A 72,089-nucleotide genomic window follows, 5' to 3' on the forward strand; every position below is an offset into this window, starting at 1 on the left:
AGTAATGAGGGCTAATTGACATCTTACATGTGTTTAAGAATACTGTACGTGTGTTTATTATTTATTTATTAAATTTACATGCCACCCATGTTACTGTCAAGCAAGTGTGATAACATCAGATTCGGTTTGAATCTGAAGTTGAACAAATATATTCAGGAATATATATTCAATATATCTTTGAAATTGTAATACACAATCCTGCCCTGGATATTCATGGGAGGTCTTTGGCAGACCTGTCTGAAATGAACATCAACCCTACCATCCATCAAATATTAATGTCAGAATTTATTATTGGTTCATAGCCATTTTCTAGATGTCAATCATAAGATTGGAGAGTTCTGTAGATTGTAGCTTGGGATGATAATATTTTCTTTCTGTTAGATTCTTGGCCTTTTGTTTCTTCTATTGCTCATTCAACTTCAAATAAAACCAGATTTTGAAAACCCACCATTACCGCCTCAAAAGTGGCCAGCAAATGATATATGAGCAACTTTTTAATTTTCTGTATCATAGATTGCATCTTTAAGCCTCTGTTTCATATCTGAAGCATTCTGCATCGAGTTTGATCCCTGATGCTCAGTTTCCCCAGCTTTATGTGCAGTAAATTTCATGCAACTCAAATGTGAAATGTTAATTTCACGGGCATTTAGCATGTTCAGAAAATAGTTACCCCGGCAAGTACAACCCAGTCTTTTGATTTGTCTTTATGTTGTGAATAATTGGCATTTAAAACACTCTGAATGAGACCCCAGCCTTGCTAATAGACAAAGGTGGGTGGAAACAGCAAGGGCAGGTCTTCTCATAGGTACTGTGCCTCTCCTGAATCACCTGTGGCATATGTCAGTGTGTTTATCTGTTGAAACAAGTGCTGGGATTTCTCAAGTGTGAAAAGGTTGTGAATGTTTGTAATTCCCTAGCTCTGCCTACTTTTTAAGATCCCAGCATCGACCATTTGGGGGGAGGGCAGTAAACTCCAACACATCTTTTGAATGCTTTCTTCCAGATTTTAAAAGTTTATGGGATGACCGACCAGGGGCTTGGCATGGAAGCAACACAGCCAGAACAAAGGCTTAACTCCCCTTTATTGCTCCAACTTTCCCCCAAAAGTCTCACCGTTCAAGTCCAGGAACAAAGCTCTAAACACACCCCTCCAATAGTTCCTGATTGCTATTAGTCCAGAAGAGCAACAAAGTTCTGAGAGCAGCCATAGTTCAGGGAATTTGGTTGCAAGAAGTTCTTGTCATGGGAAGAGTTCACTGGGACTGCAACACAAGCCGGAACAGAACTGGGTCTCTGTGAACTCGCACTTAACCAGGCAAGCAAGGCAAACAATGCACGTAGGGCAAGGCAAGCAAAGTATCCAGATGTCGGTAACAGCATGTGAAACTGGAAAAAGACGATGCTTGTTCCTGACATGTGCCCCTCCCAACAATGTCTCTTTAAATCTCATTCCCCAGGTGAGCCTTGTGAAGGGGGGCAGGGCATCCTCCTCCTGTTTTGTTGGGTTTCTCTTTGCTGATCATGCCTCCTCTCCATTCTCTGTGCTCGGGAATTGGGGGGAAGGTCTACCTTGCTGTTTGCCCTCTCCTCCCCCTTTGCTTGGTCATTCTGCACCCTTTCTCCTTTGCTGGCGACCCTTCCCCAGGCCTGAGGGACCTGGGATTGCTTCATCTTGCTCTTCTGGTCGTTCCTGTCAGCCCTAGCTCTGTCTTGTCGTCCTCCTTGGACCCAAGCTCCGATGGGGCCATGACAGTTTATTGCCATATGACGAATGAATGAATTCATGAAAATGAGAGTCTCAAACTGTAGAAACCCATGTGTGTTGGAAAGCAACGTTAGGCTCTTGGTCTAAAAGTAAAGAAATGAATTATTGCATCTATGCAGGAGGCCTCTGAATGCCACGAAGGGGTACATTTCATTTCAATAAAAGTTTCATTTCTCAACAAAGGAAAGGTGCCTCTTATCACAATATCAGGGTCAAACATGTTGCTTTCATGGTGTGAAATGTCACACAGAGGAGAAGCATTCTGGCTTTGCAAACTATTATTGGCTTCAAACCCTCCACTTAAAAAGAAATAGTTATTATTTGGCTGGTTTTCTGCAGACAGGGAGAAGAATTAAAATGAAGATGGTTATAGTCAGTATTCCTTCAATGGAACTGCCCCTTCCTTCTGATAATTCTATGGAGGCCGCTGTAGGCATTTTGAATCTGTGCTTCTAAGGACATTGCTCAAAATCTGGACATCTGCCTAAATTTTAGACAATTTCCAGTGACCCAATCTACATTTTTTTACAGCAACTATTGCTTCTGAAAATCATAGGAGGCAACAACGGGAAAGAGTAGAAAATCTCTTCCATTAGCGTCCTCCTGTTTATTTTAAGTGTAAGGTCGTTATATAAAATGAACTCACAGGGAGCCTTTGTAACTCTGAACAAACAAATGCATACAAATTGCATGCATTTACTTCTTGAAACCACCCCAAAAATCTTGCATGGTCTAACCCCGTGATGGTGAATCTATGGCATGTGTGCCACAGTTGGCATGTGTAGCCGTATCAGTGGGCACGCGAGCTCAGCTCTGGCAAGTATGCGCACATCGGCCAGCTGATTTTTGGCCCTTCTGGGCCCACCAGAAGTAAGGAAACAGGCTGTTTTCTGCCTCTCTAGGAGTCTCTGGAGGCTGGGGACAGCAAAAAACATGTCTTCCTGTCCAACCGGAAATTGGTAAATGGGCCATTTCTGGCCTCTGGAGGCCCTTTGGGGGGGTGGGGTGGGAAAGGTAGTTTTCACCCTCCCCAGACTCATAGAGAGGCTCTGAAGCCAGGTGAGAGAGAAGAACGGGCCTACCAGGCCATTGCATGCCAGGAGCTGGTGTGTGTGTGTGTCATGCGTGCATGCGTGGGGCGCATAGAATTATAGTGTGGACACACGCCTCTGTGACCACCCCCACCCCCCTCCTGGCACGCGATAGCAAAAAGGTTAGTCATCACAGGTCTAACCTAAGGAGACGCTTGGGAAGAGCAGCTTTGGTAGGGTATAAACCTAATTGAGCCTTTGAAAGATGCACAGAAGCCCAATTCTCAAAAGGGGCTTCAGTCAAGATTAGAAAAATGCAAATGGTTAAAAATTAATTTAATTGGAATTTTAAATTAAATAGCACAGTTAAACGTGATTGTTTTCTGTGTATTAGGTGATTTTCTATCTTTATCCTATTAAAATTGCAGGATAATGACACCGGAATATTCTGGAGGCTACTTTCAAGGCTTTGGGGCAGCCACACAGTTTGCGACCTCAGGTATTCATCCAAATGTAGAGAATGAATGAAGGTTTTTCCCCCCTCCCTGGAGTACTAGGAGTAGATCATTTAGAACCATGAGCAAACAAGTTTCCATAAATTACCTTTTAAAGACACAACCATATGATATTGAAATAATAGAGCCCTCTTGAAAATATAGCCAATTGACCGAAACTTTGATTATTAGCTGTGTGTGGCCTGTCTCTCCTGAAATGCTTTTCATTTATTTAAATGCCTATTTGGATTAACTTCCAACTATATGCCATTGGATGACCATAAAAGCAATAATTTTAATGAACTGTGCTGGAAAATGCCCTTGCTGAGTCATTACAATGATAATGAAAATGTCATAAAGAACATGACCCAACCACAATTCTAATTTTCATAAGGATATAGTTACTTTAATGTTAAAACTTCATTAAGTATGAATGCTTTTGAGACCCGGGGTTAATTGTTCATACAGCACCTCTCAGGTAATGTAGTTTAATACACAGTCAGGTAGCGTATGATAGCTAGAAGCTGAAGGAAAGTTTTGAATACTGCAATCTTTTTTCCTCAAAGAAGAAGCAAGCCTGCATGGTGAAAGGGAAGCATCTGAATTGGGGCTGTTTTTTTTTCCCTGATAGCTTCCACTTACATTACTGCTTTACTTAGAAAAAGTCATCCTGTGGAAGGTATAGAACACAGCATGGCTAGCTGGGGAATTCTGGGAGTTGAAGTCTTAAAGTTGCCAAGTTTGGAAAACTGCTACAATTAAACAACAGAACAATTAAAGCCCCAATGAAATATTTGTGCTTCTATTGTGTCACCTTTATTGAATCTTTTATCAGCTACCATTCTTTGTTCAGGGAAGCTGACCACAACTCTTCTGCAGAATCTACCATGCATTAAATATTGGTAAGATACTCTCTGTCTAAATCTGTTACAGTGAATCATCCATATCCATCAGATTTGGAACAGTCTTGGTTGACCCCAATTTCATTTATGATGAAAACACAGCAACATCTGATCTTAGGGCACATGAACGTATCAAAGGTAACTGCTCTGAGAAAGCCACAAATTGCTGATAATTATCTTTCAGCATTGTAAATTCCATTAAGTGTGAGACAAAGACATCAAAGCCATCAGTATTAAATCTTCCTTAGAAATTTGCACACATTTCTGTTAAGATGCACCTGACCTGCATCTATTGACATATTTTCTATTTTTAGGATCATTTCTAAAAGATCCCATCTTTTTTAGTGCTCATATATACAAATGGCTCACCCATGTACTTCCAAATTATGACATCTCTCAATTACATTTTTATTTATTCATATAAAACTTACTTTGCAGTATTATGCTGTGGAGAAGCACAATATTTTACTACATAATGTATTATTTCAGGAGGATTAAGTTCAGGGGTGAAATGCTACCGGATTGGACCGGATCGCATGATCTGGTAGCGATTGTGGCCGGTAGTTCGGCGATCCGGTAGCAATGGTGGAGCAAAGCTCTGCCCACCCGTCCAGGTGTCATTACTTCCTGGTTAAAACATGCGCAGAAAGTCTGTGCGCGGGGCACGTGCACTTCTGAGCCGGTAAGGAAGGTAAGTAGATTTCACCCCTGATTAAGTTCCTTTGGATTATTAACCTACAGATAAATGGTCAACTGGCCATATTCATCTTTGTATTCTCCATTGTCTCTGTAGTTATGTAGAGAGAAAAAAAAACATTAGATGGAAATGTGTTCTCCATTTGATATTTGTTCTTATGGAGATTGAAATAGCAAATCTAATTAATTAGCACCCATATAATGTCTGCACACTAGAATTTTCATAGGCGCATTTTATAACAGCCATGCACTAGAGTTGTTAATTAGTAATTATTGGTTTGAAAAAATGAATGAAACTTTTAATTTAAAGGTAGTAAAATTGTGGAGTCACTGGTATTCTTCTATCTATGAAAGATAAAACTGAACTTTATCTTTGCAATTTAATGACAATTTAATTAATTAATGACAATTAGTTGATTAATTAATGACTACTTTCTTGACAATCTTGACTCTAAACAAGTAAAAATATTATTAAAATCTCTTTAGCAATTCAGACACAGTCGGGGGTTTGGAGAAGGGAATTACAGATATTTTTGAGATAAAAACTATCCTAGAGCTAATAGCTGTAAACTAAACATTTTCAACTACAGCTACTATAAATGGCCATAATTGTAAATATCTGCTAAAAGTAAATAATTTACTGGTATTAAGTCTGAAATGCGATAGGATTCCCTTGAGAAAAAAACACTGTTAAAATAACAGTCTGGAATTCATTCATCCTTTTTATTTCTAAATAAATATTAAATAAACTGTTAAATACATACATATGTATATATACATACACACATGCATATGTACATACATACATTTTATTTCAAATTGTATTTCAGAAGACAACCAAAATTTCCTTGGATATTTGTCTGGGGATGTTATATATTAGAATTCACATTATAATCCTTCACTTGAACAGGGAAGTAGTTCGTTTGTTGTTTTAGTTTTTGTTTCTATTCTTTAAAATGTGTCTTCTTAAATGGTATCTGTGGACAAGCTGCCCTTAACTGTGTAAGGCAAATGACCATTGATTGTATTTTATCCAGTGGTAGGATTCAAATAATTTAACAACCGGTTCTCTGCCCTAATGATTTCTTCCAACAACCAGTTCACCAAACTGCTCAGAAAGTTAACAACCGGTTCTCCCGAAGTGGTGCGAACTGGCTGAATCCCACCACTCATTTTATCTCATAATTTGGATTTTGGTCTGATTTTAGTACAGCCTAGTAGACCTGGTCAGTTTCTTTCATGAATTCAATATTTCTATTTATAATCTTTATTTATATACATTTCCTTTTTTAAATCACCCATCTCCCTCAGAGAGGGCCTCTGGTAGGTGTTTAATATAATCCATATATAAACAATTTATGAAATCGGCATTAAAATAGTAAAACTAGTTTAAGATTATTTTTAAATTATAATATAAAATTACATTGAAAATCTTTGAAATACAATAACCAGGATTATGGGACAAAAGTGCATGTTGTACATTGATAATGAAGCCAATATGATAATATAGCTCCTTGTTTTCTGAAGCTTTGGTGCTGGAAAAACAATACCAATTCAGTGCTAGTCTGAAAAGGAGGGCTTGTCCCACCTCTTGCTGATTATGGAGAATCTACTTAATGGTGAAATCAGTTATTCTGTAGCAAACATGGGAGGAATCAGAGTTTGTGGCAAAATTCAAATCCAGAAAGCACACACAGGTAAACCGATTCAGCAGGATTCATAAACTTCTTTATATATATAATAACAGATGAAGTAAATTTTACAATACCAATAGTTGATTCTTTCAATGCAGTAGAAGTTACAGGCAGAACACACAGCAGGAGAGAACAATTAGTTTCATTTCAGCAGAGCAGACAAGCCCAGGCTCGGTTCATTTTAGAGCTGAGCACAAAGCTTAATACAGGGCAGTTAAGTTTCTGCACAGACTCAGTTGCCTAAGCCACGCCCAGACTTCTTCCTTAAGTTTCTATTTCCAAAGAAGCCTCAATGGCTGAGCCTTGTTACCATGTCTCCATTCAATCCCCATTTGGCTGATTTATTCCAGTCCATGAATATTCGTACTCTGACAGGAGGGACAGACATTTGAATGGCTAATAGCAATAACAATAGTACTTAGATTTATATACCACTTCACAGTGCTTTTATAATGGTCTACAGAGTCAGCATCTTGTCCCCAACAATCTGGGTCCTCATTTTACCGACCTCTAGAGGATGGAAAGCTGAGACAACCTTGAGCCTGCTGAGATTCGAACTGCCAAATTGCAGTCAGCCGGCAGTCAGTAGAAGTACCCTGCAGTACTACATTCTAACCACTGCGCTATCGTAGCTCTAATGATTCATATTTGTATATATGTATCTCATTTCAGTTATGGTCCAATTACGTTCATCTTTCCCACAGTATATTGAGGGTCCCCCTCCATCTGTTTCACTGAATGAAAAGTATCCTGTGAAAACATTATTTTCTCAGGGTATCGGGTATATTGATGGTTTGCTGCCTTCAGCTTTGGGAACAACTGCCTAATTTGTCCAGTGTACAAGATGACACTAAAAATGATGAAAATCAAGAGTTGCTTTTTCCCGAGCTATTTTCTAAATAGGGCTTTTAAAAAAAAATATCAGAACCCGCAGATGGAGGAATCGGAGTCCCTTGCATTGGCTGAAAATATATTAATTTACTAGGGTGCCTGATTTATTCTTCTTTCATATCATTTGCAAATCCATGGGGTTTTGCAGTATCCAACTATGCAATGCAAATTGGTCTCAGATCTCTTGCTGCTAACTTGGAAGTGCCTTTCCTTCATAATATAGCAAGCAAAGCAGTTATCTTTGCACACAGATTACTTTTCAAAAGGATATTTTATTGCAGCACGTAACCTCTACCATTTAGTTTTAGAACAGTTTGACAGAGGCTTGCATCTAGGTAAACATTTTATTTACTTGTTTCTGTACATTAGCATTTATGTAATCGTCCCTCTGCTCCGAAAAAAACCCCTCAAATGCAATTTTGTATGCATGCAGTATTGCTTTAATGCAATTAACCTAATAAAATCCCTTGTTTACTGTCACTGCAATAGCAATAGATAAGATGCTTCTAAAATGGGCATTCTTGTCTGAAAATTTGATTTCACAACAAACTTCATACGGCACACTTATTAGTTAGGGAAACAAAGAACTGGCTTCTAGCTATAATAAGTGGCAATCCAAAACAAAAGTCTTCAAATTCCGTTCTCTTGCATTAGGACTAAAATAATTCTTTAAAACTAGATTCGTTATTTAATAACTGTCACCACATTTAATAATAAACACCAGCCAACCAGGAGTATTCTGCCACATGTTTTTCTCAGTCATATTTTTTGGTTTTTCTATCAACATGTGCGGTTAATGCATCTAAAACACCCCACCTAACATTTGCTTACCGTTTCATGGAAACCCCAGAGATATTTGGCATATTATTCCTAATGGGTGTGTCATCTAACTAGGGCTCCGTACTGATGGCCACATAAGAGCTTTTCAGTAAAAAAAAATGTTCTCATTCTGATGACCTACTTCAGTACACCCATGGTAATTCTCCAGCAACGCAGTTCCTAATCCATCTCAAGAGTCAGCCAGTGCATCTTCATTTCTCATTCCGAAAACAACTTTTTGACATAAGTCTCCTTTCTAAGATTCCAGCTGTGACAGCCGCGTTGCCATATCTGCTTTCTTCTAAGAGCAACTGAATTACAGGTGATCCTTGACGTACGACGACTATGAGCCCAACATTTCTGATGCCAAGCAAGACATTTGTTGAGTGAGTTTTGCCCCCTTTTATGACTTTTCTTGCCAGAGTTGTTAAGTGAATCAATGCAGTTCTTCAGTTCATAACATGGTTGTAAAGGGAATCTGGCTTCCCCATTGACTTTGCTTGTCAAAAGGTCTCAAGGGGGGGTGGGGTGGAAATCACATGACTCTGGGACACTGCAATCGTCATAAATATGCCAAGCATCTGAATTTTGATCACATGGCCATGAGGATGCTGTCCTGGTCATAAGTGTGAAAAATAGTCATCAGTCACTTGTCAGCTTTGGAAGCCATACTAGGCCGAAGGCTTCCACGCTGCCACTTTCTCCTGTGTGGGAAAGTAGGGAGGGGTTTAGTAGAAGGGGCCATTAGACATAATAACATTCTTCCTGCCAGTCAGGGTCAGGCCAGGACTGCATCTGGAGAAGGAGTGGTCGGAGTGATGTCTCGAGATGGGACAGTTGGCGATTGGAGCATGTGATTGGCAGAGGGGTCAGGGGGGCGGCGGCTTTGGAGTGTGTTTCACTGAGGGAAGACCCGGATCTCTTAGATTCGGATTTCCCCAGTTGTGCCAGTTTACCTATCCTAGTAAAAGAACTTTGAAAGATGCTTGCTTCGGAGTCCTAACTTGAAGAGGGGGTTTTCTGGAACGCTGACATCACTTTTGTCAGTGCCTTTGTGACTTTGAACGGTCACTAAACGAACTGTTGTTAAGTCGAGGACTACCAGTACTTTTTTTTTTGTATGTGCCTTTGGGTCATTTTTGCTTTCTCTTGCAGTTTTCTTGGCAAGTGATCAGAAGTGGTTTTGCCAACATCTTTCTAGGAGTGAGAGAAAGGGACTGGCCCGTGGTCACCTAGCTGCCTTGTACCTATGTTTTGGTCTGCAACTCAATTTTTTATTTATTTTATTTATTTATTTTGTCAATCATATATAAGATAACAGGTAAAAGTATAGACATAATTTGGATACATGAAAAGAGTAAATAAAAAGGAATATTAGGACAGGGATGGTAGGCATGCAGGTGCATTTATGCACGACCCTTACAGACTTCTTAGGAATGGAGTGAGGTCGACAGTAGACAGTCTAACATTAAAGTTTTGGGGGTTTGGGGAAGAAACTACAGAGTCAGTTAGTGCATTCCAGGCATTGACCACTCTGTTACTGAAGTGCAATCGAGTTTGGAGTGGTTTACCTTCAGTTTGTATCTATTGTTTGCTCGTGTATTGTTGTGGTTGAAGCTGAAGTAGTCATTGACAGGTAGGACATTGTGGTAGATAATTTTATATACTATGCTTAGGTTAGACTGAAGTCGGCGTAGTTCTAAGTTGCCTAAGACCAAAATTTGGAATCTGGTGGCATAAGGTATTTTATTGCAGGTAGAGGAGTGGAGGACTCTTCTCATAAAATATCTCTGGACTCTCTCGATTGTATTTATGTCCGATATGCAGTGCAGGTTCCAGACAGATGAGCTGTATTCAAGAATTGGTCTAGCAAATGTTTTGTATGCTCTGGTTAGTAGTGTAATATTACTGGAGAAGAAGCTACCCAAGATTAGATTAACAACTTTTAGTGCCTTTTTGGCAATGTTGTTACAGTGGGCTCTGGCACTTAGATCTTTAGAAATGAATACTCCAAGGTCATTGACAGAGTGCTGGTTTCTAGCCTGGTGCCTTAGCCACTATACCTTAACCACTATACCAGTTCAAAACTACATCTTACTTTCTGCTTATATTTATCAGCTAATCAGAATAAAAACCTGTTTTAGGTTCTGGTCATAGTGTGCAAACAAACTATTGTATTTGCAAAAGCAGTTTTTGACACACAACTTACAAGAAGGAAATTCATTCAGAGGGAGTTCAAACAGCCAAAGATTAAATAGTCACTTAATTATCTGTCTTTGTGGTAAATATATTGTTCATCTTTTTCCCTGGGTATTATCGCTGGTAGTAAGATTTTATTTATTCACAGTGATATACAGTGACTTTATTTATTCAGTAAAAACAATCCCAAAATGTCCTTAGCTGAAATCACTCATTTTGACTTTGCTGGATATCGCATTACTGGATACCCATTACTAAATTTGTTGAAATGGCTAAAATGATGAGTTGGTGATCTATGTTTATATGTTGATATTTCTGGCCAACGGTTTAATGAAATACCTTTTTGAAAGAATGATTAAGGACAGACAAAGGTTTACTAGCAAAGCACCTGCCATTTGAACACATAGAAATATCAGGAAGCAGGAAATTAAGCAAGTATTCTCTCTTTTATATTATCTTCCACACATGGCCCCAGAATTATTCACCAATATCTTAGTCTTGGATTGTACAGTGTAATCTCTGTGGTGGGGAAGATCTTTGATTTAAATTAGATAACACATTTATTATTTATTTAAGACTTTAGTTTTAAGTCAAAGAGAAGTGTCCTTTCACGCAATGGGGAAAAAAGTCCTACTCCCTGTCTAGGACTGTCTAGGTAGAAGTAGAGTTAATTCTTTTCTGTTGAATCCATATCTCAGTGACCAAAAACCACACTATGCTAAGTTTAACAATTAGTCTCTTTGAGGATCACTTAATTTGTAAGGTCTGTTTTTGCTCAAGGGTACTTTTGTCTTTTGACCCTTCAGGGTGGTCATCATTACACTATCCGCTTTCAAGTGCTTCATTCAATTCATCTTTTCATCCATTTATTTGTACTTTTGATGTGATTTTGTGGAACCAAGGGCTGCATCTTCTTATGGCTGGGATTAAAGCCAGCCACAAATTGCTCTACGGCAGTTATGAAATCCAGTCCCAAATGATAATGTAACAATATTATAGACATTTATCAACACAGAGATAATCCGATTACGTTCTATAGCTCAGGTTTTATGTAGGTTGATGAACATCAGAAATTTATTTGCCCTCTACTTTCTGCTTCTTATTTCACTGTTACTAATAATGCATTTCTCTCTCAAGGCTTGAGGTGTTTTTTTTCCCCCAAGGCATGCAAATATACAACTTTTGTATAATCTCATATATCATACAACATTATCATTATTCCTTGCTTATACCTTCAGAACATGATTGGTTTTGCCCACCAAAATGTTGATTTTAAATCTGCACTAGGAAGATAAAAAAAAAATAAGTTTTTATTTTTAAAAGAAGAGCACTTTTATCACATGACTGCAATTTAATACATGCTTATTAAGCATGCAGTGTTTCAGTTTGGAAAGAGAAAAGACAATTTTGGAGTGTGAGTGAGCACTCATGTTGCCTGTTGGCAATTCGTTACAAAAGTTTTAGGATTTAACAAGGTCTATTACAGTTATCCCAGTTGCATATCCAAGGGAAGATACATCAAATAAACATATCTAGCCTTAATTTCTTTTGTCATTATTCCTGTTAATTTTAGGCATTTTTTCTCTACTTCATGGCCTCCAGATATATTAGGGCTACTGCTCCCAGAATCCCCAGTATGGACATTGAGTACCAAAGCAAGTGGTGCCTTTCATTATAATTACTCTGGCAAGTGATTTCTTGTCATCTGGGTGAAATAATGATCTCCCACAGCACCTTTTTAGCTAACATCTATTTTCCTGTTACTTGTGATAAATTGTGAGCTTGCGTCCAACACGACAAGTGTTCTGTTTCCCTGTCTATATTAGGTACAATTGATCTACTTTATTCAACAGCTACTTAGGACTGCTGTGCCAGCATGTTTAAATTCTTTTGATAGGACTCTGGGTGTGAGGGACAAGGAAGACCGAATAATCACATGTTTTCAGATCTGTAGGGAACTTCATATATTAAGCCACTTCTTTAAAAAAATCCTTTGAGTGTGGATCTCACCAGACCTCTTGAAAATGGCACTTGGCTTTTAAAGTTTAAAAAGAAGATTGTAATTGTATTGGGACTATAGATCTGGGTAGCCTGCAGAACACAGCATAGAAATGACTTCCTGCATTTCAACCTGCCATGTGTTTGGTTTTTTTTTGTTTACATTTATATCCCGCCCTTCTCCGAAGACTCAGGGCGGCTTACATTGTGTAAGGCAATAGTCTCATTCTATTTGTATATTTATATACAAAGTCAACTTATTGCCCCCCCAACAATCTGGGTCCTCATTTTACCTACCTTATAAAGGATGGAAGGCTGAGTCAACCTTGGGCCTGGTGGGACTAGAACTTGCAGTAATTGCAGGCAGCTGTGTTTAATAACAGGCTTCTTACAGCCTGAGCTGTAAGTAATAGCTACCGTAATTGAATTTCTAGAACAAGTCTGGAAATCAAGTGTGTGGCTGCAGTTTTAGCATACTTATGCAGAACTAAATTCCATTGAACTTGATGGGTACTTTTGAGCAGGCATGAATAGACTGCACATCAGCCAATTGATTTTAATCTGTTTGATTCACCGTCAGAAGAATGGTTCAGACATAATGGTAATTTGTTGAGAAGTCTGAAGAAATATTAGTTGATTTTGCATATTTTCCAATAACGCGATGCAAGTCCTTCATATCTGCTGGTGACTTTTAGTGGCTGGAATTGATTGTAATTTGTAATTGTAATTTATGACAAGTTATATTGTACTTTAGAAGGGTTTTGTTTTATTGGAGATTGTTACCCATCTTCAACCTTTCAAATGGATGATGTGGGGGGGGGGATTTATTATTTAAGGTTCAAGAGTTGGCTGTTAATTTGTTGCATAAGTCACTTAAATCAAGTCCAGGCAGAAAGTCTAACCAGATCTCCAGGTGATTTGTACAGATCAAAAGGGAATTGATTATAGTAGTAGTATATTGGTAACAAAAAATTAGTAGCAATTATGCCCACTAATTTGGCTGATCCATATGCAAATTATTTATCCCCAAGCACAAATATCTAACAGTGAAATAATAGGACTTCAAAATGCGGATGCTAAGCTACTATTTATTCTTTTAAACTGTAACTAAAACAATTTTTGCCATGACCTGTTTTTGGGCTAGTACATATCCAAAATCTCATAGGAGTATTAATTTGTTTTTGTTTGTTGTTCTTTATACCCTGCCTTTCATATTTTTACAAGTAACTCAAAGCCGTGCACATATCCAACACATATCCAATTATTCCTCCTCCTATTTTTCCCAACACAACAACTATGTGAGATGAATTGGGCCGAAGGAGAATAACTGGTCCAAAGTCACCCAGCTGGCTTTCGTGGCTAAGGCGGGACTTGAACTCACAGTCTCCTGCTTTCTAGCCTGGTGCCTTAGCCACTAGCCTAAACTCTCTCTTTTCTTAAAATCCAGTCATTTTGTAGTTGTTGGTCAGGTTGGAAATTTTATATTAGATCTCATCTGCAGGAAATTTACGCTTGTTTTCAACAATCCAGCTTATGTTGCATATTGGATAATTTGTTCATAACTCTGAACTGCCATCCTCTGAATTGTCTTTTGTATTATTGGCTCATCACTGCACCATTGTTTTGCTAGGTCCCCCCCCCCCGGAGATTAGAACAAAAGACAAAGAATGTTGGTTGTAGGGCCTACATGTACCTTTGGCAGGGCCTAAGACAAGGATGCTATTCAGCAGGTTCTGACAGGTTCTGGAGAACCAGTAGCAGAAATTTTGAGTAGTTCAGAGAACCGGCAAATACCACCTCTGGCTGGCCCCAGAATGGGGTGGGAATGGAGATTTTGCAATATCCTTCCCCTGGAGTGGGGTAAGAATGGATGTTGCCATACCCTTCCCCTGCCACACCCACCAAGCCATGTCCACCAAGCCATGCCCACCAAGCCACACCACGCCCACAGAACCAGTAGTAAAAAAATTTGAATTCCACCACTGGCCTAAGATGTACCTTTTCTGCTCTACTACCTATCCTGCTGACCTTTAATAAAGTCTTGTGTGCCCAGACTTGGGACCTGTTTCTCATATATTTTAACTTTGACAATGTTTGTAATTGTTTATATTTTATTTTAATTCTTGTCTTTAGCTCCCTTGGCTAAGAAATGGAGATGATCACCGCCCCATAGAGTCAAAAATCTTTACCCATATGCCTGTATAAGCATGGCCCTCTGGAGTCCTTGAATCATACAGTCCTCTGTTGCTACCTTTACAGGCAATGTCTCATGACATTTATCTCATTCTGAAGTATACCTTTGCCTGAGTATATCGGGTTATTTGTCTAGCTTTCATTTCTGATGTATCCTCCCATGTTGATCAGTTTTATGCTTCTGTTTACCTTCCTTGTGATTGAAGAATAATATTAATCTTGGTGATCACCGCTATTTGTTCTGCCTGTCAATCTCTCTCTCTCTCTTCTCTCTTCTCTATTTTTTATTATATTTTATGCTTACCTTTTATTATATCTATAGATTTTAGGTCTATGTCTGATTTACATATTTGATGTCTATTGTGTCCTCTGGTTATAAGGCTGTATGTAACAAAGATTAATCTTATCTAATGTTCCAATTGAAAATAATATTTTAAAACCAAGCAGTAATTTGATAGGCAGAAGTGAATCTATGAGTGATACTTCTCTCTCCTCTAAGCTGACATCTGCTTTCAATATAGTTGCTGCTAATAGATAATGCCAAATCTTCTATGTATGCTCACAGCTGGGAACCTTCTTTGTCCCAGCCAGTTGTGTTGCTGCTGCTGTTGTGGTTGTTGTTATTATTTAGATATACATCCTGCCATTATTTATATAACAGAAGGTAGCATACAAAATGCTCTCACCTATTTTCTCCACAACAACCAGCCCATGAAGTGGGTTGGGCAGAAAAAAATTCTGGTCCAAAGTTACCCAACTGATTTTCATGCCAAAGCTGGAACTAGAACTCACAGTCTCCTAGTTTCTAGTCCACACCTTTAACCACTACATCAACATGCTTCTGAGGTTAATGGCTTGAACAATGAAATCACTGGACTAGTGCAAAGAGTGGTGAGCCATTGAAGTCCAGTTGAAAAGAGAAGGCTAGAAGATGGTGGCTGAACCCCACCTTCACCTAGATGATACTGTGTGTCAGTGGTGAAATCCAATTTTTTTTTTACTGTGGACATGGCTTGGTGGATGTGCTGTGGCTTGTTGGGCGTGACAGGGGAAGGATACTGCAAAATCCCCATTCCCTCCCCACTCCTGGGAGAAGGATAGTGCAAAATCTCAATTCCCACCCCACCCTGGGGCCAGCCAGAGGTGGTATTTGCTGATTCTCCGAACTACGCAAAATTTCCACTACCAGTTCTTCAAATCACTCAAAATTTCCTGTTGAATTTCCTATAGAACCTGCTGGATTTCACCCCTGCTGTGTGTGTGTGTGTGTGGGGGCATCTAGGATATATAGTAGATAGAGCAATACAATGTTTATAGAGCTCCCAAAGTGCATTACTTCTATGATATGGCTGGTTCTCTATGTGGCATTTAAGACTTGGGTGATGTGAGCCAGTGACTTTCTAGCATAAAATATCAGGAGAATGAACAATTGTCTTTGGATGTGGTATACTGAGTTGTCGCACAGCTGTACAGTAGCTACAAGTTGATAGTGGTTAGATATCCCCCTCAACACTTTTCAGGCTAGTTTAAGGAGGCTGTAGGCTATGCAGCTTCATCAGGCCCCAGAAAGATGGAGGAGCAGTCCATTCACAGTTGGCCACTTACAAAAACAACAACAAAATCTCTCCAACAACAAAATAGAGCCTATAATTGCTCTTTAGGACTGGGTTTGCTACTACATAGCAAAATAGCTCTGCGCATGCGCAAGATGGCGCTGTTCTGAAAACTCGGCTCCGGCGAGGAAAAAGGCCCCTCCGATGCTGGCAATGTCCTGGCGGCCCGTCTAGCCGCTTGCTGCCCCCGGCCCGGGAGATCTCTTTTCGAGCAGCCATGGGAGAGGTCTCTGGACCTTCTCTGATACATGGCTGCCGAGAACGAGGCCGGGTAGGCTGGCGGTGGATTCGGAGGCCATGTTCTGAGGCACGGAGGTGGGGCGATGAGTCGGCGTTTTCTAGCCGGCCGTTTTTCGGCCGATTCGTTTCGCTGGCGGGCCTCTAGCCTTGGACTCGTCTTCCGGCCCTCTTCCGACCATCGACTTCGGACTTTAGGGGTTTCAGCCTCTGCAACTTGGATGAGAGCGGAGGTATTACATCTACCCTTACTACTGCCATCTGCCTCTTGTGCCACGGTTTGTTGGCTTTCTCCCTGCTGCCGGATTGTGGACTTGGCAGCCTTTCATATCCTCCAGCCTCTCGGAGAAGTTCAGCCTTTTATATGGGCCTGGCCTCTTGGGGGGATAAGGCTGGAGAGACCTGGCCTCTGGGGTGGTTAGGATTTATTCCTGGCCATGTCTGGAGGGGGTTGTTGGAGGTTTGCAGGGAGATGATGGAGGCATTCCGGAGCGGTTCCCCTGTAACCAGTCTGTGGTTGTGACTGTGATAACATCATCCATGCCCCCCCTCGGCCTTTTTGGGACTTCTATGGCCGTTTTTGGTCCTATTAGGATTTTTTGGGGGAGACAATGGGACTTATTTGGGGACAGAGGAAGACGGAGGAGGATGTGCCCAAGGACTGGAGTGCCATCTCCCCTCACCCCTGGTTCCAGGATGTTTGGACTATTCACTCGACAGAATACCACCTAGACTGTCATTTGGTGCCTATCGCTGTTCCATTCTGCGTCCGTCCTCATTCTGGACTAGTACCATCTGCTACCACCTGCCATTCGGAGATGGAGCTTTTGTTGTTCATTCAGCTGCTACGCACTATACTCATGAGGAACTCTTGCGCCTGCGAGGTGCCCCCGCCTCGCAGGAATGGCCCTCCTCACTACCGAGGGCCGGCCTCCATGACGGGTCTTGGGACCCACAGAGGTGGCATGCGAAAAAGAAGAGCTTGTGGGGTTTTTTAGAGAGGGAACTTTTAAGGGGTGGGAGGGTAAGGGCGGGTAATGGGGGTAACCCGTCGGGTAAGGGGCCAGTCTCTGCACATGCTCGCGGCGGTCTTTCTTTATCAGGTTCGGAGGTTATGGGGGTGGAGGGTGTTCCTATTGATGAGGGTGGTTCTATTGACACGGTAAGTGGGAGAGGCAGATATGGCGGCGAGGGTCATACCAAGTTTCGGGAGCGCGTGCTCGATGTCTGAAAGCGATCACACGCTCCGACCCCTTGGACTTCTCCCGTTCCCCGGATGGTCAGGATCCTCAGAGCCCGGGCCTTCGGTTGATGTTGTGCAATGCTCGGTCCGTGGTGAACAAAGCCCCCCTTGTTTGTGATCTTATTCAGGGGGGTTCCGCGGACCTTATAGGCATTACGGAGACCTGGTTGGGCACGGAAGGGGGTGTGCCCCTCGTGGAGATGTGCCCGCCGGGTTTCCGTGCATTCCATCAACCGAGGGCCCAGGGTAGGGGTGGTGGGGTGGCGGTTGTGATTAGAGAGAGTCTAGAGCCGAGGGAGACCACTGTGCCTCAGATTGCCGGGTGCGAATCCCTCTTTGTGAGATGGGGTCATAGGTGTCAGATGGGTTTGCTGATCGCGTACCTGGCTCCTTGCTACGTGACAGCTGCCCTGCCCGAGCTCCTGGAGGTGCTGGCCGGGGTGGCAGTTGAGACCCCCAGACTTTTAGTCATGGGGGACTTTAACTTGCCATCTTCCGGCCCGTCATCGACAGCGGCCCGGGAGTTCACGGCTTCCATGACGGCCTTGGACCTGACCCAGGTAATTGATGGCCCTACTCACATTGGGGGTGGCACTCTGGACCTGATTTTTCTCTCTGGTCAGTGGTTGAGAGATCTGGACTTAAAGGAAATAGTCACTGAACCTTTGTCATGGTCAGATCACTCTCTTCTTCGCCTGGACTTTCTGACCGCCATTCACCACCGCAGGGAGACGGAGCCGATACGTTGGTTCCGTCCCAGGCGCCTGATGGACCCGGATGGGTTCCGGACGGAGCTTGGGCCATTTCCTGAGGGTCTGGCTCACGGCTCGGCCGAGGAACTTGTGGCGGCCTGGGAACGGGCGCGGGGCCTTAGACCGAGTCGTGCCTTTGCAGCCTCTGACCCGGCGCGGGGCCCAACCGGCTCCTTGGTTCTCCGAGGAGCTGAGGGGATGAAGCGCGGAGAAGACGCCTAGAGAGTTCCTGGAGGTCTAGCCGTTCGAAGCTGATCGGACACTAGTGAAGTCCTATACTAGGACTTACCTAGTGGCATTGAGGAAGCGAGGCGTAGCTCGCCTCCTCCCTCATTGCATCGGCAGATAACCGCCCGGCCGCCCTGTTTCGGGTGACTCGCTCCCTCCTTCATCAGGGGGAGCGGGATGACCCGTTGCAGGGACGGGCTGAGGAGTTTAACGGTTATCTATACGATAAAATCGTTCAGCTTCGGGATGGTCTGGATCAAGATTGCGGTGATGCGGGTGAGACGCTCGAGGGTGGTCTTGGCGACATTATTTGGGATGAGTTTGACCCTGTGGCTCCCGAGGACATGGACAGGTTGCTGGGTAGGTTGAATGCCACCACGTGTTTACTGGACCCGTGCCCCTCCTGGCTGGTGCTGGCCACTCGGGAGGTGACACGAGGCTGGCTCCAGGCGATTACGATCGCTTCTTTGGTGGAGGTGTCTTCCGGCCGCCTTGAAAGAGGCGGTGGTGAGGCCCTCCTTAAGCCTTCCCTGGACCCGGCTGTTTTAGGTAATTATCGTCCGGTCTCCAACCTTCGCTTTGCGGCGAAGGTTGTAGAGAGTATGGTGGCATATCAGCTTCCCTTGCACCTGGATGAAACTGTCTATCTAGACCCGTTCCAGTCCGGTTTCCGACCCGGTTACAGCACGGAGACGGCTTTGGTCGCGTTGGTAGATGATCTCTGGAGGGCCAGGGATAGGGGTTGTTCCTCTGCCCTGGTCCTATTAGACCTCTCAGCGGCTTTCGATACCATCGACCATGGTATCCTGCTGCGCGGTTGGGGATTGGGAGTGGGAGGCACCGTTTATCGGTGGTTCTCCTCCTATCTCTCCGACCGGTCGTAGTCGGTGTTGACAGGGGGGGAGAGGTCGTCCCCGAGGCGCCTCACTTGTGGGGTGCCGCAGGGTCGATCTCTCGCCTTCTGTTTAACATCTACATGAAACCGCTGGGTGAGATCATCAGTGGTTTCGGTGTGAAGTATCAGCTGTATGCGGATGATACTCAGCTGTACTTTTCTACACCGAACCACCCCAACGAAGCTATCGAAGTGCTGTCCCGGTGTCTGGAGGCCGTACGGGTCTGGATGGGGAGAAACAGGCTCAAGCTCAATCCCGCCAAGACAGAGTGGCTGTGGATGCCGGCATCCCGGTACAGTCAGCTAAATCCGCGGCTGAACATCGGTGGCGAGTCATTGGCCCCGATGGAGAGGGTCCGCAACTTAGGCGTCCTCCTGGATGAACGGCTGTCTCTAGAAGAGCATTTGACGGCCGTCTCCAGGAGAGCGTTCTACCAGGTTCGCCTGGTACGCCAGTTGCGCCCCTTTCTGGACCGGGATGCCCTATCCACGGTTACTCACGCACTCGTGACGTCTCGCCTGGATTACTGCAATGCTCTCTACATGGGGCTCCCCTTGAGGGGCATCCGGAGGCTACAGTTAGTCCAGAATGCAGCTGCGCGGGGGGTAGATGGGGCCCCTCGTGGCTCCCATATGCCACCTATCCTGCGCAGACTGCACTGGCTTCCTGTGGCCTTCCGGGTGCGCTTCAAGGTTTTGGTGACCACCTTTAAAGCGCTCCATGGCATTGGGCCGGGTTATTTACGGGACCGCCTACTGCGACCGAATACCTCCCACCGTCCCGTGCGCTCTCACAGAGAGGGTCTCCTCAGGGTGCCGTCAGCAAGGCAATGTCGTCTGGCGACGCCCAGGGGAAGGGCCTTCTCTGTGGGGGCTCCCACCCTCTGGAACGATCTACCCCCCGGACTTCGTCAGCTTTCGGACCTTCGGACCTTCCGCCGCGGGCTTAAAACATACTTATTTAATTGTGCAGGACTGAGCTAGATTTTAAATTTTGGGTTTTAAATTGGGTTTTATTTCTATTTTTAATTGGACGGGCTTTAGAATAAGTTTTTTAAATGTTTTATATTGTATTTATATTCTATTTATCTGTTTTTAGTGCCCTGAGTCCCTTGGGAGATAGGGCGGTATATAAATATGATTAAATAAATAAATAAATAAATAAATACATTATTACTATTCGGCCTCAGTACTCTGCACCCAATATAAGCAATAGCAGAACGGTTATAATCAGTCCATGGTGTTGTATTGGCTAAGGTAGAATGGACAAATGATTGAATAAACGACTGAACATCAACAGCAAAGTATAGCAGTGCATAGTTTGCCAACAGTCTGCATAATGTGTTTTGTAAGAGTTTGAGACAGATTTCTTGCTACTAAAAGCTTGTTAAGTTTGGATCACCTTTATGTACCCCTATAATTTGCATTAGTCATCCAGTTTCTTAAAAAAAGTTGAATCCCTTGCAAAAGAAATTTCTCTTTTTTGACGTTCTCAGGATGTTTTAGAATTTCTTCTGGTGGTAAACTTTTATTGTTGAAGGGTAGTGGAGGATGCTAATATTATTGCATGGTGATAGAAGGAACAGCAAACATTTTCCATCACCTTGAAATAATATCAGCATTCCCCATCACACTCCAACAATAAAATTAGCTTCCGTATCAATTATATATCTAGGGATTTAATTGAAGCATGGAAGTCAGAATAGCTGCAGACCATGGAGAGGCAATTGTACAATAAATGACAGGCTGCTTACACCCCCAGAAAACATAATGAGAATGTGGAGGGGGGGAAATGAAAGGATTTTTTTTGCACAATATTTAAAACAAAAGCAAAGCACGGCCTAGAAGTTTGAAGGTTTTCTGCTTTTGATTTAAAAGGTACTCATACTAAAATTCTGTGCAACTACTGTGAACCATGAAGAACTAAAAAACAAGAGGTTGATTTGGTTTTGTAATGCTTTTCGGGATCAGAAAAACTGAGAAGGAAAAAGGCAGCTACACCCATCTTATGATATATATTGCAATTTGCAACAAAGAGCTAAATGTTATCAAAGCCCTGCAGACTTTTCTTGTTTTAATCAGCGGTTTTCTTGGTGCAGTCAAATCAGGCAGAGCCTTGTGTTAAGCCTTCTGTTCTCCTAGGTGATTGGACCCTAAGGTAAACCCTTCTCCTGCTATCGAAGTAATACTGGGCTGTATGACATTCACTTGCCTTGTTGATTCCAAATGGAACGAGCAATTCCATTAAGCCTGTTCATTCAAAACTGTAGTATTGGAAACCTTTCATATGCAAAAGGTAATGGGCCTGATTCCCCTGGGAAGAAGCATGCATGGGTTGAGCAGCGCAGGACAAGGAAGCCTGCAACCCTACAGCTCTGTGCAATCCTCAAACCCACTTTTAAAACCCCAGAGTCTCCTCTTTTTTTTTTGACTTCAGCTGCTAAAAATTGCAGTATGGATTTATACCACATTTAGGTGAGGGAATACAATGACGGCTCAGTAGCTCCACGATTTTGTAGAGTTATTTGCAAAAATGAGTCCATCAAATGCATGTTCATACATAACGATAAATTCAGTCGCCAAAACCAACATCAGCCATAACAAACTTCGCTCACATCCCAATTTATCCAAAATCCGCTCCCGTGAACTCCGGTCAGAACTTAAAAGACGTCAAGACCAAGGACATACTGACTTATACATTGATTACCATGCCGACTGTATCAAAAGAAAGTCCCACATCCTAACATCCAATCCTCCTCCATCCAACCCCCCATCATCCAAAACCAGGCACATACGCTCCTAACTTCCTCTATATCAACCACTACCAGACCTTAAATGCAAGCTACCTAATGCAAGTTGAACAAATTTAATCTAAGACACAGGGGCGAACTCGATTGCATCACCTGATGTATTGTGACGTATCACAACGTTTTTTGCCTTTTTGGAGCCGGGATGGGCGTGGCCTGTGCATGACACATCCGGCCCGTGGGCTGCCCAGTTTGACACCCCTGAATTTTTCTAAGACCTTTGCTTTTATTAAAGCCAAGCTTTAATAAAACACCTTCAAACAATCCCTTTAATAAAATGCTTCACTCATGAATGTGATCCGTTCATTTTGCACTACCTCTATATTCACTGCTACCACTAGGTTCTCCAAGTATGCTAAATGTTGGCCACCAAAAGTTTGGTATAAAATGGAGTCAGACAAAGACCTGTTTTTCTCTTCTGTTAGTGCTCAGTCAAGAGCTGAATAGGCAGATAGAGGGGTTTTAAAAATGCCTAACTTGAAATTGTACTATGATGCAGTTGTTTTAGTTTTAATCTCTGATTGGATTAATTTAACAGAAGAAAGGATTTTGAATATAGAAGGTTATGGTTTGTTATATGGATGGCATGCATATGTAATATATGACAAGAAAATTGATAAGACATTTAAGAATAATATGGTCAGAAGTGCGTTGTTGAGGGTTTGGAAAAAATATCAATATAAGTTAGATGGAAAGATACCAATATGGACCATCCCCAGACATATGATAGAGAATATAAATATATTACAAAAAATGGAGGTTATTACTTACAAAGAGCTTTTGACTATGGAAAAAGGGGAATTACAGCTAAAATCTAGGGATAATTTGAGGGATGAAGGGAGAGATTATACATGGTTCCAGTATGGGCAATTGCAATCTAGATGGAAAATAGATCAGAAAATTGGTATAAGGCAAAGTGATGATAATTTGGTAAAACAAATAAAAGATCAAGGTCAACAGCATATAAAGAGATTATATAATGTATTGGTAGAAATTGATTCAGAAATGGAGTTGGTTAAAGATTGTATGGTAAAATGGGCACAAAATTTTCAACAACCTATAATGTTAGAAACATGGGGGAAAATTTGGGTGAGGAATGTTAAATTCACGCAAGCACAAAATTTAAGAGAAAATTTTTATAAAATGTTTTATAGATGGCATATAGATCCTAAAAAATTGTCATGTATGTATCCAAATGTGAAAGCAAAATGTTGGAGATGTGATTGTGAGGATGCTACCTATTATCATATATGGTGGACTTGCAAAAAAGTTAAAGCCTTTTGGATTAAAATATGGTGGATTATGCAGAACATTTTGAAAAAGAAGATCAAGTTTGTTCCACAGTTCTTTTATTAGGAATAATTCCAGATTGCACTGTTATAGAGACAAAACTGATTTTGAATTTAATAACTGCTGCAAGACTATTGATTGCACAATATTGGAAGAAAGAAGACTTACCTACAATTGGAGAATGGATTAGTAAACTATCAAATTTAGCAGAAATGGCAAAATTTCTGCCTACTTGAAAGACTGTACACAAGAAAAATATATTTTGGAATGGAGAAGTGGATTGATTATATTCAAAATAAGTATCAGATTAAAAATATCAATTAGTTTTTGAGTGAAGTTAGGAATTGACATGTATTAGAGTTTAAGAAAGAAGGGAATTGATAGTGTGATGGTGTGAAATGGAATATGTTTTATGTTATATTTTAGATTATGTTTGTTAGTTACAATACCCTGTATTCTGTTCTGGGAAGTCTCGGGGGGGGGGGAAATGGGGGAGGGGGAAGGGGAAGATTATAAATTGATTGACTGCCATTGTACAGAAATAATGGTAGAATTAAACAAGTTGGAATGGTGTAAAGTCGGGGCAGCTCGGTAACCACTACCGAAGGGAAAGGGTAAGGAAAGAGGAGTAAAGAAGGAAGAAAGTAGGTAGGTAGGTAGGTAGGTAGGAAAGAAGGGAGGGAGAAGAAAGGATACGAGGAGAAGAAGGAGGAGAAGATAGAGGGTTAGAAAGGATGGCAGTGAGAAGTGGGAAAGAGGAGGGGAAGTAGAAAAGTGAGGAGAAGGATGGTGGGGAAAGTTGAAAGGATGAGAAGGGTAGAAAGGAATAAGGGAGGGAGTGGCGGTCGAGCAGCCCGGATTGAGCATAATTTGAGTATAGGATCGATTCTTGTATAAGTGATTGTATTGTACACTGGTTAAACTCTGGAACGAACTCCCCCCAGGACTTCGTCAACTTCCGGACCTCCGAACCTTTCGTCGCGAGCTTAAAACGCACTTATTCATCTGCGCGGGACTGGATTAGATTTTAAAGTTATTGGTTTTAAGGGTTTTTTATTATTTATATTGTTTTTTTAAATTCGGCAATAGAATAAGTTTTTTAATTGTTGTTTTTTAATTTGTATTTATATGTATTTTAACTGCCTGTGAACCGCCCTGAGTCCTTAGGGAGATAGGGCGGTATATAAATTTGAAAAATAAATAAATAAATAAAATAAAACTGTGGGAACTACTATGGAAAATAAAAAAAATTTGTCCTAAAAAAAAAAAAAAAAAAGAGCTGAATAGGCCCTTAAAGGATACTTACAAATTCTGTGCCAGACTCTCTGTTCTGTTTAGTCAATGCAATGTGAGGCTTCTTACTCATGTCCGACACACCTTTGTGGGAAGTTTATTTACAAAGTTTATTTAGCAACCATTTGAGATTACGATGTCACTGAGAAAAGTGTCTTACAACAGGTCCTCATACTTCTGACCGTTGCAGCATCCCCATGGTCATGTGATCAAAAATACCATATTTTTCGGAGTATAAGATGCACCGGACTATAAGACGCACCTACCTTTTTTGGTGAGGAAAACAAGAAAAAGAAATCCATCCGCCTCTGCCTCCCAGCAATTTTGCCTCATTGCAGCAAACAAGCTGCTTTACTTTCGTTTTCAGCATAGCTTGATTAGCACAAGGAAAAAAAATCTGCTCCCAGCAATTTACCTCCTTGCAGCAAGCAGTAGAGGCCCGCGCAGCAATAGGCAATGGCAATCCCTGCAGCCTGAAACAATTGAGGTCAGGAGGCTGATCTAACGGACAATCAACTTGTGCTAATTACGCTGTGCTGAAGTTGAAATGGGCTGTTTCTTCTTGCTGCTTGCTGCAAGGAGGTAGATTGCTGGGAGGCAGAGGCCAAAGGGTGGGGACCAGTGGGTAGGCGGGGCTACATTCGATGTATAATACACACCCAATTTTTCACCCCTTTTTAGGTGAGAAAAACGTGTGTCTTATACTCTGAAAAATACGGGTATGTGTTCTTGGCAACTGGCATGCAGTTATGATGGTTGCAGCATCTCTGGTAATTTGATCTCAATCTACAACCTTTATCGTCAGCTTCTAACAAAGAAAGTCAATGGGGGAAGCTGGATTCATTTAATGACTAGATAATTCACCTAACAACAACAGAGATTTTCTTGGCAAAAAAAGAATTGTTAAATCAGCTGCAACTCAAAAACTATCTTCCTTAGAAGCTCTGGTTCCAATTGTGGTTATATAGTAGATGACTATCTGTACCGAAAGGAACTTAGTCTGCTCTCCATTGTTGTACTATGATCCTAGGGAAAGACGTGTTTGGTTTAAGGACTGCAGACAGATTATTTTTTGTCTTGAACTGAAAACGCTATCAGCTTTAATAGCAAAAAAAAAGTGCTGCAGAATATTAGTATAGAAATTAGGTAGAGTACTCCAAAAACTTTAATGCCAATATGTCAGGGAGGATAACTTCAGTTCAAAACAAGTACTTGGGAACAAAATAATATGATTTATGAAAGAAAATAAACAAGGTAAGTAGACACACTTTCTCCTCAGGTCTGTCCACATTCTGTGAAGGTCTGTACAAGTTTTCTTTGTGGCTCACCCTGTCAGTGAGGATCTAATTAGGAGAATTGCATACATATTACTTACGGAACAAAGAAACAGGAGCATATATGTTATTTATATGTGTTCTGTGTGTGTTTTGGTGGTTGTCTTTATCTCAATCAGTGATACTGGAATAACTTGAGGGTTCTCCTGACTGTGTCACTGCTCAACAAAGCCTTTTACTCACAGAATTCCACTGTCCAGCATCTGAATCTCTGTATATACAACACAGTCCATATTCCTAAACTTTCCACACTCACAAACTTCTCCAGGCTTTTCTTCCAAGTCTTCCTTCATGTCCCAAAGCAAGAATCTCTGAACTTGGCAGGCTGGATCATTCCTTCACTTTACTCCATGTTAATCAGGCAATGTCCTCTCCAGCAGCATATCCTGCAACATCTGAAATATAACACCCATGCTTCTCTGCTTTCCTATTCTCTTTTTTATATTAGCTATATTTGTAGCACATTCTAGCACTTTCCCCTTTTCTGGCTACATGTTCTTGGTTTGGCCTCTGCTTTCTCTTAAAAAAAAAAAATCAATATCTTTGGCTCAAACCTGACCTTTTCTTCCAGCCATTTTCTTATCCTGCCATAGATTCTTGTGACAGATTCTGTTTGGATCTTCTCATTTTTTTGGAAGAAAGACTATCTAAAAAACTTTTACGTATGTCTGGAGAGCTTCTGCCAAAATTTGCTCATCAAATAAAGTTTGATGAGAAACTTTTTGTCTTAAGCTTTCCAGACACAGGTTCCTAGTCTGAATGTAAAGGTTTTAGATGACAAGATCTTTTTTCCAAAGATGAGAAGAAGAGAGGAAGTCCATGCAAGTTTTATTCTCAGCTGATTAAAGCATAGTTTAACTATGGTTCATGTGTAAATTGGCAGCAATCCACCACAGTGGGTCAGTTCACCTTGATGAGAACATGACATTGTATTAACAAGTGTCAAGGCAAGGTTGACATGATTGTCAGCCAATTCTTCAAGTATAGAGCAGGCACAAAAGTTACTTGGATTCCTCTCTAAACAAATTCCAGTCCATTCCTTTGCAACAGAATCCCCTTCAATGAGATTTTGGGAATCTCTTTAGTCAAAATTTTAATAAATTAAAGCACTGTCTTGAAGCGTTGCATAGCCATACAGCTCTAATTATTCCCAGTTTGCTCAGTTGGAGTAACAACCAACTGTCAGAAACGGTAAAATCAAACTAGAATTATAAAAACGAGCTCGTTTAGAATAAGTAGCATTGGTGAATATGAAGATGTGATCCGTAATTGATATCTCATTACAGAATATTTCTGATTTTTTTTTTATTTGCATTTATATCCCACCCTTTTCCGAAGACTCAGGGCGGCTTACACTATGTTAGCAATAGTCTTAATCCTATTTGTATATTTATATACAAAGTCAGCTTATTGCCCCCAACAATCTGGGTCCTCATTTTACCTTCCTTATAAAGAATGGAAGGCTGAGTCAACCTTGGGCCTGGTGGGACTAGATAGAACCTGCAGTAATTGCAGGCAGCTGTGTTAATAACAGACTATTTTACCAGTCTGAGCCACAGAGGCCACATTTGTTAAAGATAACAAATAATTTATCTGAGAAATTACAATCCTTTGATGTTGTAGGTGATTTAAAAAAGCAAGTAAACAAACGGTAACAAGAAGAATGAATATTTATTAATCTCATTATTATTATTATGCAAATCACATTTTACTAGTTTAATTATGGAAAGTAAGATTTTGCTGGGATTTTAGAATATCTTGGTCATACTTATATAGAAATGAAGATTGCATAATTTCATAATGGAAATGTGGAAGTAACTGAATCCAGGGTTTGGAAGATTTAAAAAGTAATGCTTGCTTCTCAGATTTAGGATTACACTGTTGGTCAAAATTCCTATATATAAATTCCAGACTATGAAGCACAAATGTACCAGAACTCACTTCAGTGTCTTCATGTAGTCCTTGGTACCCACCCTATTTGTGTCCTTCATCCCTGAAGTTTGGTGACAAGGTGTCAAGGGGGGTTTGGGAAAAGTAAAAGGTAGGAACAGATATTTTTCATTTGGTTTTTGCTCCGTTTGAAACCATCTGTTCCAAAATATATTTAACCTTTCTCCATTCACTTTGTATAGTTCTCAGTGCACCAAACGTTAAACGTAGCTCTTGCCCCTGCATATTTCAAGTACTGTATGCTCTTCTTCATACATTCTGTAAAACATTTGGCTGGTAAAGCTTTGTTGTGGGAACTAAATCCTCTTAGATCCCAAATAAGTAGAAGAGATAAAGGGTCTGTCTAGGCAGGAATGCCAAAGATTTCAGCACTGGGAATAGTTTTGCAACTTAGAGAGAGGAAAAAACGCTCAGTGTACTATTACAAAAAAATGTGCTATCATTGATTATAGCCTTATGCATCCAGATTTTACATCCCTTGATAAATGGGATAAAGATATGCATCCATACGATCACTAAAACAACGAATATTCATTGTTGGTAAAAAAAACAAACCCAATCATTTTTGTTCCCCCTCTCCCATGTAAATGCACACAAATATATGCAATATTCATTCTCAAAACACTTTGAAAAATATTCCACTCGATAATGCAGGGAAATTATGTGGAATGCAAAGTACTGCTCCCAGCTGCTCATCCCTCTGGTGAGCATTTGCTTGCTGCTTATTTGACCTAAAGCTGCCAGGCAGGCAGTGTGGCACCAGCAAGCTTGAAGTGAGCAGCTGAGCATCACAAAGATATTTGTAATTGTAGCTGGAATATGTTACTCCTGGGCTTACTACCTGTTACCTTGCAGATCGGGACAGGAACTTTTCCATTTGCTGTGTCCTTAATTGGATGGATTTTTAGAAAATAAGGCAGTGAAACACTTTCCTAACCCAGGATCCATGTTTGTCTTTTTGTGGCTTGTGCTAAACAGTAGTAAACAATTAGGGAGACTGGTCCTCCTTCCTCTTCCGTTACATCTCTCATCAAGTAATAGGACCAGCCCAATGGGGATTAAATCATAAAATCAGCTGCAAGGCAAATTCTCAATAGCAACCAAAGCTAAATAGAAAAAGCTTCATTGAATAGGTAACTCGATAAAGTATGTGCTACAAAAATAGATGTGACCAACAGCAGGCTAAATATGAAGGCAGTAGAAAGATGTTTTTAACCTTTGCATGAGGTTGTTTTCAGAGACAATCTCGTTAGCATAATTTGCCAGCAGTAGCATAAATTAATGAAGCATATTAATTAAGGATCCTCCAGATTAATTGAATTAAAGTGCATATTACATTTATTTATTTTAAAAATGTCCTGTTGAATTAAACTTGCCCCCCTCCCCTCACCATAAGACATTGACTGGACCAAGGAAGGAATAAAAGTGAAAAACTTGTAGTCCCTGTTTGTACCAATTTAGCAAAGTAATCAAAAGCAACCTCTTTAATTTGTTCAGAAGAATTGTGAAGTGTATTTAAAATTGGGATGTACTGAGTAAAGTAAACCGCTAATCTATTAAGACTACAATTAGAGGGAGCACCTTTTGGCTCCCATGTAACACCCCTCCTGCATAATCTGCACTGGCTCCCAGTGGACTTCCGGGTTCACTTTAAGGTACTTGTCATCACCTTTAAAACGCTCCATGGCCTAGGGCCGGGATATTTACGGGACCGCCTACTGCCACCATTAGCCTCTCACCGACCAGTGCGCTCTCACAGAGAGGGCCTCCTCCGGATACCGTCAGCTAAACAATGTCGGCTGGCGACCTCTAGGGGGAGGGCCTTCTCTGTGGGGGCCCCTACCCTCTGGAACGAGCTCCCTCTGGGGCTTCGTCAACTCCCCGATCTCAAGTCCTTCCGCCGCGAGCTGAAGACGCTGCTGTTTCGAAGAGCAGGACTAGCCTGAATGTAGTTTTAAATTGGGATTTTTAAAAAAGGGGTTTAAATGAGGTTTTAAATTTGTATTTATAAGTTAGAGCATCAATTGAATTTAACTATCTATTCTTTAGCTGTTTTTTATCTATTATATGTTTTCTGTTGTTTTTTGTCTGTGAACCGCCCTGAGTCCTTTGGGAGATGGGCGGTATACAAATATAATAAATAAATAAATAATAAATAAAATTCCCAAACTGGCCCATAAGGCAGTTATACTTTCACACTGAGAACTGCATAAAATATAAACAAAAACCCATCTTCTCTGAAAACTTTTGGATTTACTGCATGAAGCATTTAGCTGAGAATATTGAAAAGCCACATTCATGTTTTTCAGCGTATGACATTGATAAGTAAGTGTGACGTTTAACATTTGCAAGAAGAAATAAGTGTTTAAAATACTTCCTTGCCCCATTCTGTAACAAAACTATGTAGAAAAAGCCAGTTCTGCCATTAGAGAAGGTACATAGAGACTGTTAACAAAACATGAGCTCAATCCAAGAAGACAAAAAAACATGAAAAAGAAACTTATTGTATCAAATATAATGGAATTAATCAAAATAAACAGTCTTTAGGATGTCTTATTTCTTTCAATTGTCTTGGGTTGTACAGTATTTTATAGTATTATATCTCTATTTTTTAAAAAAATCCACAAAGAATGTTTTGCAATGATACAAATTGGGTTCTCGTATGCCATTTTTTTTAAAAAAAAATAAAATCCTTTTTCTCCTGTGCTCTGTTTAGAGAGTCTAAGCAATGGGTGTTAACTTCATCTGATTGGCCAGAGACTGAGTTGAAATGTGTTTAACTACATTTCCTCCTTCCTGTTGAACCCCAGTTTGTTAACTCAGTCGGCCTAGAGAGACTTACCGTAGTTTGCTCCATTGCTTGGACTTTACTTAATAGTGCATTCGAGAAGAAGCAGGTGATCATTTCAAGGAATTTTCTTGCCACTGTGAAAGCGGCTCCTTGCCGGCTGGGCACTGATCAACTGAGCCACAGAGCAGAGTGGCAGCGATTCTTTCAACTCTGGCTGACCTGCGTGGCGGCGCGGAGTTGCCGGCCGATTTCAACAGGCCCAGCAGTCATCCAACAGTGAGTTTGCTGCCAGAACAGCACCTGAGAAACTGTGGTGTCGGCTTCGTGCACTTTGGGCATTGGGGATCGAGCCCGTGGTGTCGGAAGCTCATTTAACCGTTGGGCACACTGCGCAGTTGTAGGTGCCTTTGAAGCCATGGTGCCGACTTCATGCCATTTTCCTTGCCCCCTCCCACCCGCAGTGATCTTTTACACTCACAAGCTGTGGTATCGGCTTGGTGCAAGTGGAAGCTCTAAGCCGTTAAACAGCTCAGAGGATAGCTCACCTCTGTGAGGCGTATTGTGAAGAACAGAACAGCTCTTTTGAGGGGTGATTTCCATCCCAGGCCTCAAATTTAATCTGCACAAGGCTTCCTTTCGGTCTCAAGATGGCGGATCATAATCGGTCTCCCTCTCACACCTATGCTTCCTCTTGCCTCAGACCTCGGAGGTTCCGGCCCCTAAAGGAGGGACTTCAAGATCCAAAGGACATTCCACTAGGTCCTAGCCCTCTGTCCCAGCCCCTCCTTCCTCTGCATCAGAAAAAGATGCCAAGAGACGTCAGTGTACATTAGAAAAGCAATTTGACAAGGCCTAAAAATGGCAGAGGCTGGCAGGAACTCTGTTATTCCTGAATGCAGCAGGGAGGCAAACACTACCTTGGAGAAAGAATTCTTAACTAAGGCTCCTCAGACAGAGCAGCTAGGCTTGTCTCCTAATGATTCACCTGGCAGACAGGAATTTCAGGCAGCAGACATGGATCCTCCTTTGGAGGCAACTAACCCAGAATTGGGACCTTCCCATCACCATGGGTCTTCCCGGGCCTCTGCCACCTTTACTCCTACCATGAAGGGGCTCTGCCCAGAGAAAGGGAATCGATCTACATTGTCACAGGAAATGTGTGACATGATTGCACAGACTATTTCAAAGGGCATTGATGCTGCCCTAATTCAAAGAGGCATTTTGGCCCCATTACCGGTGGCAGAGCTGAGTTCATGGGCCTTTCACCCAATCAGTCATATTGACAGGGAGTATATGCAGGAGCCTCACTCTCCTTCACCACAATATAGCAACACTTTGCTTATGGGTGAAGAAGATATGGCAGACTATAATCTTTCCGAGGATGAGAGAGTCTTCCCTGGCAAACGGGGCTCTTCCGTCATAACCTGTTTAAAACCTTTTGTACAAGGCAAAAACAATAGGCCAATATGGGGGTGCTTATTGGGCACTCTGAGGGATCTGCGGACTTTCAATAACCCACTGCTCTTCTCTTCACCGAACCAGTCACGGAGCAGGAGGCTATTCCATCAGTCAAGCTCTTTGTCGATGTTCTACAATGAAAGTGGAATCAGCCCTGGTCCATTTCTGCTCCCAGTGGTATGGATAGGAAAATGTACATGGTGGAGCAAGAGCTTGAGGAGCTCCTGCAACTTCTAACTCTTGATGTTCCAATGGCCAATTTGGCCTTATCTAAGATTCTCCCGACTTGGCCGAAGGGTTGAGAACTGAGGACAGAAGGCTGGAGATCTTTGCTCGTAAGACTCATTAGGCAGCCGCCTAGGCTATTTGATCTGCCATGTCCTTTTTCACTAGAATGTCCCTAATTTGACTTTACCAAATGCAGTCCCGTGCATCAGCGGATGATGCCTATATGCATCAGGACATAAACAAGCTGATTGTTGCAGCTGAATATTCCATAGACACAACCCTCAATGCAGCAAAATTTGCATCATGGGCCCTAGCATCCAATGTCACCTCCAGGTGCCTCTTATGGCTGAGGCACTGGCAAGCCGACATGAACACAAAATGGCGACTAGCAGCAGCCCCATTTAAGGGAGTCTTTCTCTTTGGGGAGGCCCTAGACCCTATTTTGATGGAGGGTAAGGACAATAGGAAGGTCCTTCCCCACGTTTACAGATGGACAGGTAGAAGGTCTGTAGGGCAGAAGGTTTTTTCTATACTGCAGGCAGCTCTTTTGGGCACATGATACTGGGTTTCAGGCCCTGGTCTACCAAAGGTCCTTCCTGCAAGCCACGGACAGATCAAATGAGACAGCCCTTTTGGGAATGTATCAGACAACCACAGGCTGTCCCTTTCGGGGAACCAGCTACCGACCCATCAGACCAAGTGACTGCTCCGACAGGAGCCCCATCAGCGGTCGTCTTGGAAATTTGCCAGCCGGTGGCGAAGCATGACCACCGACACCTGTGCCTTGCAAACAGTATCACTAGGGCTTATTCTAGAGTTCTGTTCCAAAACCCCACGGATGTTCATTTAATGATCAGTGACAAAGAATGCCACCAAGAAGTCTCTGATGGAAGCTGAAATCTGTCATTTGCTGGCCATTCAGGCCATAGAACCAGTACCTTTACATCTTCAGGGTTCTGGCTTCTATTTGATCCTCTCTTTTTTTGGTACAAAAGAAATCGGGTGGAAGCAGAGCCATCCTAGACTTGAAGAAGCTGAATGTACATATAGATGCTTCAAAATGAAATCCCTGCATACTATTCTGGGTTGCATCAGACAGGGAGATCTCTTAACATCAATAAAGCTATGGGAAACTTATCTCTACGTATCCATCAGATGATCTCACAGAGATTTCTCAGATTTTGCTATGCAGGGGCCCACTTCCAATACAGGGCTCTGCCCTTTGGCCTTTACTCCGCCCCAAGAACATTCACAAAACTGCTGGATGTGGTGGCTGCTCATCTACTGGCGAGACCCATCCAAATACAATGCTACCTCGACATATATTGGTCCTGTCATCCTCCCCTCAGCCGGCGAGAATGGACTTCCAGGTCACAGTCCAAACCCTCCAAGACCAAGGGTTTTCCGTGAATTTAGAGAAGAGTCACATGACTCCCTCTACCAATCTGGTCCATCTGGGAGCAAGGATCAACACTCAGACCTACCTTTTTTCTCCTGAGAACATCTCTCCAGCATTCGTACCACAGTGAGACAGGTTGAGGCTCTCAGAAGGGTACTGTTCTGTTTCCCTCCCCCAATACTCCCAACAAAGAGTCAGTCAAAGGCCTTCTCTTCTACTTTATTTACATAGGTAAATGTCCTGGCCACGTCTACCCACGGGCCTGCCAAGTCTCTGGAGATAACGAGGAAATTATAGATAAGGCCAGAATTACTCACAAATATATTCTTCCGTCCATTGATACAGTTTGCCCACACAAATTCATTGCTTTGTCCAAGACAAAAAACCAGGAAGTCCCGCCTCCTATTTATAGTCTCTGCAGATGTCACTGCATGACCATCATTCCTTGGCTATGTCCCAACGCTTCCTCTGCTGCGCGTGCCGGTCACGTCTGCGCAGTCTTGCATCACTCCAAATCTGTTCTTGGGGCGTTGCCAAATCAGAAGAAGGCTCGGGAGAATCAGGCCTTGCCGGCCCCTCCTCCTCCCTTTGAGTGGGTGCCAGGGAGGGAGAGGGCCCAAGAGAAGCAGGGCTTGCCAGGTTTTCTCCCTCACTTTCTGAATCATCCGAGTCCAGGAGTCCGGGTCCAGGAACCTGGGTCACAACAGGTACCATTGGTGCTTCTTTCCCAATTACCCGGCAAAATGATATCCTGCCTGACAATTGTGCTGTGGGCAAGACTGCATTCCCGGCCTTTGCAGTGGCTTCTATTACCAAGCCAAAGAGCTGGCCTCAGCAATGCAATGCACAGATTAGGGTTCCCCTGAAGGTATTCAGATCCTTAGAGTGGTGGATGTCGACAACCATGGAGAAGGGATGTTCCTTCAAACACCCCCACCTAATCCTGACTACGGACGTCAGCCTCTTCGGTTGGGGCACTCATCTATAATCTCGAGTGACCAAGGATTGATGGTCGTCAGCTGACCTCTTAAATGACATAAATTGTCTGGAGCCTAGAGCTGCACCGACACCTCCAAACACAGCTGTCGGGTCACCATGTCCTGTTATTGATGGACAACATCACAACCAAGGCACACATGAACCGTAAGGGGGACACACCTTCCAGGGCACTGATGCGCGAAGCTGTGGTGATAGGTCTGTGGGTGGAGAAACATTTACTTTCCTTACAAGCAGAATACATCTCCGGGGTTTCCAACATTCAGGTGGACTGGTTGAGCAGAACAAGCATCGATCAGGCAGACTGGGAACTTCACCCAGACCTTTTCCTTCAACTGACAGCCAAATTCGGTCAACAAGTCCCGCAAATGCACAACTACCAGGGTTTTACACCAGATACCAGGGGCCGAAGGGACCAATGCCCTCCGCTCTCCCTGGCCTCAGGGCCTCTTATATGCCTTCCCTCCAACCCCTCTAATACCCCCTGAACCAGATGGACCTGATTCGCTGACCTAGTAGACCTATCAATTTCGTGTCCCTGGACGATCCTTCCAGACAGGATCTCCTTCAGCAAGGGGGCCATTATCCATCCAGAGCCTCAATGGCTCCACCTCAGGGGTGAAATGCTCCGAGTTCAGACCGGCTCGCGCGATCCGATAGAGATGGCGGCTGCTGGTTCGGAGGACTGATAGCAAAAATCCCTCCCCCCCCCCCCGCTGAGCCTCACCATCAGCAGAGGTTGTGGTTTTTTTTTTACTTTTAAAAGCCGGTTTTTCTTCAGCCAAAACAAGCCTTTAAAAGTAAAAAAAAGCCTTTGAGGATCCAGCCCTCAGCTGAGATCGGCAGAGCCTTTAAACTTTAAAAAAAAAATAATAAAGTCTCCTCTGGCGATCTCACCTGAGTTCCTCATCAGCAGAACCTTACTTGTACTCTTACTTGTAGAAAACATGTTTTCTACAAGTAAGAGTAGAGATTTTGAGGCACTTCTGATTACTGATGAACGCATGGCTTTTTTCCCAGCCCGAAAGCCCCAGTTTCACTTTCAGCCCAGACAATTGCTTAGCTAATCTATTTCCTCGGTGATCAACTAATGCTCACTGGCTTTGCTGGCTGAGGAACTCTGGGAATTGAAGTCCACAATAAAATAAAATAAAATAATAAAATAAAATATTTGCGCAGCTTTCTGAGATTTGGTGTGTTTCTGTAGTGTTTCACTCTAACTACACAAACATACAATTTTGTGGCTGTGTGAAGTGCGGCTGCTTTTACATTGTGTGTGAGTCAGTTGTGTTGTGTTCTGTGTGTGTAAAGTGTGAAAGTTGGTTTTTGGTACCTCTTATTGTTTTTTATACTTTGTTTATTATTTTTATTATTTATTGTTATTGGCCATGCCCACCCAGTCATCTGACCACCAAACCATGCCCACTAATTAAGCCATGCCCACAGAACCCGGTAGGGAAAATTTTTAGATTTTACCCCTGCTCCACCTGGCTGTCTGGCACTTGAAAGGGAGATCCTGAAGAAGGACTGATTCTCTAGAAAAGTAATCTCTACCATCCTAGCTTCCCAACATCAGTCAACAACCTGCATATACAATGCCACATAAACTTCATTTTGTCGCTGGTGCACCAGGAGCAGAATAGCCCCAACATCAGCATCCATCCCTCACGTTCTGGACTTCCTTCAGAATGAACTAGATTCCAGATTAGCCACGTACACCCTCCACAGGCAGGTAGCTGCTTTAGCCTTAGCAACTGCCCTGACCTGCGATGGAGCTGCAACCCTCTCTCAACATCCAAGGGTTCATAGCTTCCTGAAAGGGGCATCCAATCTACGACCTCCACCAGTACACAGATACCCTCTTGGTGTAGTGCTACTGTTCTGTCCCCCCTCGCCTCCATCTGAGCGATGGCTTAATTAGCCGACACTGTCTGCTCTGGCAGCAAACTAGGGAGCGTCTGCCAAGTGTCTCTGTTATCTCCCTCGACGCCAATGAGTCACCCGGGAACAAATAGTACTTCAGCTCTTAGTTAAGCAGTTGATTTGCCTGCTACGAAGAGGCACAGCAGCTCTTGCTGCCTTTATGTCCTGTGGGGTGTGGCTCCATGACTCAGCACTTCCTAGGCCTGCCCCACTCCTGCTTCTGTTGTTCCCGCCTCTCCTGCCTACGAAACCTAAGGTTCAGCCAGGCCTGATTGCCATCAGCTGGGTCTGGAGGCATGGCCTGGGGGGAAAGAGTCAGGGGATGGAGGCCTCGTTATCTCTTCCACCTAGCCTGCCTCTGGCTCCTGGAGCTGAGCCAGGGAAGCTGGTGCTCCTGAGGTAAGTCCTGACGGCCCTTCCCCCTCACTATCCAAGTCACTTTCTGGCAGGAGGCCCAGCTCGGGTGGCGCAGACACAACAGCTGCAGCACTTACTAGCCCTCTGTTTGAACCTTTAAGTTCTGCCAGTCTCAAGCTTATGACCTTCAAGGTTGCCTTTCTCATAGCTATCACATCCACTAGGAGAATCTCTGAACTGGCGACTCTCACCGTGAGAAACCGTGTATACCTTTTATCCAGACAGAGCATATTCTCTGCCTGGACCTGACGTTCGTGCCAAAAATTGATACCTGGTTTCACAGGGCCCAGGAAGTCATTTTACCTGACTTTTGTCCAAAATCCGAGCATCTCAGCAAACATCGATGGCATGCCTTAGATGTTTTCAGGGCCCTGCGCAAATACGTCTCCAGGACAGCACTGTTCAGGAAGACAGAATCATTATTTGTCTTATTTCAGCCCAGGTCCATGGCCACGAAGGTGACTCCATCCACCATCAGTTGATGGCTTAAGGCCTGCATAGCCCTGGCTTACGATCATCAGGCCCGACCACAACCTGGCCACATTATGGCCCACTCAACAAGGAGTGTAGCCACTACGGTGGCGCTTTGATGCTAGAAATTTGCAGGGTGGCCATCTGGACCTCGCTCTCACCCTTCATCAGAAATTACAAGCTAGACAAGTTTGCCTCAGCTGAGGCGGCTTTTGGGAGAAGGGTTCTACAGCAGGTTCCTCCCAGTCGAAGGGACCCTGGACGCCTCAGTTTTCCACCCTAGGGATAATTAGCTTGGGTATATCCCATTGCTTGAGTATATCTAAGCAGCCCACAGGAGAAGGAATGATGCTCTTACCTGAAAGTTCATTCTATGTGTGTTGCATGAGAGTCCAACCCCTCCCTAATTCCATGTAGGTCCAGGGTCCAGGAGCGAATGTGTTTCATTACAGACTACATCTTCTCCAGAACTAGACCCTCGTTAACAAATTGGAGCTCAACAGGAAGGGGGAGGCATGGTTAAACAAATTTTAACTCAGTCTCTGGTCAATCAGACAAAGTTAACACCCATTGCTTGGACTCTCACACAGCACACATAGAACGAACGTTCAGGTAAGAGCAACACTCCTTTTATTCTTCTGTTAGCATAAAATTTCCATCTGCCTTTATTTCTTTGGCACAAGTTAGTTGTTATACTTTTGTTTGTACCAACCCAAAAGGAAGCAGCTCTGCTAAAATCAGTGATACTTGCTCCAAGGTGTATGTATATGCCTAGAAATGCGACTTCAGAATTTTTTCAACTTTTTTTTTAAGATACAGGACTGAAATGGGAAAACTCTGGTTTAGTGTTTATCCACGCAGAAACCAAGAGTGAACCTTTGTAGCCTAAGAAGATTAATAACTGAGGGAGTTTTTACAAGAAAGATAAAAGCATACATTAGTACACAAAATCTTGTACAATTTTATCTAGAGGATTCAGCTACAAGTGAGCATTAGGAAACACTAATTTTTCACCTTGTGTACCTTATGCATGCATGTATACTAAGTAGTAGAATTTCCTTGAACTAATTTTTTTTTGGCCTAGCTTTTACTCTGTCAACAGTTTTTAAATGATTTATTTTTTTAATTTTGCTATTTTTGTCCACTTCTTACAAAGGACAACTTGATTTCTAGGCATTACCAGGTTTCGCTTTTAAAATGCAAAACATTCAGGCGATGGATTCCTGAGGTATTGAATGCAGCCCACTCAACGTAGCCCATTTTGCTAAAGTGGAGGAGTAGGATGGTCAGTCATTAAAATATGTGGTCTAGTAATTTCACAAGTGTGATAGAGATGTTTCTGAATAGTTGAGCAAGTGCAGTGCTGGTTGCTCCTCTGCTTGGCCTCTAGGCACAACAGAACACCCCCCCGCCCCAGTGATTTTAAACTTACATTGCTTTGCTGCTATGTAAGTGATTGAACAGAAAAGTAAACCAAGACATGAATATTAAACAGAGTGTCATCAATCAGAATAGAGCTGGAAGGGACCTTGGCAGTCTTCTAGACCAGCCCCTACTCAAGCAGGAGATCCTGTACCATTTCAGCCAAATAGCTGTCCAGTTTCTTCTTAAAAACACTCAGTGATGAAGCACCCACAACTTCTGAAGGCAAGCTGTTCCACTGGTTAATCGTCCTTATTGCTAGGAAGTTTAATTAAGCCTTAATTCCAGGCTGCTTCTCTCCTTGATTAGTTTCCATCCATTGTTTCTTGTTCTGCCCTCTGGTGCTTTGTAAATTAAATTGACCCCGCTCCTCTTTGTGGCAGCCTTTCAAATACTGGAATACTATTATGTTCCCCCTAGTTCTTCTTTTCTCTAGACTAGACAAACCCAAATCCTGCAACCATTCGTCATCTGTTCTTCTTTGCACTTTTTCCAAAGGCTCAGCATCTTTTTTGTAATGTGGTGACCAAATCTGGATGCAGTATTCCAGGTGTGGCCTTACTAAGGCTTTATAAAGCGGTACTAATACTTCACATGATTTTGATTCTATTTATACAACCAAGGATTGTCATGAATGCAAACCAGTGAATTGGGGAGGAGTTGGGTCCTGTAAAATAAGATAAAAGCACCCTTTTAATAACTTAAAAAGCATTTCTTTTGATGTACATGCTTTAATGCTCCCTAGTGAGAACTGTTGCAAGAAAAGAGCTACAATCTGCCCGCTTGCCTGGCTTTACAGCACGTACTAACTAATATTCTCTTTCTGAATATTAAATATTTCTTAAATTTCCCTAGCAAGCGCTAGCAGAACCCAGCAAGTATCTGAATTGAAAATTCCATCGAATGAAACTTAAGAGGCAATTTTCTCTTTTCTTCCCCACATAAATCTACATACATACATACATACATATACATATACATATACATATACATATACATACATACATACATACATATACATATACATATACATATACATATACATATACATATACATACATACATACATACATACATACATACATGTAGGTCTTTGGTTATTCGGGTTTTCTCCCGCATAAAATTGGAAGTGTCTTGGTGACGTTTCGACGAAGTCTCATTCGTCATCTTCAGGCTTCAGCTTCGTGCTTCTGGGAGCAATGTATGATTGCAGCTGTTTCTTCCTTTTTAACTGCTAGTGAGGGTTTGAACTGATTGGGTGGGAGCTTGGCTGTGCTCTGATTAGATGGGTTTTTTTGTGCTCTGATTGGCTGGGGGTGTGTCCTGTTTGGGTGGGGGGTTGGTTGTGCTCAGATTAGTCTGAGTTGCAGGGGGATTTGAGCTGGTGAGCTGCATTGCTATTGTTTGGCTTCGTGTTCGTGTTCGTGCTACATCTTCATAGTGGGTGTCAGTCTGCTGCATGTATGGATTGGAGGGGTTTGAACTGGCTAATGTTGCAGCTGCGGTCCCATATATAAAAGGCACCACAGACAGAATCAGCAAGATCCTCCACAAACACAACATCAAGACAGCATTCTGCACAAACCAAAAAATATCCACCATCCTAAGAAACCCCAAAGACAAAATTGAGTTAGAAAATCAAGGAGTATATGAAATCCCATGCACCGCCTGCCCCACCACATACATTGGACAAACCAACAGAAGAATAAGTGCACGCATTGAAGAACACAAGAACTCAGTCAAAGAAGAGGAGCCAACTTCTTCCCTGGTCCAACACCTTAAAGCCACAGGACACGATATTGACTTTAAAAAGACCAGAACTATTGCCAAAACTGAACACTTTAACAACAGAATAATCAAAGAAGCCATCGAGATAGAAAAACGCCCACACAGCATGAACAAACGAGATGATACCTCCCGCCTACCAGCCATTTGGAAACCCGCCCTTATTGACAAACAAGTCCCTAACACGAGGAATGACACCAGACCCACACTCATGAGGTCCACACAGGATGTCACCACCACACATCCACCCAGAAAGCAGACCCAAACCCACACACTGATCATGAAGCACGACCAAGGACCAGAAGCCAGACCGCAGCTGCAACATTAGCCATTTCAAACCCCTCCAATCCATACATGCAGCAGACTGACACCCACTATGAAGATGTAGCACGACCACGACCACGAAGCCAAACAATAGCAATGCAGCTCACCAGCTCAAATCCCCCTGCAACTCAGACTAATCTGAGCACAACCAAGCCCCCACCCAAACAGCACACACCCCCAGCCAATCAGAGCAAAAAAAAAAACACCCCATCTAATCAGAGCACAGCCAAGCTCCCACCCAATCAGTTCAAACCCCCACTAGTAGTTAAAAAGGAAGAAACAGCTGCGATCACACATTGCTCCCAGAAGCACGAAGCTGAAGCCTGAAGATGACGAATGAGACTTCGTCGAAACGTCGCCAAGACACTTCCAATTTTACACGGGAGAAAACCCGAACAACCAAAGACCTATATATATATATATATATATATATATATATATATATATATATATATATCGATCCCTGTAGCCGCTTCCAGTCACCCCCTTATTTTTGTTGTTGTTGTTCTTGTCTTAATTGTCAGACAAAACATTTCTCCACCCCCACCACGTAGTCTGGAAAGAAGGATGAGAGAACTGCAGACGAGGCGGGGGAGAGGCCAAACGAAGTTTGAAGCAATTTGAATTTTTAATTATTGAATTTACAAAGCAAGCTTTCCTCCTTTTGGAAAAAAAAAATCTACTTGAAAAATAGAACAAAGAAGTGTACAAGGTCAAGAGTTATTTTGTAGGAACGTCAACTCAAGAAGAGAAATGCGAATTGGAAAGAGATGCTGCTGCTGAATTCCAGAAAGGTCTTACAGGTAATCCTCAAGATACAGAGATCATTTAATGAATGTTTAAAATAATAATAATAATAATAATAATAACAACAGAGTTGAAAGGAACCTTGAAGGCCTTCTAGTCCAACCCCCTGCCCAGGCAGGAAACCCTACACCGTCTCAGACAGATGGTTATCCAACATTTTCTTAAAAATTTCCAGTGTTGGAGCATTCACAACTTGAAAGAGGCGGTGGTGAGACCCCTCCTCAAGAAGCCTTCCCTGGACCCAGCTATTTTGGGAAATTATCGTCCAGTCTCCAACCTCCGCTTTGTGGCGAAGGTTGTAGAGAGTGTGGTTGCATGGCAGCTTCCCCAGTACCTGGATGAAGCTGTCTATCTAGACCCGTTTCAGTCCGGCTTCCGGTCCGGACATAGTACGGAGACAGCTTTGGTCGCGTTGGTAGATGACCTCTGGAGGGCCAGGGATAGGGGTTGTTCCTCTGCCCTGGTCCTATTAGATCTCTCAGCGGCTTTCGATACCATCGACCATGGTATCGGTTGGAGAGTTTGGGAGTGGGAGGCACCGTTTATCGGTGGTTCTCCTCCTATCTCTCTGACCGGTCGCAGACGGTGTTGACAGGGGGGCAGAGGTCGACCGCGAGGCGCCTTACTTGTGGGGTGCCTCAGGGGTCGATTCTCTCACCCCTCCTGTTCAACATCTACATGAAGCCGCTGGGTGAGGTCATTAGTGTTTTCGGGGTGAGTTACCATCTGTACGCTGACGACACGCAGCTATACTTCTCCACCCCGGACCACCCTAACGAAGCGGTCGAAGTGCTGTCCCGGTGTCTGGAAGCTGTACGGGTCTGGATGGGGAGAAACAGACTCAAGCTCAATCCCTCCAAGACGGAGTGGCTGTGGATGCCGGCACCCCGGTACATTCAGCTGCAGCCGCGGCTGACTGTGGGGGGCGAGTTATTGGCCCCAATGGAAAGGGTGCGCAACTTGGGTGTCCTCTTGGATGGGCGGCTATCGTTTGACGATCATTTGGCGGCCGTCTCCAAGAGGGCTTTTTACCAAGTCCGCTTGGTTCGCCAGTTGCGCCCCTTCCTTGACCGGGATGCCTTATGCACGGTCACTCATGCTTTGGTCACTTCCCGTTTGGATTATTGCAATGCTCTCTACATGGGGCTGCCCTTGAAGTGCACCCGGAGGCTGCAGCTAGTCCAGAATGCAGCTGCACGGGTAATAGTGGGAGCAACTCGTTGCTCCCATGTAACACCAATCCTGCGCAGTTTGCACTGGCTTCCTGTGGTCTTTCGGGTGCGCTTTAAGATTCTGGTTACCACCTTTAAAGCGCTCCATGGCTTAGGGCCCGGGTACTTACGGGACCGCCTGCTGTTACCCTATGCCTCCCACCGACCCGTACGCTCACACAGAGAGGGCCTTCTCAGGGTGCCATCCGCCAGACAATGTCGGCTGGCGGCCCCCAGGGGTAGGGCCTTCTCTTTTGGAGCTCCTACGCTTTGGAACGAACTTCCCCCTGGTTTACGTCAAGTGCCTGATCTTCGGACTTTTCGCCATGAGCTGAAAACGCACCTATTTATTCAAGCGGGACTGGCTTAGAAGTTTATTAATTTTAACTGGGGTTATTTAGATTTTAGTATTTTAAAGGGTTTTAAATTTTAATATGTTTTAAATTTTGGCCAATTTTATAATAAGTTTTTTAATTGTTTATTTTAATTGTATTTTGTTACTGTTTTATTTTGGCTGTACACCGCCCTGAGTCCTTCGGGAGAAGGGCGGTATAAAAATCTAATAAAATAAAAATAAATAAATAAATAAATAAATAAATAAATTCTGCAGGCAAAAGTTATTATTATGTTAGGAGCTGTTGTGGTCCACCAGTAGCCTGCAGAGCTGGCACTGGAGTCAGACAGTGATGAGGCTGAGGAAAGCGTGGGCCAGTCCTAGAGACTGGGGAAGGCCCAGATGAGGGCTCTGTGTGGGAGGAAGAGGTGGGGCCAAGGCCATTGGGGAGTGAGGTGCGGATTTCAGAGCCTCCAGAGACTGACAGTAGTGAGGCAGAGGAACAGGAGGAGCCTGTTCCTAATGCATTCATGAGAAGAGCTGCCAGAAGGCAAGAGCAGCTCAAGCAAAGAGGATGACTCGGGAGTAGGGCCAAGAGATGATTGGCCCCTCCCATAAGGCTTAAAAGACCAGCAACGGCATTTGGGCTTTGCTGGAAAACAACGTTGATAGCTTCGACTTCTTGCATTTATTTTGTATCGGTGTTTTCTGAACTTTTGCCAAGAAAGGCCTTTGGCAGTTTGCCTAATTGGACCAAGGTTGGTGATAGGGCTGAGGAATTTGTATTGGGAGGAATTTGCTTTAATTTAGTTGAACTATGCTGAGAATGAAGTAATTCTCAGCTGTTCGAATAAAGTTTGTTTGTTTTACACTGACTGAATTTCCTATTACCTACCTACCTCACAATCTACATATGGTCCTATACGGCAGGGATTTGGAACTATGGCCCTTTTATTTCTTATGGACTTCAATTCCCAGAATTCCTGAGCCGACTATGCCAATTCAGGAATTCTGGGAGTTGAAGTCCACAAGTTATAAAGGGGCCATTGTTCCGCACCTCTTCTCCACTTTACCCTTATGACCTATAATAGGGTTACTGCAGCATTTTTCCATTTTTAGCCCCCCTCTGACCATCACTGGAACCCTTTAACACTTGGGCTTCCTCTCTAAATGCCCATCACCGCCCACATTTACCTCCTGATCACAAGTTGTGGAAGAAGGGCAGGCCATGTGTCTCTGAGCCACACAGTGGCAATCCAAATGTGATTGTCATTTTGTCCCCACTCATTTCACAGACAAAAGAACGACCTCCAGTCAAGCTGCTTCATTCTTCTGCCTTAAAGAGGTCTCCACAGTCCCGCACACACTTTGAATGTTGCAGAAAGCTTCTGCAATACTGTTCATAGTTTATTAAGGTAGCAAAATGAAGCAGTTTGCCTCTATTCCATATGGCGGTGACTCAAGTGTGACTGCCATTTTGTGAGTGGGACAAAATGGCAGCCACTTTTGGAACCATATCCTGCAGCCATTCAAAAATGCAAGTCATTCCAGCCTTCTGAAAGGCCTATAATCCTAAGAAAGAACCCTTTTTGGGTGATGATAAATGTTTGTTGCAGAAACCATTGTTAGTTTTGTGATCGGTATCTCAAACTAGATGGTAGCAGAATTGAAACTTTTACTCTTAAGCCTCTTCTGTCTTGTAAAATCTGTTTCTGTTGAGGTGGTTAGTTTCCATGATAGGTTTCCTGCTTTTGTCTTATGTGATGATACAAAATCCAGAGGGGAAAAATGATAGAAAGGGGTCTATTATGTCCAGTGGGAATTTGGCTTCAATTGGTGATAACGAAAGAAAAGCATGGTAAATGTTTTATATTATTTTACTTTTTAAGAATATTTTCTCCCATCGTTGGCAGACTGACCATTTCCCTCATGGGAGTTTTACTTGAGAAGATTGCAACCTGACACTGGTGATGTTTAGATATGACAAGGACAATATCTCTATGGCTGGCACAATTCCTACTTGGCAAAGGCTGCTAATCATGTAATTCTGTCAACCCAATATGATTTCCATCAGACATTTTGCCACAATTGATTTTATTTTTTTAAATAATGGGATGGTGGCTGACTCAAAAATGCTAAACTCATTTTAAAATTATTACTATGAAAACATCTCTGGATCCAACATAAGGGAGTCTACAAGAGTGAGTGGCTGTAATACATTAAAACAATCATAGTAACAACAGCAGCAACTTGCATGGAAAGATAATGTTTATTTGAAAGTGAATATATTTGCCCCTGTAAAAAAGAGAATAAAAAGAAGTGGAACAGTGTTTCTCCCCCTTGTCAACTTTTAAGAAATCTGGACTTCAACTCCCCGATTCTGGGATGCTTCTTTGCTGGCTGGGAGGACATGTTGGTGAAGGAATTCTGGGAATTACTGGTCTAGGGAACTGCAAGAGGGAGAATGACCATCCAAGTTCTTTGCTTTTCAGCAAATGTGTGTTTTATAACTGATCATACTCATAGACAGCCACTTTGTGTAAGCTCCACCAAAATTTAACTTAAACTGTCTACCGTTGACCTCACTCCATTCCTAAGAGGTCTGTAAAGGGGCATGCATAAGAGCACCAGTGTGCCTACCGTCCCTGTCCTAATATTCCTTTTTTACTTACTCTTTTCATGTATCCAGATTATGTTTATACTTTTACCTGTTATCTTATATATGATTAACAAATACATAAAAATAAATAAATGAATGAATGAATAAATGAATAAATAAAATCCTATGGGTCATTAGCTAGGTTTTTTACCACCTGAATGTGTTTTCTAAGATTTATTATATTCAAGTCTCAAACTAGAGGAAGACATTTTGCAATGTGAAGAAGCACCTTTAAGAGAAATAGGCAAGGTGATGATTGTCATGTCGAGATCTGTAAAACTAATTTAATTAAAAATATAAAATGGAACAAGTTATGGGAGCATTACTAATTAGCTTTACCAATACAGGACTGTAGCAAGGGCATTCCAACTGTGAAATATGCTTTAAGATGTGATTTAAGGTGTGAGAGCCACTGGATCAACCATGCTACTAAACATGGCTTCAGAGCCTTGCAGTAAGTGGTTGATGCTTCCTACCAATGTGTTGATAATGTCACGTCATGGTATCAATTCCAAGGATTCTCTTCTTGCAGCAGGGAAGTCTTATGCAAATGGAAATTCCTCAACGAATCTGAATTTCTCGTCATGCTTTGTAATAGTCTGAGATGTCACCTGTTTTCACCAAATTCAGGAACCCTCTATTCTTTTCCATTATTTTTTTCTCTGGAAGATTAAAGGATTAAAGGGAAATTAAACAAAACTAAAGTAAAATAGAACAATAAGATAACCAGGGAAAAAGAAAACAAAGAAAAAGAAAATGTAAACAAAAGATGGGCAAGTTGGGAGCAGAAAGCCGGGGTGAATGGGCAGAGGTAGTGTCCGCTATCAATCTAGCAGCCATCTCCAGAGTTCAACTCCTCCCCCATTGAGTCCCCAGGCCAATTTGCAGAGCCAAGTCTGAAGGCTCTTATGGAATGATAGGAGGTTGGGAGCAGGATGTCCCAAAACAGAATGTTCCAAAGCAGTGGTCACCTGTCGGTGATCCGTGGACTACTGGAGATCCGTGAGAAAATGTTGATGGTCCACAGAAAAAATATTTGCATTTTTTATATTGCACTAAATACTATTTATCACTTTAAAAAATTCATATTAATGGTTCTCGGGATTTAAAATTATGAATTTAGTGGTCTCTGAGGGCTGAAAGGTTGGCAATCCCTGTTCCAAAGGATGTTCCAAGTGCTGAAGATTATTTGGAATCCTGACAGCTGGAGTTCTTCGACTGATGGGATCTGAAGTAGGCCCTCTCTGCTGGCCCAAGTAGGACAGACAGGCAAGTCTGATGCAGGGGTGAAATCCAGTAGGTTCTGGAGAACCGGTAGTGGAAATTTTGAGCAGTTCAGAGAACTGGTAGAAATTTTGAGTAGTTTGGAGAACTGGTAGCGGAAATTTTGAGTAGTTCGGAGAACCGGCAAATGCCAGAGTAAGATGGGAATGGAAATTTTGCAGTATCCTTCCCCTTGCCACACCCACCAAGGCCATAAAGCCCACAAAGCCACGCCCACAGAACCGGAAGTAAAAATATTTGAATTTCTGATGCCTTAACCATTTTTTTTAATTTTATTTTGTCACAACAGTATATACAATCATCAACACAAAAATAACCCATCATGAGAGAAAAAGTATATATAAGTAAAAGTATAAATAAAATTATGCATATAATACTATAATGAAGAGAACAATAGGACAGGAACAGTAGGCACTTTTGTGCTCTTATGCACGCCCCTTATAGTCCTCTTAGGAATGGGGTGAGGTCAATAGTAGACAGTTTTTGGTTGAAGATTTTGGGATTATGAGTAGAGACTATGGAGTCAGGTAGTGAGTTCCAAGCGTTAACAACTCTGTTACAAAAGTCATATTTTCTGCAATCTAGTTTGAAGCGGTTGACATTAAGTTTGAATCTATTGTTTGCTCTTGTATTGTTGCGATTGAAGCTGAAGTAGTCTTTTACAGGAAGGATATTACAATAGATGATTCTGTGTGTTAAACACAGATCATGTCGGAGTCGGCGGAGTTCTAAGTTTTCTAAACCCAGGATTTCAAGTCTGGTGGTATAAGGTATTTTGTTGATTTCGGAGGAGCGAAGAACTCTTCTAGTAAAATATTTTTGGACGCGTTCGATTGTATTAATGTCAGAGATGTGGTATGGGTTCCAGACGGATGAGCTGTATTCAAGAATAGGTCTGGCAAATGTTTTGTATGCTCTGGTTAGTAGTGTAGAATTTTTGGAAAAGAAGCTACGTAAAATTAAGTTTACAACTCTTAGAGCTTTTTTTGCTATGTAGTTGCAGTGGGCTTTGGCATTTAGGTCATTTGATATAAAAACTCCAAGGTCTTTGACAGGGAGGGGGTATTTGATCAAACCACTAGCTGCCTCCTGTGTGGCTTTCCATTTACTTTTGGATATAATGTTTTTGATCCTGTGTTGGATTGTTTTATGAAACTTAATTTTTCTGTTAGCACTATAGTAAATTTTTGAAGGGTAAGAACTAGATTCCTTAAATGCATTAGAGAAAGACAACAGAGCTTTTAGTCAAATGGATAATGTAATGCCTATCTGATAATAAACAGGACTAAACAGGTCATTAGATTGCAGATATTGTCTCCATTGATGGCAAGCAGATGTCACAGTATCAGGACTGGGTGACCTGAAGTGATGTTAGATGTGACATGGAATTTGTTCTCCAAAAATGTTTATAAATTCTCTATATACCCATCCATTGTGTATTTTCTCTAGATGTTAAAAAAAATATGTTTTGATGAAAGGTTGTATTTAAATAGTCCTGGTAATAAACTCATATTTTTGCAAACCGAATTTGCAAAAATGTTTCTGCTTGCAGCTTTCAGTAATGGAGAACCTTTAGAATTACTAAGTATCTTTTTTTTTAAAAAAAAGCATGATGTAATTTCTGTCCATTAAATAAGTTTTTCTTCTCCACTGGGAAGATAATCCTAAATGGTGGTTTAAATTTGAACTTCATTAGGGTTTTTTTAATGCATCCATTCACAAATTATTCTTCTCTATAGATAACCTCTAATGGATATCTTCGGTATTCAGTATGGTGCAGTAACAGTAAATGGAAATATTGATTTACTTCTGTTTGAGTTCATACAAATTCATGAAGGAAAGAGCTTAATGCATTGCTTTTAAATGGCAGACCGGAATCTTTAGGTAACAAAAGGTGATATGTAGACAAAAAAAAAAACCCCAACAACCAGCATAATTAATTGACATTTTGGACATTTACTCAGGCCTATGATAACTCTGGATTGAATTTCTCAGTTTCTGTGCTCAGTTGTATAAAGTATAAAAAATAAAAACCATCATAATTAATTGACAAGTTGGGCATCTATTCAGGCCTATGATAAATCGAGATTAAATTTCTCAGCTTCTGTGCTCAGTTGTTCCATTTTCCAGTCAAACTTTCCTGTCTAGCTTATGTCCATTAAGTTTGCAGCTGCTGTATCCTGTGCCAAGCTTCGCTGTCCAACCTATCTATTAATGTTCAGTCTCAATGAAGCTAGGAATTTACAACGTAGTGAGCTTCCAATATGTTGATACTGCAACTCTCGGAATACACAATCAGCATCATGATCAGAATTCCCATCAGAATGAAAAGGAGGCTAGGAGCTTCATTTTTAGTTTAGCATGGTTTGCTTTGTGTTCATCTTCCCTACAAGTAATTAGAAGTAGCTAGCAGTACTTCATCTTCAATCTCTTGGCAGCCTTGCTGAGTTAGTAGACAGACTTATGGAGTATTGCACAAGGCACTGAAGAAAAAATATTGCTGGAACAGCCTTTGCTTATCCCATTCGGATGTGGCTGTCAGGAAAACAAAGGAAGCTATCATAGACTTGGCTACTGACAGAATCAAGTTTATTTCAATATGTTTCCACATCAAGTGAGACAATCTATTAAGGGGGAGGGACGGTTGCCTTGACTAGCTGATCTGCCTTAGCGATTGACTTAATTATAGAAAAAGACTTGTGAGATTCTTACTGTTGATGTTTTTAATTTTTCTTTGAATGCATTATTTGATTTTAATTTATTGATTTGGTCTTTTATTTCATACTTTCTTTTAATTCATTTAAAAGGGACGCAGAGGCTTAGTGGCTAAGATGCTGAGCTTGTTGATCAAAAGGTCGGCAGTTCAGCGGTTCGAATCCCTAGTGCTGCCGTGTAACAGAGTGAGCTCCCGTTACTTGTCCCATCTTCTGCCAACCTAGCAGTTCAAAAGCACATAAAAAGATGCAAGTAGAAAAATAGGGACCACCTTGGGTGGGAAGGTAACAGCGTTCCGTGTGCCTTTGGCATTGAGTCATGCAGGCCACATGACCACCGAGACGTCTTCAGACAACGCTGTCTCTTCAAATGGAAATGAGCACCACCCCCTAGAGTTGGGAACGACTAGCATATATGTGCGAGGGGAACCTTTACCTTTACTTTACCTTTAATCCACTTTATGAGTCTCACACTTTTTTAAAAAAAAAAAAATTGGTCTCTAACTCTGAATTCATTAAAATAAAACAGTTTGTTCATCCCATACAATTTTGAGTCAGTTTCTGACAATCAACTCTGTTATGTTCAGGGAACACCTTCACTTCTTGACAGCACATCTTTTAGGCTCCTTCAGTGTCTCCATCTGAAATGACACATGAGTGCTCCCCATTATAGCAACCACTATTCTTGGAAATGTCATTACATTTTTAACCAATTTTTTATCAAATGTTGAGTTTTCCATTGTCATCTAAAGTTTGAATCTTTCTCTGTATATTATTTAATCGAATTTAAAAACATTTGTGGATTCCTTCCCCCACCCTTTTTGCCCCTAGAATGTTATTACTGATTTTGGCATTGGATCAGACTGGATCACTTCCAGATTTTCTATTTTGGGAGCTCTAGGAAAAGGATTGAGTTGTCTTTCTATTCCCTCATTTCCCATTAGAGGCATGAGTGATAGCAAGCTGTTGTTGCATTGTAAATTGAAAATTGTACCTCATTTATCCCAAATGTCCTCCTCCTTCCATAAATACTTTCCTTGTTATCTGTGAGGGAATGTGAAGCTGATTTTGGAAACACTGAGGAGGCAGTTAAGGGAGCAGCGGAGGGATTACAAAGAGATTCTTACTTCTAGGGGTGGACAAGGAATGAGGAATTATGCTAAGTACAAGTTTGTAGGGAAGAATTACTTTGGTAGGACTTCAACATTCTGTAACATTGCCCAATTAGCAATAATTCTTTTTCCAGAACTAGCAGTGCTTCTTTGTTTTTGTGCTTGCCAGCCTCATAAAGCTGGGCATTATCTCAGGAGATTAAAGGATCCACAATTGTTTTGCTCAGCTCCATGCCTCTCAAATGGGATTTTTGCAAATAATTTCCTCCAGTTTCAAAAGATAATTGATACTAGTCATCAGCCACATTGAAATACTGTAAGCAATTAGAAATGAAAGGGGCAGACAGCTAACTCTGACTTTGAGAAGTTATAGCATATTTTGCCTGTATTAAAGTAAAGGTAAAGGTTCCCCTCGCACATATGTGCTAGTCGTTCCCGACTCTAGGGGGTGGTGTTCATCTCCGTTTCAAAGTGGAAGAGCCAGCACTTTCCGAAGACATCTCCGTGATCATGTGGCTGGCATGACTAAATGCCAAAGGTGCACAGAATGCTTTTACCTTCCCACCAAAAGTGGTTCCTATTTTTCTACTTGCATTTTTTACGTGCTTTCAAACTGCTAGGTTAGCAGAAGCTGGGACAAGTAATGGGAGCTCACCCTGTTATGCGGCCCTAGGGATTCAAACAGCTGAACTGCCGACCTTTCAATTAACAAGCTCAGTGTCTTAGCCACTGAGCCACCACGTCCCTGTATTATTATATTGCCTGTATTACCTGGATGCAAAAGGAACAGTAACTGAAATGTAAAGGAAGCTTCTCAATTCCACACACCCCCATGTGTTTCAATTTCCTTGTTCCTTCTAAATCCTACGGACTGATTTCCACTCTAATAGAATAATAAGTAAGAATTTATTCTGAGTGAGAACTTATTGTCATGCTGCTTTAAAAAGGAAGCAAGCCTACCACTTTCATTTGTATTGATTGTTCCATATTTTATTGGAGGAAGTAATAGAAATGAAGACTTATGTCCGATTTCTGCTAGCTTAGTTTTTATGTGCTTACCAATTAGCTTGATCACTTTGTCCACCCAGGTGTAGGTACTCTCTTGATTTCAAACTAATGTGTGGGTGGATGCCTGTTAAAATGCCAGTAGAGAATTCAGTATGAAGATAGTGGTTATGTAGCCTTCACCAATCAGGCCTAGTGTTTTTGAGATGTGAATTTACCTGGTTGCTTCTTGTGATAATGCCCATGGATTGATTCCTAGTCTTCCACATGAAAAGAGAGACTGAAAAAGAAGAGGAGTCCCATGACTGATCAGAAAAGAGATGTGACTTTTTTTTTTTCAGGTTGTGAATGGGCATTGGTAATTGGTGATTTTATACAATGTCACAGGTGCCAAAGGATAAAAATTGTTAAAAGAATTGAATGGCCAAGCTCTTATCAGAGATCTCAGAAGATCTCAGCCGGCTATCTCTATATCTTGGAGGTCACTGGGCGCCATCTAGTGTTGCTGTCACTGCATTGTCAGTTTCACCTAATAGGAGAAATGGCAATGATCCTTCTTCCAGGCCACATTAAAGAAAGGATATTGAATGTGGAGAGCCTGAAGAAGGTCCACCCACATATGGAAATACGATATTTGGAGCAGAATATATTATACTAAACTTTTGTTCTACTTTGGGAAAGGTAAGTATATTACCCATGACACTGTGAAAATTAAGCTTTAAAATTGTTTAAAAGTATTACCATTGCCTAGAGATGTCTCAAATGCTCCAAAGGAACTGTGTAAAGGATTGGGGCTTCTATCCCAGAAGCAAACTAAAGTATGTAAATATAGCCTTCTTTATATATCGTATGTTGGCTTACATTTCCACAAATGTGAATACTTGCATACAACTTTTCCCTTCTCATGAGTTATGTGCAGAAGTAGCAGAATTTCCATAACACACACAAAAAAATGTGAGTTTCTAGATGCAGAAGAGGAAAAAAGAAAAGAAAATAATTCTACGTGTTCCCCAGAAATAGAGATTAGGAAAAGTCCTGGAGGACTGATAAGATCTTTAGTTTTATCATTAGTCCCATCTCACTGTTGCCCAGTCTCTCAATCATGCATGACTTGTTATGAGTTCATTAGCAAGCTTGACTTAGTCTAGCAATTATTTTTAAGGTAAAGGAAAATAAATTCACTTTTCTGCCTCATCCTTCAATAATCAGCTCTACTATCTTTCAGACAGTGGCATCGTTGTTCCTTAAGATTACTCCTTCCTTTAATTCAGTCCCTTACCTAAAGTATCTGTCTAATCCAGTGTTTCCCAACCGTGGCAACTTGAAGATATCTGGACTTCAACTCCCAGAATTCCCCAGCCAGCATTCGCCAGCATATTCCCCAGCCAGCATATCTTCAAGTTGCCAAGGCTGGGAAACACTGGTTTAATCTGAACATTCTCTGTCATAGGAATTGCTGTATAGAATTTTTCTTATTTTGTGCCCAGTTACAAACACTTAACAACAAATATTTTAATGAATGTAATTCAAAATCTCTGCACAAATGTTTATGAAATTTTGCATTCTTCATCTTCCCTAATGGCTCTAGCTTTTGTGCAGGTATCAGCCTACTTAATTGGATACAGAAGGAGTGTAATCTAGATTGCTCTGTTTTCTTTTCTTCAAATCTTGTTCCATGATTATAGTGCGCTTGAATAAATGATACTTGCACACCATGCTTAACCCGGTATAGATTTTTTTCCCCATGCATTTCTATCTGTGTAGATTAGAAAGGCACATTTTTCTGAAGGACATCAACAAGAAATAAATTAGTAGTAGAAGTTGTCGAAGCAGTGGTAGTATTTATATTTGGTGTGTACTTATATAAGATGTGAGAAATGGGACCAGGATTTTCCCTGATGCATTTGTGTACAGGTGGTGAACAATATATGAACTTTGTTCTCTCTTGTATATTACTGGATTTAATAAATAATAAATAAATCTGAGTCAATTTTACATGTATTAGTTTATAAATAAACAAATTTATTGATGACTATCAAGCTTCTGAATCAACTTGAAATTTAAGAGTTTCTTTAAATCTCATCTGAAAACTTCTCCTCTATGCAATTTTTCCTCTTAAAATATAGCTTCAACATAATATTTTGCGTACTTTTTATTCTCTTATTAACAATATTGCAGCATTATTGTGTTGAACTGGTTTGTGGAAATAGGCACCACAGATATACATGAAGAACTGAAAGTGGATTAAACTTATTTATGTGGTCAAATACATATTAAATAATATATATAAATATAAGCATGAATTGAATACATAAAATGAATACAACTAAAGGGAACATTAGGACAGGGACGATAGGCACACTAGTGCTCTTAGGCATGCCCCTTACACACCTCTTAGGAATGGGATGAGGTCAACAATAGACAGTCTTAGGTTAAAGTTTTGGGGATTTTGGGATGAGACCACGGAGTCTGGTAGTGCATTCCAGGCATTAACAACTTTGTTACTGAAGTCGTATTTTCTGCAATTGAGATTGATTGATACTTATGTACTCATTTGTAGTAAATATGGTGCTGATCTTGAAATTATCGTATAATCACAGATCCTGAATATTTTTGATGTACAGATAAGTCAACTTGCCTGAAATATTATTGGGGGAAGATAGCTGTTTTATGTTTGTATGTGTTGTGATGTTTCCTGTTTAGTGTGTTCCTAGATATGTTCAGTTTATAGCAGTAGTGTTTTCAATTTAGGTTGCTACTGGTTTACACGTGGGTGTGCTCACACACGCGTGCAACATTTCTGCACATGCACAGAGACATCCAGGTGGGTGGGCGGAGCCTCCCATCGCCACCGCTACCAGTTCGCCCGATTCAGAACGAACCAGTAGCAAACCCACCACTGGCCTATAGCTTTTCATGCAAAGAAGGATAGGAAGCTTTTTGAATTCACATATACAGAACTCCAAACTATGCAGCATCCCTTTAGGGAAAGAAAAACTCATGCAGAAGTTTACTCTCAACAGATGGGGAGACAGTAGGAATCATAGAACCTTGTGTGCAGAACCATAGGCATCATTTGAGGATGGAGAGTAATGTTCTATTAAGATAAGCATAATTAGATAGATTCATCAGCCTGCACTGCTGGCTTATTGTGAGATCAGTGGGAGCAGATATGTAGCTTAAATACTCATAAGGAGCTTTGTCAATCTCAGCTTGAGTTAAGACATTTTTGAAACTTTGTCTAGTGTAAAATTAAGCTTACAGAGCATACTCTCATTAGCAATAAGTGTTGTTCTTGGGCAGTGATGGCTAACCTTTTTCTTGTTGTGTGCCAAAAGTGTGCATGGACCGGCACCCATAATGCAATGCGACCCCCTTGCACATGCGTGCATGACCCCCCACCCCCCTGTGGCTGCACATGTGCACATGACCCCTCTATGCTCCCCACCCCTCCACATGCACGTGTGACCCCCCTCCCTCCATTTTGAACCTAGCAGGCCTCCCTGCAGCCTCCTGGGCCCAAAAATGTGCCGTGGGGAGGGACAGGCCACCCCACCCCTGTGCATATGCGCACCCACCATGCATGTGTGACCCCCTGCGCAGGTGCATGTGCATGAAGGCACAGTGGAGCTGAGCTGGGCGATGGCTTGCATGCCTGCAGAGAGGGCTCTGCGTGCCAGCTGTGGCATGCGTGTCATAGGTTCTCCATCATGGTTCTAGGAAATGCCTGTAGACAACTGAGTTTTTAAGACAGCTAGCAGGAGCTGATATTCCATGATTTGTTTCTAGAAAGTGGATATTCCAGTTCTTAAGATGCCTGCTGTTCAAATAAACCTTCCTTAGAAATGATGTAACAGTTAAACGTTGGATGGATTTTGCAGAAAAGCAGCATTGTTTCAATAGCAGGTAGTGATTAGAGAATGGATGTATCTGACTTAATCTATTTTGATAATCAAAGAATAGAAGTTCTTATTTTGTACTAAGCCATTCAGCAGCAGGTTCATGGAGAAATTAAAATTTGGGCCCTGTATAATAATTCAGCATCTTTAAGCTTTTCGTCAGCACAGTGTAATTTAAAGCTGTACGAATCCATGTAAGTTAGTAGAGTTTATTCAACAATTTAGTAACACATTATTCCTGCGTACATAAGTGATGTTTTTGTACTAGAACTGAAGTGACATTCCATTTCTAATGTATAACTAACTATGGGTAAGAGGTGCTAGTTTTTATATCAGATTTTAACGAGTATTTTTGCTCTTCATCAAAGCTTGCTATTGCTGTAGTTACAGAAACTGAATTACTGCTACGAACTGACTTGTGTTAACTCATAATATCTTTGATATTGATTAAAATAATTTCTAGGTATTGAAGCTTTCTTCTTTTATATGTTGCTGGGTATATGTGATGACCTGGGGCAAGGCACAGCGGCAACACAGTCAGCTGATAGATCAAAATGCCACTTTATTGCTCCAACTTTTCCCCAAATGCTTCCACGTTTATGGCAAGTCCCAGAACAAAGTGTTCTCTCTCTTCTCTCCCTCTCCCTCTCCCTCTCCCTCTCTCTCTCTCTCTCTCTCTCTCTCTCTCTCTCTCTCTCTCACACACACACACACACACACACACACACACACACACACACCCTTCCAGCAGCCTCTGGCTGCAAGCAATCCAGCAAAACGCTGTTAGCACAACGGCTTCAAAGCAAGAAATCCAGCAGGGCAAAGGAATAAGTCAATGAGTCCAGGAAGCAAAGGAACAAGGCAATGGGTTTAGGAAGCAAAGGAACAAAGCAATTATTCCAGGAAGCTCCAAACATCACCATGGCACACAAAACTCCACAAATTTCAACAGTTATTTCAGACGCCCCTCTCCACAGTGTCTTCTTAAGTCTCAGTCCCCAGGTGTGCCGTGTGAAGACCTGAGTCGTCAGGTCGGCCTGCGCTGTTCCTACCTCCTCTCCACTCTCCGTGATTGGGCATCAGGAGGGGGTGGTGCTTGCTCATCACCTGAGTTCCATTGCTCTTCATCTCCACTGCCTGCCCTCTCTCGGTCATCCTGCCCCTGTTCCTCCCTGCTGGCAAGACGTTCCAAGCCTGAGGGGCCCGGGGCTGCCTCATCCTGCTCCTCCCCACCCCCATTCCTCCAAAGCCAATGAAGTGACCCGCTCAGTCTCCGTCAGCCACAGCTCTGGCTCATCCTCCTCTGCGGATTCAGGGGGGCTATGATAGTATATATGACCCCTAGAGGTGTTCAAGAGTTGAAAAGAACCAGTTTGCTCCCCAAGATAGTTGTGATGCCTATTCACTTGCCCAGATTGTGCGTGGATATATAGGTAGTCATTGACTTATAACAGTTCGTCTGGTGACCATTTAAAGTTACAACACTGAAAAATGTGACTTATGTCTGTTTTTCACAATTACAACCTTTGCAGCATCCCAATGATCATGTGATCAATATCTGAGTCAGCAACTGACTCATATTTATGTTGGTTGCAGTGTCCCAGGGTCACGTGGTCACTTTTTTGCAATTTTCTCACAAGCAAAGTCAATAGGGAAACCAGATTTATTTAATAACTGGATTATTAATCAACTGCATCGACTGATTCACTTAACAACTGTGGCAAGAAAATGGGGCAAAAGTCATTTAGCAAATATCGCACTTAACAACAGAAACGTTGAGCTCAGTTGTCATAAGTTGAGGACTAGCTGTAATGCAGTGGCAAGCAACTAGATTAAAATGGCCTCACCAGATTGTTTCTGAAGGTGTCATTAGCTGCATAGAATAGAATAGAATAGAATTTAGAACACACAAGGAATTTGTCTTGGTGCATAGGCTCTCAGTGTACATAAAAAGAAAAGATACATTCGTCAAGAATCATAAAGTACAACACTTAATGATAGTCATAGGGTACAAATAAGCAATCAAATCATACTAGTAAATAATCAATATAAATTGTAAGGAAACAGCAACAAGGTTACAGTCATACTGTCATAAGTGGGAGGAGATGGGTGATAGGAACGATGAGAAGATTAATAGTAATAGTAATGCAGACTTAGTGAATAGTTTGACAGTGTTGAGGGAATTATTTGTTTAGCAGAGTGATGGCGTTCGGGGAAAAACTGTTCTTGTGTCTAGTTGATCTGGTGTGCAATGCTCTATAGCGTCGTTTTGAGGGTAGAAGTTGAAACAATTTATGTCCAGGATGCGAGGGGTCTGTAGATATTTTCACAGCCCTCTTTTTGACTCCTGCAGTATACAGTTCCTCAGTGGAAGGCAGGTTGGTACCAATTGTTTTTTCTGCAGTTCTAATTGCGTATAGGCAAAGGCCTCTAGTGTATTACTAAAACTACAGAGCAGGACTGTCCTCCTTGAGCTAGAAGGCAAAGGAGGAGTTAGACAATTGCCTTTGAAATGCAATGTTCTATCACTCATCAGACCTTTGAATCCCCTTCAATATCTTGCTGAGTATTCAATCTGTGGGTTGCTTCTTCACTCTACCGTGTGTAATGAGTTTAATGCTGTCAAAATCAGGTAAAAAAAAATAACTTTGAGGATCCTTGCCATAAAAATACTAGATTTTCAGAGTAATCTGCCCAGGATTTCAGAATGTTATGGGTTGGGAGTTCTATGGATCAAAAACACCATGCAAGAGAAGATTATGCTTCCTTGGTCCTGAAAGGCAACAGTCTTTAACCAAGGACCATATGGAGCACATCTAACTTTTTCCAACCTCACTGGATGGAAGAAAGAAACTATTGGAGATAGGTGATGCTTTAAATAACCAGATTTTATGCCATCAAGGGTTTTATAGGTAATAAACCACCATTCCAGAAATCAACTGGCTACTAGGGAAGCATATCCATGGGCATACTGCGGGATTCCTATCACTTCCATATGCTGGATCAGCTGTAGCTTATGGGCAGTGCTAAAGGTCACTCTACATAGACACCCTGCAATATTCCATTCATTTAAGTGACTTGACTAGGAGTGACCATCAAGAAGCAGATGCAACTGTCACAGCAGATGGATCTGTTCAAAGGTTCCTTCTGCTTGTCAAGCAAGAGCTGTGAGTGTAGGTTGATCCTCATGTTGTACACCTGGCTTGAATGAAGAAGTGCTACTCCATCCAAGCTTAAAGATAAGAGTCCCCAGATGCCCAAATATCCACAGCCACTTAGTCTTGTCAGGATTGTCATCTATATCTAGAACTGAACATCACCTTGCAGCCCAGGTCAGGGTGCATAATTGGATATCATATGCATTCTGATGATTCTGGATGCCGATATGATACGGTACATTAGCAAGAGTTCCTGCACATCTAAAAAAATTTTTTTTAAACTTAACTTTTGCCAATTTTTGTGATTTCATTAATACTTGAACGAAATAATTGTTTGATGAAGTGGGAGGATGTAAAAAGCTAGAAAAAATCAGATCAGAGATTATATCCATCAATAGAGAAAGATTTTGAAGGTTTTATCTTAGGAATTGCATATGGGGAATTTATTGTCACTGATAATGGAAATTCATACTGACACCTACTTTCAAACAGACTGAAAAATGTTGGTAGCTAGGCAAGTGACAGTATATAAATATGAATGCTTAATGTTTTGCTTAAATTATGGATTCATAGGTATGGAATAGTGACAAAAAAGCAGAACTGCAATATATAAGTATGCAAATTGTGTATCAACACTGATTACCTAATTTAGAGGAAAGGCTTTATGAAATTATTTATTTATTTGTTTGTTTGTTTGTTTATTTGTTCGTTCGTTCGTTCATTCATTCATTATATTTGTTTAAACTATTCATTGGAAAGCACAAGAATATTAGGGAGAAGATTGTAATAGCAGTGAAGTTTGGGGACCAAATTACACATACAATAAATAATGGTTTCCAGCCTTTCTGTCCTCAAGTTATAATGCCTCAGATTGTAGCCGGGGGATTGTGTTATTCAACAAGCTTTAAAAGTTCACAGAGTTGATTTCATGTAAAATTTCTTTCTTTCTTTTCTTTTTCTTTCTTTCTTTTTTTGTTCCTTCCTTCCTTCCTTCCTTCCTTCCTTCCTTCCTTCCTTCCTTCCTTCCTTCCTTCCTTCCTTCCTTCCATCCTTCCATCCTTCCTCCCTCCCTCCCTCCTTCCTTCCCTCTCTCCCTCCCTCCCTCCCTCATTTCATTTCATTTTTTGCATTTCTGAACTGCCCATCTTTTATTGGTGTGCAATAAAATGTCAGAAAATAAAAAGGATATATATCAGAAAACAAAAAAGGATATATATCAGAAAACAAATATATATATATATATATATATATATATATATATATATATATATATATATATATATATATATATATATATAAATTTAAATGTTAAGATTAAAATTTCAAAATTAATTTTTAGAAAGAGGCAAGAATAAACATAAAAAGGCAAAGGGAGGTCTCTCGGGGCCTTTCTTTGCCTCACAACAAGCCTCACAGCTGTGTGCTCCTCTGGACCACAGAACCCTGTTTTAAACCCTTTTTTGGAAATTAACTTACCTCTGGGAGAAAGAATATTCCACAGAGTGGGGGCCATGGCAGAGAAAGCTCTCTTCCTTAGACCCCGCCAGTTGGAGTTCTTTACCTGATGGGATCTGCAACATACCTTCCCTGTCTGATTGGGTGCGATGGGCCAATGTAATGGGTCAAAGCCAGTTGTGCAGGCAGTCTGGCCTTGTGCTATGTAGGGCTTTATAAATCATACCCAACCTCTTGGATTACATCTGGAAGCAAACTAGCACCCTATGCAGTTTGGGTGCAGTTTGAGCAGAGGCGTTACGTGTGACTTTCTTTGGGCACCCAATATAGTTGCTGTGGCCACTCTTTCGGATCTTATGTGCTAATATACACTTTTAAAAAAGCATCTGCAGGCATGGATTTTATAAAGCTTTGCTTGCTTCATGATTTCTCATTTGTCCAGCCTCCCTAGAAAGATGCAAGTGTCTCTCCAATATTCCTTCTAGGCGGAAAAATTGTTTTCTGAAAAATGTAGCAGAGAGTTGAGTTCTAATGTGTCTTTTTGTCTTTATAGGGTACTTTTTATGCACAGTGTACATTATACCCTTTATTACTGATGCTGTTAAGATTTCATCTTACTTGGTTTGGAATACAAATTAGCCCAGCTTGGAATGCCTGGCTGTATAACAAATTCTGTGCCATTTCCCTCTCCCCCCACCCAACAGTCTTCTCCGTATTAAAATTAGATTCTGTACAAGTGAGGTTAGTATGCAACAAACTAGCTGCTCAAAGACAGCTGCTTGGATGGCATATGGTCAGATACTTTTTCTTTCTCCAAAAAAACCTCTCTTTTCCTCAGAAAGGAATTGTAGTTTGATTTGACTTGATTTAATAATAACACCAGTGGTGGGATTCAGCCAGTTCGCACCTATCCGGGAGAACCGGTTGTTAACTTTCTAAACAGTTTGGAGAACCAGTTGTTGGAAGAAATCTTATTTTGGTTTTTTCCACTTTATGGGGCTAATCTTGTAAGGAAGGCAGGAAGGAAACATTCTGGTGTTATTTCTAGTCTAATCTTTATTGTTCTGCTTACAAAAACTGCCTCTCTGGTTAACCCTTATTACGCTGTAACAGCTAAGGCGAAGTGTCCATTGACGTGAGTGATCTTGAGTTGGCCACGCCCGCATGGTCACATGACCACTGAGCCACGCCCACCCAGCTGGTCATTAGGGCAGAGAACCGGTTGTTAAATTATTTGAATCCCACCACTGAGTAACACGTATAGATATGAAAGAGCTTAGTTTGATAGTGCTCCTTCTGCAAATGGAAGGGTTTCTTTAAGGTTCAATAGAATCACTTGATAGAGGAAAAAAGCAATTCTCACCTTGTCCTCTTTTTCCCTGATGCTTTTCCCCCCACCTGCTCTGTCACCATAGGCAACACAATGTCCACACAATGTCAGGGTGTCTTATCACCCACAAATACAAAGTCTGTGCACTTCAGAAATTAAAATAAAAAAGTGATGGACTGACAGCTCATGGGATATTAAAAGTTAATAGAACCATGAAATGAAACCAATATTTTCTTTTGCAACCTTTGGTATCTCATAAATGGTTTGATAATCCCGAATCATTTTTGCAAAGAGAATTATCAGGTGGCCAGTAGTTTTAAATAATAATTTTAAATGAATATAATTGGTTATAACAATTCAGTATTAAAGAACATGTGTTCATGGGCCCATATATTTCTAAATAGGTTATTTGTATTCTGTTGCTTTTCTAATAGAAACTGAGATTTTTTTAAATTGTGTGTCTGAAAATACTCATGTTTCCTTTGAAAATGTGTCTTTTTTTCAACCATCTGGCCTCTGTGTCTGTGATTTTTCTGTCAGGAATTTAGCATATAACAACCCTGCGTGTATAAATAAAGTTGATTTAAAAGCGGATTTGAGTCCGCTGACACCTTGGCTTAATTCACCCTTCTAAATCACTTCTTTTATGCCTCTATAATTGGTACCCAGGATAGATCTTATTTTTCCTGTTTAATTTGTCTAGGGATTTTCTCAGAGATTGGTAAATTCTAGGAGCATGTTTTTGTATATGGAAAAATTTAATTTATTTGTTGGCCAGAAACATAAAAGCTGGACATTCTCATATCTGCAGTTAATTAGCACCACCCAATCATGAATGGGCTGAGATTTTAGAAGAACATATAAATTTTTAGTCTCATTGTGCCCATCCATAGGAGCAATATTGATAAGAATAGGATAGGATAGGATAGGATAGGATAGGATAGGATAGGATAGGATAGGATAGGATAGGATAGGATATAATAGAATTTTTTATTGGCCAAGTGTGATTAGACACACAAGGAATTTGTCTTGGTGCATATGCTCTCAGTGTACATAAAAGAAAAGATACCTTCATTAAGGTACAACACTTACAACACATAATGATAGTCATAGGGTACAAATTTAGCACTTAATGATACAACACTTAATGATAGTCATAGGGTACACATAAGCAATCAGGAAACAATATCAATATAAATCGTAAGGATACAAGCAACAAAGTTACATTCATACATTCATAAGTGGAAGGTACAGTATATGATTCCTATAACAGTCTTATAGATCAGTCGTCTTGATTGAACTTTGATTCTCCTGTACGCTGCTAAGAGAGTCCAAAGCAATGGGTTGTTAACTTCATCTGATTGGCCTGAGACTGAGTTGAATTTGTTTAAACACACCTCCTCTTCCTGTTTAGCTCCAGTTTATTAACTCAGTCGGCCATAGAGAGACTACCTCCTTTAGCTCCATTGCTTTTGACTCTTTTATCAGCTCATAGGACTTCAATAAATTAGGAAAAATTCTTAAAAAATTTTTTAAAGTGCCCAATTGTTTTTTCTTGACTGCTGGGAGCCGGAGCGGCAAGGAAAGAGGCTCGTGCTTCGCGTGCAGCCCAGTGCCGCTCAGCTGAGCCGCCCGAAGGCCGGCGGCCATTTTTTCACATTCCAAGCCTCTCAAGCCTCGTAGAATCGCCGGTTTGAGGAACGGACATCGCTGGACCTCACCAAACTGTAAGTGGAGGCCAGCGGAGCGCAGGAGAAGCCGTGGTACTAAGGAAAGAAAAGCATTCCATGGGGGTCATCTCCACCCTTCTGGCTTCTAGACGCCCATCCACAACGCGTATTTACGAGGCCACATGGTCATCATTCCATCGCTGGTGTCTTAGACATCGAATAGAACCTACTTCTGCCTCCATTAGACATATCCTGCAATTCCTCCAGGACGGATTGGACAAGGGTTTAGCCACCAACACCATCCGCCGGCAGGTTGCAGCTCTTGCCACTGTTTTATTCTGTGACGGGACCTCCACACTTTCTCAACACCCCCGTATCCGACGTTTTCTGAGGGGAGCTTACAATCTGCGACCGCCTCCGGTACACAGATACCCTACCTGGGACCTAACCCTTGTCCTTCAGAAGCTTACGTCTTCCCCTTTTGAACCCTTGAGCTCCTCCAGTCTCAAGCTCTTAACCTTTAAAGTCGCTTTTCTCATAGCCATAACCTCAGCCCGCAGGATCTCCGAGATCGCTGCCCTTTCGGTCAGGAAGGACTTATTGATTTTTCACTCTAACCGAGTCATTCTCCGATTAGACCCTACCTTTCTTCCTAAAATAAACACAAGATTTCATAGGTCTCAAAAAGTCATCTTACCGGATTTTTGTCCTCATCCCAAGCATCCATCGGAGCGTCGATGGCACACGTTGGACGTAAGAAGGGCCCTGCGTATTTACCTCAACAGAACAGCTCCTTTCAGGAAGACAGAATCCCTATTTGTTTACTTTCAACCAAGGGCTCTGGGCACCAAAGTCTCCCCATCCACCATAGGCAGGTGGATAAAAGCCTGTATTTCCATGGCCTACGACCAGCAGAAACACCATCTTCCAGGCCGCATCACTGCACACTCCACCCGCAGCGCGGCCACCACAGCTGCCTGGGCCACCCAGGCCTCTATCTTGGACATTTGCAGAGCAGCCACGTGGGCCTCTCCTTCGCCATTTATTAAAAACTACAAGATGGACCAATTTGCCTCAGCCGAGGCCTCATTCGGACGGAGGGTCCTGCAGCGAGTTCTTCCTGTTGCTGAGTCTTCCTAATCTTTCCTTTCCCGCCCTAGGGATATTTAGCTTGGGTATATCCCATTGCTTTGGACTCTCTTAGCAGCGTACAGGAGAAGGAACATTGGCTTACCTGAAGGTTCCTTCTATGTACGCCATGTGAGAGTCCAACCCCTCCCTATTTTCACTTATTGTTTTTGTCTATATACAGGGATCTGGAGGTTATTGTTCCGTTTTTTCCAGTTTTCACATTGAGTTCGTCTTCTCCAATACCGCTTCTTCGTTAATAAACTGGAGCTAAACAGGAAGAGGAGGTGGGTTTAAACAAATTCAACTCAGTCTCTGGCCAATCAGATGAAGTTAACAACCCATTGCTTTGGACTCTCACGCAGCGTACATAGAAGGAACCTTCAGGTAAGCCAATGTTCCTTCTATTGACAGGCAGGCAATAAGCAAAATGAAAATGAAAAGCAAGACTGAGAAAAAGTTACATTCAATGATATGCCTACACTCACCCAACTGATATCCCCCCTCCCCGTCTTTTCCACAGCACCCAGGATACCGTTCAATCTGCTCAGTGATCCACTCCAAAGATCATTATTTGGTTGTGGTTTAGTTCTCAGTTGTAATTCTAGGAACTATGGAAGTTCCAAAGAAGTGCTGGAAAAGCATTTATTTTTTCTCCTTCAGTGGGAAATGGGAAAACCCTCATTCTAGATTTATGCCAACAATCTCCCTCTTCTCTTTCAAATAGGCTTCAGACATTTGGTAATGAGTTTTGCTCTCAGTGAAACAAACACTAATTATTTCAATTTGATGGTTTTTGGCCTACAGTTCTTTTAACTAACAGCTTTTACAAACAAGCAAATATTAAAGTCCTCGTTGCACAGTGATCTTATCTTTTTAAGCGTTACTTTCTGAAGACAGTTATTATTATTATTATTATTATTATTATTATTATTATTATTATTATTATTATTATTATTATTATTATTATTTTGAAAGTACCACAGGAGACAATCATTCCCATCCCGTCCAGGGCTTTTTAAAAAAATTCTTTTTCTTCCTATAGGACAATTTCTGTAAATTAGCTAGTTGGTGCTGGTAGTGGGAGTAGGTAGAATTCTTTGAAGCCCACACTAAAAGCATCCTCTTATTAGAAAATGCGGTGCTGAAAATAATACTCCTTGGACACACTGAAAAGCTTTCCTTGTGTCTGAAATTGCTATAGAAATGACAATATGGGCATGGAAAAATGGAAGTGGATGAAGGTAGCTATAATACAACATATATATATATAGGTGTCCCAATTTTGATCCTGCTTCATTGTGGAGAAAGCTTTTTGTCCTCTCCCAGCGTTCCTTTAGTGTGGGCAAGGAATCTGATAATATCTGAGGAATCTGATCATTATTGGCTTCCACATTCCCTGAAAGGAGAAAATGTAGAGGAGACGTCTCAACAAAAGATTACTCTTCACTATATTTTTTTAAAATACATTATATTTTTTAAAAATAATATTCTTTGTAAGATAAAGCAGTATTTAGAATAGAATCACATTCAATTTACCAACATCCAGTGACATCTAGCGGATGACAGCTTCTAATTTTTCGGGAGAAGAGTTTATTGAACCTCCTCAACTGCTTGATTCCAGATTCCCCCACCATTTCAGCATTCACTTCAGCATTCACTTCAGCAAATCATCCTCTTTTTGATTACCGATACAAGAAAGGCAGGGTGTTGCTTTATGTTAAAGATGGTGTCTGGTTTATGAAGAAGCTCCAAGCAACCATGTGAGGTAGAAGTGTGTGAGGAGAATATAAATGATCTTAAGTCAACTTTGCAGCTGACTAAGCGGCAAAGCTTAGTCCTTTGCACGTCTTGATTTCTCCCTGCCATTTTAGCTCATCTCAGTTCAGAAACAGATTGATGTAATAGCTTGCTATTATAGTAATAATTTTGGCTTTACAGGTTGCCCTCATTTAGGAACCACAACTGTTGATGAGCAAAGCAGTTGATAAGTGAAACCACAGCTGTGCAGTGGTGGGTTTCAAATTTTTTTACTACCGGTTCTGTGGGTGTGGCTTGATGGGTGTGGCAGGGGAAGGTTACTGCAAAATCCCCATTTCCCCCCAATCAGCTGGGACTTGGGAGGCAGAGAATAGATGGGGGAGGGGCCAGTCAGAATTTTTACTACCGGTTCTCCGAACTATTCAAAATTTCTGCTACCGGTTCTCCAGAACTGGTCAGAACCTGCTGAAACCCACCTCTGCAGCTGTGCCTTATGATCTTACTTCAGCTTTGTTTTGTTTTACAGGCCCGCAAAGGTCAATTCATATATCCGAAGATTGGTCATAAAGTTACTTTTTATCATAACTCTAAACAGTCACTAAATGAGGCAGTCACTAATGTACTCAAACAACAAATATGTGAGCTAGATTTTTCATCTTAGGAAGAAAAGGCAGGAATGTCTAATAACTGAAAGATTATTGTGATAGCTTCACCTTGGCTCCTAGTGGGTGGGAATATTAGTATTATTTTGTAAATTATAGTACAGGCAAACTTTTTTTTTTACATTTATATCCCGCCCTTCTCCGAAGACTCAGGGCGGCTTACAGTGTGTAAGGCAATAGTCTCATTCTATTTGTATATTTACAAAGTCAACTTATTGCTCCCCCAACAATCTGGGTCCTCATTTTACCTACCTTATAAAGGATGGAAGGCTGAGTCAACCTTGGACCTGGTGGGGCTTGAACCTGCAGTAATTGCAAGCAGCTGGTTTTAATAACAGGCTTCTTATAGCCTTGAGCCACCACGGCCCTTCATTCATGGTAGTCTAGATTTCTTTAAACATTAAAGTTATTTGAAAGCAAGAATATTAATAGTCATTATTAGTTGGATTGTAACCTAGACTCAATCTATCAACCAATCCTAGAGCATGAAAGAGGTTTGCCTTGCCTAAGATGTCAGATCTATTGTTTCACATTTATGAAATGTCAGACTAGCAAGTTGAAGGTATTAATATTTATGTGCCTGCTTTTCAGATGATAGTTTTAGTCCCCAGAACATGAGGAACAACATCTTTGCTAATTGGCTTTCATGCAATTGGGTCGGAAGAGTGTAATGCTTTAGGGAGAGCAGCGAGTCTAATGAGTCTCTTTTACAGTGCTGTGTGTATAAGACTCCAAGAGGCATTCACAGAAACTATGCTTAATTACAATTAAAAATAGAAGCAGTATCAACGGATTAATAAGTGAATGCCTGTAGCCCCACTTTTTTGACATTAACAATACAATGTTAGCATTTGCTACTGGAGAGGAAAATGTTTTATTCTTTATTAAATTTGTTTGCAGCATGCAAGAATGGTTTTTGGTTTTGTGTTTGCCACAGATTGCTCAGGAACAAAAGCCACTATGGTAGGTATATGGAAGATTTGAAAGATAGTTGATTTCACTCTTCTTCCTGTCCCTTGCAGTATGAATTTCCTGGTAAAAAGTGGTGCTTTTGTATGGGATGATACTCATAAAAGACAGAATATCTAATAGGAGTTCCAACTGTGCAACCCAAAAGCATGCCTTTGCAAAATATACAGGGTGCAATGGGATTTGCTGTAGAAATATAGGCTCTGCTACAAAAGCCATTTCCATTTGTTGTTGTCCAGGTGTGTAAAGACTACATTTCCTGAAAATCTCAGGCAGCAAGCCAATTACATAATTGAGTAGTTATCTGGAACATGTATTACCAGAACATCTGGGTAGAATCAAGTTTTGAAAGCTAATGTTTTTGGATAAGAAGGATTAGTTTCACTCCTAGTTTACAGGGAAACTTCATTGTCATTCCATATATATATAGCTGCAACATTAGCCATTTCAAACCCCTCCAATCCATACATGCAGCAGACTGACACCCACTATGAAGATGTAGCACCACCACAAAGCCAAACAACAGCTATGCAGCTCACCAGCTCAAATCCCCCTGCAACACAGACTAAATTGAGCACAACCAAGCCCCCACCCAAACAGGACACACCCCCAGCCAATCAGAGCACAAAAAAACCTCCATCCAATCAGAGCACAGCCAATCTCCCACCCAATCAGTTCAAACCCCCACTAGCAGTTAAAAGGAAGAAACAGCTGCGATCACACATTGCTCCCAGAAGCATGAAGCTGAAGCCTGAAGATGACGAATGAGACTTCGTCGAAACGTTGCCAAGACATTTCCAATTTTACACGGGAGAAAACCCGAACAACCAAAGACCTACATACAAACACCCGTGAAAACCTCAGAAAACAAATATATATATATATATATATATATATATATATATGTATTATTTACATTTTTATACCGCCCTTCTCCGAAGACTCAGGGCGGTGTACAGCAGATAAAACAACAATAATCCAGAAAATTTTTAAAATACAGTACCAAATTTAAAAATCTAATTTAAATGCCATATGTTAAAAATAGTTAAATAAGTAAATTACAGAAAGATAAAAACCCCTGTTAAAAGCCCACTAAAAACCCACAATATTAAAATCAATCAGGCCAGCCCTGCTTGGTGAAAAAAGAAGGTCTTGAGAAATATATATATATATGTATGTATGTATGTATGTATGTATGTATGTATGTATGTATGTATGTATATGTATATATATGATAATTTAAATATAGCATTCCATGTTTTTATTCTTTGTTGCACTAAACCTTTTACACAAATAGTATAAGATTAATTTTACATCTGAATTACCGTACTTTTTGCCCTATAAGATGCACTTGACCATAAAATGCACCTAGGTTTAGAGGAGAAAACAAGAAAAAAATTGCAGGTGGAGCCTGAGAGGACCACAGATGGCAGGCAATGACAAAGATAGAAGAGGCAGGGCTCAGCACTGTAAAAGGACTCTGGTGCACAGCCCAATTGCTATTCACCAAAGGACTGGCACCACTTTTGGGGGGGAAAAGTGTTTTATGGAGCAAAAAATACAATAACTTAATGAGATATGGTCTAATTCTGGAATATCAAAACACTTTACTGAAATAAATCAAAATACCCCATATTGTATTCTCAATTCTTTGTTTTGCACAAGAAAGGGAAATTACAACATGACTGATGCCCTTCATCCATATATGAAATATAAATATAAATGGTGAGACCCCTCCTTAAGAAGCCCTCTTTGGACCCGGCTATTTTGGGAAATTATCGGCCAGTCTCCAACCTTCGCTTTGTTGCGAAGGTTGTAGAGAGTGCTGTGGCGCGTCAGTTACCCCAATACCTGGAAGAATCCGTCTATCTGGACCCGTTCCAGTCCGGCTTCCGACCCGGCTACAGCACGGAGACAGCTTTGGTCGCATTGGTGGATGATCTCTGGAGGGCCAGGGACAGGGGTTATTCCTCTGCCCTGGTCCTATTAGACCTCTCAGCGGCTTTTGATACCATCGACCATGGTATCTTGCTGCGCCGGCTGGGGATTGGGAGTGGAGGCACCGCTTATCGGTGGTTCTCCTCCCATCTCTCCGACCGGTCGCAGACGGTGTTGACAGGGGCGGAGGTCGACCGCGAGGGCCCTCACTTGTGGGGTGCCGCAGGGGTCGATTCTCTCGCCTTCTGTTCAACATCTATATGAAGCCGCTGGGTGAGATCATCAGTGGCTTTGGGGTGAAGTACCATCAGTACGCTGATGACACTCAGCTGTACTTCTCCACCCCAGGTCACCCCAATGAAGTTGTTGAAGTGCTGTCCCGGTGTTTGGAAGCCGACGGGTCTGGATGGGGAGAAACAGGCTCAAGCTCAATCCTCCAAGACGGAGTGGCTGTGGATGCCGGCATCTCGATTCAGTCAGCTGCAGTTGCAGCTGACTGTTGAGGCGAGTTATTGGCCCCAAAGGATAGGGTGCGCAACTTAGGTGTCCTCCTGGATGAGCGGCTGTCGCTTGAAGACCATTTGACGGCCGTCTCCAGGGGGCCTTCCACCAGGTCCGCCTGGTTCGGCAGTTGCGCCTTCCTTGATCGGGATGCCTTGTGCACAGTCACTCACGCACTGCTACCTCTCGCTGGATTATTGTAATGCTCTCACATGGGGCTCCCTTAAGGTGCACTCAAGGCTTCAGCTAGTCCAGAATGCAGCTGCGGGTGATAGAGGAGAGTCGCACCTCCCACATAACACCTCTCCTGCGCAGACTGCACTGGCTACCTGTGGCTTTTCGGGTCCACTTTAAGGTTTTGGTTATGACCTTTAAAGCGCCCCATGGCTTAGGGCCTGGGTACTTACGGGACCGCCTACTGTTACCATATGCCTCCCACCGACCCGTACGCTCTCACAGAGAGGGACTTCTCAGGGTGCCGTCCGCCAAGCAATGTCGGCTGGCGGCCCCCAGGGGAAGGTCCTTCTCTGTGGGGGCTCCCACACTCTGGAACGAACTTCCCCCGGGTTTACGCCAAATACCTGACCTTCGGACCTTTCGCCGCAAACTGAAGACGCATCTTTTTATTCGCGCGGGGCTGGCTTAAATTTTATGGATTTTATAGTTTTTATTATTAATTTTAAACGGGGTTTTAATTTCTATATATTTTAAATTTTTAGGCAAATTATAATAAGGTTTTTAATGTTGTATTTTATAGAATATTGTCTTGTCTGTTTTTATTTGCCTGTACACCGCCCTGAGTCCTTCGGGAGAAGGGCGGTATAAAAATCAAATAAATGAAATGAAATGAAATGAAAAATACCCACAAAAATATCAGGATTAGTTTTCTGGAGAATTTATGATATAAGGTGGCAAGGAAGTTTTATATGTTAAGGACTTTATCATTAATACATT

Source organism: Ahaetulla prasina, chromosome 2, assembly GCF_028640845.1.
Source record: "Ahaetulla prasina isolate Xishuangbanna chromosome 2, ASM2864084v1, whole genome shotgun sequence".
NCBI classification, from domain to species: domain Eukaryota; kingdom Metazoa; phylum Chordata; class Lepidosauria; order Squamata; family Colubridae; genus Ahaetulla; species Ahaetulla prasina.